This window comes from Pelecanus crispus, chromosome 14 (assembly GCF_030463565.1).
Source record: "Pelecanus crispus isolate bPelCri1 chromosome 14, bPelCri1.pri, whole genome shotgun sequence".
Lineage (NCBI taxonomy): Eukaryota > Metazoa > Chordata > Aves > Pelecaniformes > Pelecanidae > Pelecanus > Pelecanus crispus.
Genome location: NC_134656.1, coordinates 8,041,990 through 8,114,078, shown reverse-complemented (window position 1 = coordinate 8,114,078; position 72,089 = coordinate 8,041,990). Strand labels below are relative to the sequence as shown.

The window sequence follows — 72,089 nt, the reverse complement described above, 5'->3', positions numbered from 1 at the left end:
CCGTGCCAGTGAAGTGGTCGGTGTTCTTTTGCAGAACCCAAAAAGCAAACGGTGACAGCAATCCCCAAGTGAAGGACTTGAAAACCACCCCATGAGAGAACAGCCCATGTCCTACCCCCCAGGAAGCCACGTCATTTGGTCAGTTTGGCTTTTGGCCACAGAGAAAAGGGTGAAAGGAGACTAGAGAGAGCAAATGAAAGCATAGGATTTGGCATGTGTGTGCACGTGTGTGCGTGAAAGAAAGAGCAAGCCCACTGCTGCTTTCATGAGCCAGGAGCCATGTGGGGGCCGAGGAGCACAGCTGAGCAGCGCTGGTGCCAGCCCACGGGGGCTGGACACATGTGTGATTAGCTGTTGACATACAGTTGACAGTTGTCTCAGATTGCAGACATGTTTGAGAGTTCCCATTTCAATGGTTTCACAGCTGTGTTTTTATGGCAAGATTTGAATGAGGAGAGGGAAGCTGTGACATGGACAAGGAGTGGGAAGGTGCTTGTTAGAAGGAATCCCAAGTCCTGACACATCCGCATTAAAACAGATACAACTTTTTACATCTGTTGATGGCTTGATAATTAATGTTAAATAAAAGCAAAGCTTCAGTATCTGCAACTGGTATTTCACATACCCTGTACAAGACATCAGCATAATGAACACTCTCAACCGCATTTTCGTAACATAATTTAAATGATAGAGTTTTCTTTATGGTACAGGTTGAACTACATTTCAACAAATGCCCAGGAAGCAACAAGATTTGCCCATTAAGTGCTGTTTGAACAGTCAAGCTACTATGCCCTAGACTGTGGGCGACAAGCTCTCCACATACTCCCTGAATCTCTTAGAGACTTGATAATGAAATACATAAACTATGACCCTTATTGATCAAGACTCACACTAATTAATTTTCCAAAGTCTTGTCCCAGCCTGCAGTGATATCAATGAAAAAAAGAACAAAACAAAACAAAAAACCCAAGGATGGAGACTTTGGTTGGCCAAAAGATGTAGGGGTGAACTACTTATGCCAGTGAAATCAATGGCAAGTCCCAATTGATCTTAGTCATGCATGAATGTTACCATTAGTCAAGTATACGGATGCTTAGCCTCAAAAATTTGTATAATTGTCATGAAAGGCTTTTATAGCGGTGCTAAACCAAAACTGCCTGGACACATGCAGCAGTGCAGAGAACCCCCTCCAGCTCCCAGGCTCCTTGTTCCGTCTTATCTTTTCTCCAGTAGCAAAAGCAGTTGAAGAGGTTTCCACAATTCCCCGTTGGCTCTGCAGTCCCAGCCCTGCACTGGGGCCTCCTTTTGGAAGTGTTTCTGTGGCCCCTTGTGAGCTACAGCAGGATGGATCCAGTTTATGGCTGGGGTGGTGCAGACCCACGGACAGTTGTGGGACACAGCTGAGGATTGTATCATACCACGGGCTGGACTGATAGGAAGGGGCAAGAGCTTCTGAAGCGGGTTTGTTGCCTCAAGAGTTTCTTGTGGACCTACACCCTGATTGATGTGTCTCTGAAGAGCTCTGCCAAGGGTTAACGATGTCCTTAATGTTGTTCTGTGCATGCTCCCATTGTCATGTGGGAGTGACCAGGAATATTGCTAAGCTGATTTTACAGCCGGTTTAATACAAAAGTCCAAGGACCTTCCTCACAATGAATCAAAAGAAAATGAGGCAGGAGTCTGGCTTTTCAGTTTTCCAATCCAAGCCCTTGATAAATATTTCCCACTGGCAGGGAACCAGTACTCTGCAGTTACTTTGCTTCAAACCAAGACTCCTCCCCAGATTTAGCACTTTCAGTAATACTACATGCTGCTTAATTGTCCTAGCAACAGTCTGGATACAGAGCTGAATGAATCAAGAGTTACTACTCCTGCACTCAGCTGTTTCACCACTGCCCCTCATGTTGGCCCACGCAGGGCCAGCCCACAGCTTGTGTCCCCTGCACCCATGAGTTAAGCACATGCTCTGCACGTCAGAGCCGCTACAGAGCTGGATATGATCCAAGCACGCCGTGCTTATGTGGCACGCCACAGGTAGCTTTCCATCCTGGTGAGGGCTGCAAAAGCTACTTGGAAAGGTAAAGTCCAATGCCTGTGCCATCTCCACAGTCTGCACTTGGACCATTTGCAGAGGGTGATTCTGTAGCTGAGAACCTGGCTGCAGAAGCAGAGCCAGCTCGTGGCATTACCGTATTTCAGCTCTAGGCTTTGCAACAGTAAGGCTTCCGAACTTCTTTAAAACTTGAACAACGTGTAAACTGACACACCTTTGTCCTTTTGCAGTGAAAAATAATAGCTTTGCAAAGTGTGAATTGCTCTGGAGTGTTACCTCTGAAACCTAAAGACAACATTTTAAAGTGTCAACATGGATTGCTTTTAATATCTTTTAAGTGGGAATAAGGATCTAAGGTATTCGCCACAATTTTGAACTGACTTCCGTGCATCTTCAGTTGCCAAAAGTCTCTACAGTCAGCTGCCAAAACCTCTTCTTCCTTTCCAAAAATTTCTCCATAGCAGATTTGGGTTGCCAATGCAAAACTCAGCATCACTGTGAAAACTGAAAAGGTGAAGATATTGAAAAATAAACCAAATTATAAACTAAATAGGATGGAATTCAATGGACTTTTTGTTTTCATATATTTTTTTTTTAAAAGCTGAGTTTATTTTACTTTAAATAAAGCTACTACTGAATTTCCAGTTGATTTAGCCAGAACACAGGGAACACACCGCAGGATTTGAGTTGTGTTTGCTGAAATGTCTGTGGCCTTGAACAGATAATATATTTTTCAGTAACATATTTCTCTTTGCTCGCTGTTGGTCTTTTTTCCTCTGTGCTCTCTGCAGATTGACTTTCACTCTACTTATTGCCTGCCTCATTTCTCACCCTATTTTTCCAGTTGTTTTTTCTACTGCTTTTCTCAGTATCTTTCTCCAGGTTATAAGCAAAACAGAACACAACTTTGAGCTGAACTTTTAAACCCACATCTTGAAATTAAGTAAAACAAGCACCTTCTGTCTCTCTATAGAAATAACTTCACAACTTGAGTCGCTTAGCACTTTTAGTAGTTGCGGAACAGAAAAGGTCCACTGGAAGAATGGCAGCTTGTAGAGCTGGGGAGGGGAGGTGCCTTACCAACCCGGACTAACACAGCAATAGTCGAGGAATTGAAACACAATGTGGGTACCAAGATGTCCAACTCACCATGACGATTTTAGAGCATATTCTTGGCTGGTAGTAGAAAGAAGCTCATTATATTGTCCAGGTTTACCCAACATGAGGGAAAAGCGGAGAGGCAGAGTAACACACTCAGCAGACCAGGCAGAGCTGCAGCATCGGTTGGAGTCAACCCGCTAATCCCTGCACAGTTACGGACGTAAGGATCTGGGGGTTTTTAGTCACACTTCTGTGTCCTTGCCTTCTTGTGAGCCCATGGGTGGACAGCGTAAAGCAAAGCTGAGCCGTTTCCAGAAATTTCTATTGATAAAAGTACATATTCAATAAAATCTGGAATCATGGTTTGAAACCTGGTAACAACGGTTGTTATTATTATTATTCTGCTTGCAGGACGAATGCCTTAGTTCCAGCTCTCCAGCCCAGGCTTCCCGCACCCAGCCCGCCTCTGCGCGTGTCACTCCAATCCTGACATTGAACTCACAACAACCCGGACCAAGAAGACTGCCAAAAAAACTCCCGCTATTCTTCTTCATCCTCACTAACAATTTGGTAATGAAGTATTGATTTCCACTCCCCTGCTTATGGACGATATTAGATTTTCATTGATAAACTGCACTGGGGCTGTCTGGTCTCCACTGTCCCTTTTTGCTGTCACTAAAACAAAGTGCCACTGAAGTAAGATAATGACTGAGAACATTGATGTACTTATTTCGTCAATTTGTAACACTTGACAGGAAAAAAAAATTCTTCATAGTTTAATGTCCAAGTGTGCTACACAAGATGCAGTCACACTGGAAGCTTTACTTTTCATGGTAATGTCCATTTCCTATTTATAACCCCTTTGGGATAGTTTGTCTAAAGGAAATGTTTCTATTCTGTGCAGCTATTACTGTTGCACCTGGCTTGCCCAATCCAGTCATTGCACTAGGGATCAATACATCACAGTAAGTACAAGAATTATTAAGTTAAAACAGATTCTGAGCCAAAAAACCTCTGAACAATGTTAATCTTCTGTGCAAGTTGTTCAAATAGTTATGCTTAACCATGTTGCTGCCAAAGATTTGTTTAAAATGGATTATTTTCAGTTTGTTTTATTCCTCAGATATATATATATATATATTTAAATCTCCATTATGGTTTATGACGAGACATATGCGATGGAGTGATTTTTAAACAAAAGTACTATTGTTAGATTATTGAACATTATATAAATATAGGTATATCTATATATAAATATCACTATATAAATATCTATATATAGATATAAAAGAATAAAAGTAGAATTCCTTTCTCAGTTAGGTGAGTGTGACTCTAAATCTCTCTGTTGTAGTCAATGGAGTTACGTTGGATTTATGCCACCATAAATGAGATCAGAATCTGGTCTTCGCGCTCCCTGTCCGGCCTGGCTAGCGCTGCCGGCACGGACAGGCTGGAAAGCACAGCTGCCTTCAAGTCAACTGAGACCCAGGGAGAAGGGGGCTACAAAGCTGGCAATTTCAGATTTGTGCTTGTAACTTTTTTCATTAAAACTTTGAGGTCCCAATTTTAATTTGTGGAATATTCACGTTAATAATGAGATCTAATTAAGACATCCATTAAAAGCCCGTTAAAGTTAATTTAACGTAAAAATTCCAATAGAACTGTATTAGATTTTCTCCATTAAATTAACGTTATGGATTTTTAACGGATGTCTTAATTATACATTATTATTAACGGGAATACTGTATTACACAGATTAAAATCGGGTCCTGAGTCAACTCACAAAAATCTTCCAGGATATGCTAATGTCACGAGTCTCACGTTACCTAGTGCACTGCTTGGAAAATCAGGCGCGGCCCTGTTTACTCTCGCTGGGCATTTCCTCACCGTGAAAGCAACTTCCAGCAGACAAATCCATCTCTGCATTTAACGATGAACTTGCCTTATTCTCAAAGGAAAAATAAGTCTGGATCAAGTTGTAAATCGCTACTCCGTTGCAAATGAAATATTCAAAGTATGCTAGGCACAAGTTGAGAACAGGATCTTTCTCAAACAAGAGAGGGCTTTGGGGTGTCTTTTAGTATTGTTTTATTTTAGATGTTCGAGGATATAATTGAAGCGCAGCATTCACAAAATCAGACTAAATATGTTTACTGCATTCCCTGTGGCTTGTGCAGAAGGGCCTGTTTTGGCATTGTTTGGGAAATTTTGACATGATCCCTAAACTCAACATGGAGGAGAAAAAAAGGCCCTTCTTATTTACCTCCTAGGGAAAGTGTTGCCCTTATGCCACATATAATAGCAAATTGCTTTTTTTATGGCATGCATAACCTAGATGGGAAAAAATATGGCGCTTGAGGGAAGGAGGGAAAAAGTAAATGAAGTTCCAGGAATGTCATTCTGAAGTAATGAGGCATGGACAGAAAATATACCCCTCACATCATCGGATTGAGATGGCAGTCGAAATAGCTTCATTGAAGTGTCAGCACTCATCCATCAATCAATCATCCACAAGGAAAAATAGCGACAGTACAACGGGGCGGCTTTTATGGGATTTACTCATGGGCATAGGGAATAGCAGCTCAAATGTAGTTCTGACATGAAAAGCAAGGTGCTGATATTATTTTTTATGATGGGAGGATCATAAAGTGAATTGAGAACAGTGAGGTCTGTCTTTGCTTAACCTATTCAACTGGAAATGAACGGAGCTCAACTGGAAACGAGCAGAGCCTTCAGATGGGTTAAGATTGAAGCCTGCACCGTGCTGAGCACTGGCCATTGACAACAAAATTCTATTAAAGCAAAATCAATGCATTAGCATCAAGCTCCTCAGAAGCTGTTAAATTGCACAGCCCAGTTCAGAGTTATTAAGTGAAGTTGCACAAGGTGGGTCCTGTGGTGTGGACCCAAAGGCAGCGAGCGCTGCGGTAAAATGCGACTTGGGAGAAACCACGTGCATGTCCCTAGTCCGGCTCCTTTCCCCAACCTTTTGGATGCTCTAGAAAAATATATGGCTTATTGCGGCATCCATCGGGTGAAGTTCCCACCGACTTGCAACAACCCCAATCCTGCACCCTCTCACAGCTGGGCGTTTTGCAGTCTGCTTGGGTAGAAACCCTCTGTGCCGCGCATTTTGCCGCTTGCAGCCATGGCCGAGCTGCGCAGATGCCAACACAGGCTGCTGCCAGGAGCGAGGAGCCCTCTTCCCTCAAGAGGGTGGCCCTCCGACCCCAGCCAGTCCGTGACATCCGGGGCTGGGGCTCCTCGGGGTACCAGCTGCTCAGTTTTGGCAGAAAAGAGGCTTCCATGGCGCCCCGTAGCCGGTGAGCAGCGGGCTCGTGGTGACAATAGGAAACGTGGTCCTGCCATCCGCCACCCCAGCCCCAGCCGTGCTGGCACCTGGCACCCCGGAGCTGAAAACCTCTCTCACGGTTTTCAGGAGGGCCGGTTCCCCCGATGGAGGTCTGATCGGCCCAGCAGCACGTTTTGCTCAGGAAGCTTCGCTCCGGCACACACAAGTGCCAGAACAGCTACTTCATTTAATATCTGGCCACAAACCTTTATTACAGAGTGCTAAACCTTGATTATTTTGCCTGCATCGTTGTCCTCTGGGAACATTTTAGGTACATATTTGAATTAAGTGATTTTTTTTTTTTTTTTTTTTTTTACAATATGATATAAAAAAAGAAAATGTACATCTCTTCTCTCTTTCTCTGTACAAAACTGGATGAGTTGATAGTTTATCTGTCATATAAATCAGGTAACACAGAAAATCATTGCATCTTTTCTCTGTCGTATCTATTCAATATCTATCGTTCTGACTTTTATTCTTATTGGAGATCATCAAAACATTAATTAAAAGCCTGGTGATCAAACAGCCGAATATTTATGATTCACGTCCTTGCTTATTAACAAGTGGCATATTGATAAACCACATATCCAAGCTGTTTATGCTCTTGCACTGCAATAAAGCAGTAAGAATTGTTACCCTTACACACTGCTGTGAGAGATTTATTCAGAAACCATAACTCCCTTCCTGCCACCACCATCCCTGGCAAAAGAAGCCATATCACCTTAAAAAAAAAAAGTTCTGTTTTAAAAGAGGGACATGTAATTAGCATCTCTTTGGAGCCTAAGATATAAGAATTTCAGTGGATCGGTCTCAGGTGTTTTTTCCAGGCTCTTATTATTTAAGCTGAGAGGGAGAAGGACACTTAACTTTAAAAATGGCTGTCATTAGTACAATAATAATTGTTGGTTTAAAAAAAAATCTTTGAGAATCTGCTAACAAACCTGCCCAGTAATTACTTGTCAATGCAACTTATCATGGGTTTTATTACCTACTTGTAAAAGTATTTACAAGACTGACCTCCCTAGCTTTTTTAGAGATCATGGAGGATATAAGAAGTCATTTTAAAAATCAATAATTATATATTAACACGATAGGGGTTGAAGCCTTCCAAGCCAGTTTTACAGGTTATTGATTTATATCCACAGTTCAGTTCCTAAAATAGAAGGGGATATTCCCACTGGGAAGCCTCTGTGCAGGCTTTGCGCAGAAAGCAAGCTGCCCTCGGTGATCGGGAAAGTACAAAAGTAACAGAGTTTTGGCCCGAGGCAGCCTCTGGGTGAGAGCTACCAAGGGGAGGTTTGCTTTCCGTAGCATTGCTCTCCGCTAATTGCTAAGGGTCTGATCCTGCCACGAAGGCGCTGCTCTGGTTCAAGCACAGGAGCTCAGGTCAGCCCTCGGTTTGGTCTCGCTGTGAGCCTTATCTGGCAATCAAACCTGCTGAGGAAAACACAAGGGAATGAAAGATGGCAACCTAATTTCTGGCAGAGGTTTTCTCCCAGCGCAGAAACGACGCTGTTCTGCGCCCGAGGCCAGGCGGGGCTGAGGCCGCGTCCCCATCCCCGTCCCCGTCCCCGTCCCCGTCCCCGTCCCCTCGCCGCTTGCCATCGCAACTCTCAGGCTGGGGAACGCGCCTCGGCTGAGTGGAGGTGGATCTCCGTCCCATAGGGCTTTTGTCTTTGCAAACAGATATACGATGCAATTTATATTTAAAATTCTCTCTATAAAGACAGTATTGATCACAGATTCCAGATCAATATGTTGCAATTACAGCAGGCTTTAAAGGCCATCTGTCCCCAAGCAAGAGCACTGATATAACCACCTCTATATATTTTGAAAAAGTGCTACTGGTATGTGCCCATCTTCTTACAGTACAACCTGACATATTATTTTTGCTCCTAGAAAGCTGTGTTTAGGAACTACATAGAGTTGTAATTCCTGGTTACTGGCCACCCCAGAGGAGACCTCAGGCCAGCTTCTCGTCGGGTTTCAAAGTCACAACAGGGTCAGCGACGCTGTGGTTTCGCTGGCCTGGCTTTCCTGCTCCACCTCACAATTTATCCCACAGGTTGCAGCTTTCCTTTTTACCAAACCTCTGTCCTCGGTTGAAAACGATCAGCAAGAGGTTACTGAGTTTCACCAAAACGAAGAACTTTCCAGTAACGGTGCTGAAAAGTTTGAGCTGGACGTTGGTAGGTGTAAAGTGAGCCTTTTTTATATGTGACGGATTGGACCACAGCGAAAGTAACATTTTGAAACTTGTAACTAAAGAATAAATGACATGCATCGAAAGGCAGATTTCAATTCACAATCAAAAGGAGGTGCTAATTTGTCAGCACCTGAAGTCAAGATAAGTCTTTCTGTTGATGGCCCTGGATGAGGCACTAGGTAGTTATTCCAGAAAGAAATGCTTCCTGGATTTTCTTTTTTCTTTTCTTAATTATTTCCTGCAGTGGTTGACTTCACACAAGCGTGCAGAATTTAAGATTTTTATTCTCCAATTGTCTCCTGAAGGACCGTGAAAGAATAAAAAAGTAAAAATAATGGGTTTACAGTGATAACAGAAGCCAACGTACCTTTGCAAATGGACACGTGCCAAGCATAAAAGCCTGGGGAGAGGGTGTGCGTGCCCCACGCGCTGCGCCGCGTCCCGCCGGCACGTTCCTCATCTTCCCTGCAGCCGCCTCCCTCCGATTTCAGTTCAGTCTTCAGCTTTATTTATACCAACTTCTAAAAAACAGAAGCCAGATTCTGAATTCATTTATTCTGGTGTAAATCCAGAGCTACTCCTTCAAATTCAGTATATTTACCCTCTGTCTACACAGCTCCAAACACTGTCCTCATGGTCCTAACCTTGGATTCCGAACGTGTTTAGATGGTTTTGAAAACAACTTCAGCAAACAGTCTCTAGCTTTGTGCAGATTAAATCTAAGGCACAGTCTGCACTTCAGAAGTTTTATAGTTATGTCAGGGAAGTGATTGCAAAACTTTGTTATTGATGTGACTATGCTGGTAAAAGTCCTAATGTAAAAACAGTTGTATCGCTATAAAGCACTTTATACTGGTACAGCTTATTTTGCTTTGCTGGACCACTTTTATACCAGTGCAAGCACTTTTATCCCGGTATACTTCAGTCTACATTAGTGGTGATTTTTTTTTGTTTTAACTATGCTGGCAAAAATGTGAAGAGTAGATAAAGTTTAAGATGACACTGTTGTTTCTTGTACCAAATTGTCTGCACAATATTTTCTTTGAGAGTATTTTTAAAAGTGAAATAGCTGTACCACTGGACTTAACTGCAGAGTAATGAACTTCCAGTTCATCATCACTCTCAGCTCATGAAATGTCTTCAGGCCTTTGTAAAAAGCCCTGTTTGAGACAACAGATTAAATACTAATCCTAGCAGGTCGTACATCTCCACTCGAGTTCATACCATCTAGCTGAGCAAATTTTTTTTCTTTTTTGATCTAAGTAAAGACAACAAATTCTTTCATTAGACTTCTTAGATGAGATAGCAGGGAAAAAAAAAATCAATATTTTAAAAAGAAAATGAAAATAACTTCTTGCAAAAGTCCAGCTACATTAAATGAAAGGAATGCTTTCCCTTGCAACCCACATCCCCGCGTGGGCATCGGCCCCAGGTGAGGGATGTATTTACAGTACTTAAACATCCATGCAATTGTCTCAAATGTGGAAGATTTATATGGGCAATGTTTTCACTTACTAACATGTAACATTCAAAAATTGCATATCTGTGTATATCTAGGTAGATACGCAGCTAGCTACAGATACCTACCCCCATATGCGTTCATACATTTGTGCACGCACTGGCGCACTGTACACGTGTGCGTGTGTATCTATTTATACACGGGAACGATCCTGCGGCTGAAGTAACAGCTGGGCACTGTTGGCACCGAGCGAAACGGCAGATATCTTCAGGCTGTACAATGCAGAATTTTGGCTTTATAATGCAGCAAATGCTGGAATGTGCAATACAGGTTGCAAAAGCTGACAAGCTAAACAGTTCTTATTTGGCTCAGGGTACTTCACTGTCATATGTCTCTGGTACAAATACGCCCTTTTGTCTAGTGCTCAGGCACCACTTCTAAATCCTTTGCTTTGTTGTTGGTTTTTTTTTTTTTTTCTGTACATTTGTTTTGGTTTTTATTATCTTGAATATGTCAGCAGGAATCATGCAAAAATCCATCCCCATTTTAAATAGAGCATAGTTGGCCATAATAGTAAATTTGACAGTTTTGCTCTGCCCCAGCGTTTGTGGTATGTAGTAAGTTTGTTATTGGCAGCATCTTCAGGTTACATCTGTGACCCGTGGTGTTAGGTCTAGAATTTTGTTTAAAAATAAAAATAAAAAAAAAGAATCAAAAGGTCATTTCTCTTTAAAACAAATGTATATACTACAAATCGCAAAAAGGAAAGATTAAACACATTTTTTATATTAACAACGCAAATGGGACTCCTTTCCGAGAGGACTCACGGTGACTTTATCTGTAGAATGTTTCAGTGCTTATGCACTGATTTTGTAACAAGTGCATGCTGTATAGACTATATTGCCTGTATACTTAGAGTGGAGGGGGGGGCCAAGCTGCTTTTCATTGTGCACTGCAGCTTGTTTGGATGAAAAGTTACGCCTTTGATGCATTTTTATACTGTACATATTTGTATATATTAACTATATTGCCATGTTATGAACACAGATTTTGTTATATTTGCTGGTTTCGGTTTCCTACAAAAATTGGTCCATGACGGGGGATATTATTTTCTTTTTTGGTATAGAAAATATGCTTGTAATTCCTGTTCATTTGTTTTCTCGGTCATCATCTTTTAATGGTTCATAAAGGAATTAGAGATGAGTTTTTGGAGGAACTCTGAGAAGCAAGTCTGTGTTTGCATGAGACCTGCCCAATTGCTGGCTATAAAGGGGGGGCGGGGGGAAGAGGGGAAATCTAAGTCAAGTTTTGCTTTTATAGCATGCTTAGTCCCATGGGAAAACTCATACATGTACAATTATTCTCTTTGTATTTTATCTAATAGTGCCTGGATTTTTTTTTTAATGTCTTCTTGGAGGAACAATTCATAATTGTCAAAATTTGAAACATTAGCTTAATTTTGTTTTCATGACCTCTCATTTCTCCTCCTTATTTATTTTGTTGCTGTTTATAATGGGCCCCAAGGCCATTTCTGACATTGCAGTGTTCTTCTTCCACATTAAGGATGTTTTTAAAATTACTAAGATTATTGAGCCAACAGGCTGTTTTAATCAAAACCATGTTTCACTTGGTTTTGATGATTAGGAATGGTCCTTGCGATAGCGAAGGCCTCTCTGCCGGGAGGACCATACCACCTAGCGGCCCCGAGCCGCAGCTTCCCCGCCTTCCCTGCTTGCTCAAAGCCTGCCTGGCAATTCTGCTTCAAATTATTTCCTTGTTACAACTAACTTAAACTAAACAAATTGATAATGTTAATGGCATTTTTTTTTTCTCCCCCCCCCCCCCTTTGGTTGATTGCTAAATAAATTCGTATAATTTATACTAGAGGAGATTACCGCTTTTATTGTTTTGGGTTCCCCCAAACCAATTATTAACAATCAGGACTATGTATCTCATTAAATTTAAATCAGGTCAAACCTATTTATCTAAGGCCTTTTCTGATTTACAGGAAGATGACTGTATTCCAGTGCATTTAAGATGTGTTTCTGTGTATGATTTTGCAGCATTGAAATCTATTAACGATGATTTTTTTGTTCTGTATTTTTACCACGATAAATACATCGTAAAAAAAAAAAAAAATCCCTCAACTTTACCACAGAAAACATTACTTTTTATGCCCAGGGATTTTTTTTTTTTTTTAATAAAATCACTGCAGTTTTAGAACTGTAATTAAAGCCCTGAATAATAGATCACACATCTTTATCTGTTGTGTTTAAAAGGAAAAAAAATAGCCCAAACTGTTCACATAATCCTGAATGCCTCATTTCCATAAAAAAGGTTTCTATACATATATTATTTACATTTTTAAACATGGTAATTCTTTCCTTTGTGGCATAAAATGTCTCTTTTCCACTGCAGCTATTGGAAAGCGACTGCTCACATCTGAAATGTTATCATAATTTGCATCAGGAAACCCAACTGCAGACATTAAGGACTTGGGTGTGTTCAATTATGATTTTGCTGGAGGCTGTCCCTCATTTTAATGCTGCACTCATTGAACTACCTTTCTGAAATCTAGCTGATATGGTTCACCATAGACATGCTTCACAACATCATTAGCTTTGCAAATGGCTTCATTTCAGTCAATGCAGACTTCAGTTTTGGCCAATTGTAAAATGGAAATTTGAAAAGAAAAAAAAAAAACAGATGCACTTAAAACATGAAAAGAATTATTTATATGATAAAAATATATTTAGATTTTCAAAGCACAAGACTGAACAGAAGTGCTCTTTTTATGCTTTCTGAAGATGTTACTGTTAAAAGTCTTTCTACATCAGGCTTAATAAATCTGTAATGACATTTGATGGATTGATTTTTGTGTGGGTTTTTCTTTTCTTGCTTTCTTTTTTTCCCCTTTCTTTCTCTGCACAGAAAGAAAAAGACTGACCTGGAGAGGTTGTGGGAGTGAAAAAAAAAAAAAAAAACCACCACAGGAATGTGCCTGTTTCAGTAAAACTCAGGAACGATTTCTAGCAGCCTCCCTTCCCCTAAATAATCATCACTTAAAATAAGAAAAAGAAAAAAAAAAAATCCAAGTACACCACCCTGCATTTGTTTCTACAGATCTTTTTCTTTCCCTCATCTGGCTCCTCTGACCACTCCATGCCTGGGTTATTTATGGTGTAATCTACAGCGAGGCATTGGGCTGCTGTCACACAAATTCAAGGCTCGCTAGCCATAAACCAGGCATGATTGAGATACCAAACACCCTTCTTTCAAGTGCTCCACCTCAGACAGATGGCTCTGTTTAACACTTAGTTTCCCTAAGCGCTCCCTCGTCCCCGTAAGGTCCCCCCGCGCGGGGCGATGCGTCACGCCAGCGCACGCCGATGCCGCCCCGGCCACGATGGGTTATTTACTGCCGATGAGTCAAAGCTCTCCGTGGCAGAGATTCCTGAGACTTGTACTCATTAAATTTTGATGGGTACGGTATCACCTGTTAGCCATATTTAATTCCCGCTGCTCCTCCTTGCCATGACAAACCGCACGAGGAGTGGCAGAGCCCATCTCCAGGCAGCCCGGCCAGCTGCGCGGCCGCGGGCAGTGCGGTGCCGAGGGCAGAGCATCCTCCCCAGCTGCTGCCAGCCTTCCTGTCCCATCCGCTGCTCTGCTCACTGAAGGAGAGGGGAGAGGGCAGTCGCCCCCACTCACAGGGGAGGGCAGTGCTGGATGCGTCCCCCCCACCCTGCCATCACCCTTCTCCTCGGATTTCCTCCAATTCTCCTGCCTTTCCCAAGCCCCGCTCGGGGTCCGGCCAGCCTGGCACGAAGGGGACACCAGGGCAGCGCCCGTCCCTTCTTCAGCCTCCCATCCCCAACGCGCAGAGCCAAAGCCAGAGAAAGGCTCCGCACCCTCCTCGCCCCACCGCGCGCTCCTTGGTGTGACCGTCCCACACCCACACAGACCCACGGCTGCATGAGCCACCCGTCAACTTCTACCTGCTGGGCAGTGCGTTAGCGAATACACTTACGAGACAATGCCTTGGATCCTGGAACACTGACTTTTTTTTTTTTTTTAAGTGATTTTTTTTTTTTTTTTTTTTAGAATATATTGCACACATTTCAAGAAACCCCTCTAGGGTAAAATAAAAAATATATATAGATGGCTAAAATAACAAATGAATCATAAAACTTAGAGATGGAAAAGGACTATTAGATCATCCAATTTATCTTGCTGTCTGCCAATACAGGTTTGTTCCCTGCAGACCGCTCCCCAGGGCTTTGTCTAGCCTTTCTGACTTAGCTCCAGCACGCAGGGTCCTCTGCCACTTTCCTGGGGAGAACAGTTAATGGTTCAGGCATGTTTTAGAGGTACAGGGCCAAATCCCGGCCTGAAGGGAGTCTCACCTGCAAGGTGCACAGGCGTTGACCCCCAATATTTTATTGACTCCACAAAGCAGCCATAGGCACGCCCCTTGAGCGCGTTCTCACCTCGCGCCCTTGCACGGCATGGCGGCCCACGCCGCCCCGTAGGGCCGCGGGCTGGGGCCGTGGGCTGCCAGGCGCCGTGTCCCGCCCGCCCCCGGGCCCCGGCTCCTGCTGGCTGGGCAGGATTGGGGCCGGGCAGGATCAAGCGCCTACCCGTGCTGCAGCGTTCCCCTATCGATGGAGACTGCCAAACCAGCTGTAGGCAGCTCTCAGCAGGCTTAAGAGACTGCTCTAATTTATTCCAAGGGTTTGAACTTGCATCTCTCCTTTTTTTTTTTTTAATTATTGGTGATACACTCCAACAGAAGAACAAACAAACAAATAAAATCAACCCTTCAGCTTCTCAGATGGATGTTTTGGCTACAGGGCAACTTTGAAAACTGGTTCAATTGTTTTTGCTTTCATTTTTTGCTGCTCCTTAAAACTGTCTTGATTTAATAAAAGTTAAATGTTTTCATAGGAAAATCAGGCTGGGTGGTTTGTGATTCTTTTATGTACAACACGAATATTACATTATTCAACAATTCAGGAATAAATTTAATTCTGTCTACCTTTGCTGAACATTTTACAATTGAAATGGCTGGTCTGACAGTGAAGTCCGGGTGCTAAGGAGGGATCGGTTAGCTCCAGAAGGACACCAAGGGCACGGTACAAAGGACTTCGGGTGGGACACCACCAAGGCTGTGGGAGGCAGGAGAGGAGATCCTGGGACCAGGGGCTGGGGTTTGCCATGGCATTATCTGATTCACCTTCCTGAGACACCACAAAATGGGAAGGACCCGCAGTTTGCTCCGAAATCTGAAAGCACAGAAGTGCCGCCCGAGCTGGCCGCCCTTCACAGCCAGCCTGGTTCATCGCCCCGATGCCCTCCATGAGCGAGGGGTGCCCCGGCCGGGGACATCTCCGCAGGGGGCCATGGCTCACGCCCAGGCGCGCACTGAGCTTTCCCAGGAGGTCGTGCACAGCTGATGCCCTGCGTTTCTGAGCCAGGCTGGGGCACGGCCGAGCATGCCACACCCGGCACAGCAGCTGGAGAGGTTTATGTCACTCAGGGCAGTTTATTAGGAAGATTTATGGTCCCGAAAACAAAAGTTCAGAGGAACAAAAGGCAACCCGACATACCCTCAGCATCTGTTCCTGGCTCACACCGACTCCTCAGCCCCAGCTCAGGGGCAATTCTGGAGCAAACCAAGTTTTTAACTGGCCTCTGGACCTCAGGCTGTCCTCACAGAAAGAGAAGTGACAAATACCACAAGAAAGCCAATCCAAAACGCAGTATAAAAGTGCAGGCTGTATTAAGTCGCTGCCCACTCCTGGGAAGGCCTTTCCTTGCTCACAGGAAGGAGTCGAGGCCTGAGGATGATGACGATGGAGGCCCTCGCAGGATGCAGCGCGCACGGACGCTTACCCCACGCAGGGCAGCGAGCCCGGGGCTCCTCTCCTCCTCCACCCTCCGGCTCAGGCGGGGAGCAGGAGCCCTGGCAGCCACGCACGGGGCCAGGCCCTTACCACGGCAGGTAGAAATAACCAACCATGCCAAGGAACTCCCAGACTTAGGCCACGTGTACGCGAGGCCTTAACAGGGCCCTCCTCAGACGATGTCTGCTCATCTGCCCTGTCTTTGGCAACCAGCAGCGCGCTTGGCACCGTAAATAAGCAGGAAAAGGGATGTGCTGATATGGATTCCGTCAGTATGAGGATACAGTGGTAGGGTAAAGGCGGCACAAAATGGGGTGAGAGCTCCCGGCAGGTACCCAGCTCCCCGCTGCCCTGGGGCTGTGCGGTACCTTAAACACCAGCTGCAGACCTAAAGAAGTTCCTAACCAAGCCATGCGTTGGGGAAACACAGTGCAAATACTGTCTTTATTTTTTTTCTCAGCACATCAGACCACTGCAATCTTGTGGAGCGAGGTCCAGACCACTCCATTTTGTAAAATTTAGGACTTTGGCAGAAATGAGTTTTCTGCAGCCCAAACAGTAATCCAGGCTAAGCCCTTTGATGCCTCCTCTGGTTGTCCTGCAAAAGACACCTAAGTCCCTAAAATATTAAGTGCATCACATGTCTAAAGGGCCCTAGTGAGGGAGGAGGAGGCGTCTTGCAGAGAGGATCAGATATACCTCAACACCAACAAGAGCGTTTGGGAAACAAAGACTGGTTACGTACTGAAAAATATTTATTGCAACGCTCCTGTCACTTGAAAGGTATTTACAACATTTTTGATACAGAAAAGACATACTTTTGCTGGCAAAATGGTGCTTTTATGGCTATAACGTATTTAGGGACTCGGTACAGATGTAGCAATGAACGCCGCCTTTGAAATGTTGGGGAGTCTCTGGCCTACTGCTTGTTCCTACAGTGCCGAGGTTGAACACTTCAGGTGCTACTGCAAAGGGAACATTAAAGTACCTAAAAGAAGTATTGCCCAGAGAAGTATGCCTTAAATATGAAGTTTATTTTTTTTTTAAATTGATGCCAGTTTTAAGTTAATACTCAACTTGAATTTATAATGGTGCAAGTATAGCTACAGTTCCTCAGTTAACTAGAGCTGGCTCTCCACCAAAAAGTCCTTTTTGCTGGTAGGTTATCACTGATCTTTATTTCTAAAGCCTTCAAAACCAAATTCACTGAATCTGGCTTTTTGAGTGTGCAGTTCAGTGGCGTGGTGCAATGCAGGTGTGATTAAGGTGTCCTGAAATGGGGCTCTATAATTCCAAAAATCACTGACAAGTGAAAAAACCAAAAAGCCAGAACCAAAACCAAATCCAAAGCATGTATTTGTAATTTGTACCAAGACATTCAAGTATTCCCATTTAGTTGACAAGAACTGAATAGCATTACAAGTGTTTAAGAATTTTGTTTGCTTGTTTTTCTGAAGTAACTAATGAAATAATAGCTCTGGACAAACTCATCCCAGAATACACTCAGGTTAAATTAACAAAATGACAAGTCCCTGAGCTTAGGAAAACAGCAATAATGCTAGGTTAGAGAAGGGAGAAACCGCATTTTTTTATATAAAAAGTCCATCTGTAAGCAATTGTGCTAATGCTTTAAAGATGATCAGCTCAGGCTTTTGGAGTCAAACGGGAAAACAACCAAAATTCTTATCGGGAAAGAAATTTTTCAACCTGAAAACAGATTCTGTCAAAATGTCAAAGGCCCAGATTTAGGTTCTGCTAAGAGAGACTTTTACAAGACCCAATTTGAATAGAAATGTTGAGTTCAATTACCTTTTAACCTCAAGCAGAGGGAGGGAGACAAGCCATACAAACCCAAACACAACACCGAAGGTAAATCAAAAAGAAACGGAAATTAAGAAGTGCCAAATCTCATCCTGATCTGACTCTGTGGAACGCACAGAGCGAACACACGATGCTAACATCGAGAAATGCGGTGGGAAGGTGTTTCAGTTAAGGCATTATTTGCACTAAAGTTTACCAAGAAATTGAGCCTGGAAAAGGTGTTAGCTAGACAATAAAGATAACTGAAGTGCAGAGCCATTTCTCCTTGTTTAACTGAGGATAGAAACCTGTAAGCAGATGTATGAAATACCTCGGCCTGCTGGCTGAAAAGCTGGGGAGTTTCTGGAGGTTGTGGTGAGAGGTAGTTGGAAGAACACAGGAGGAAAAAAACCTGCAAGTTCAGTGAAAATGTATTTCTGAATTAGTTCTAATTCCTTCTCTTTTCCTTAGCTATTTATGCTTAACTTTGACATTAAAATTTCATTCCGTTTGCTCAGAATTACTTTATTTAGCAACATTTAATTAGATTTTTGAGAACATACATATATATATTCAAAATTCAGAAGTACCCTAAACTGAAATAACAGTTCATGACAAAATGTAAACTATTGTTTTTAATTGAAAAAGGTGGGCATTTTTTGCTTTAAGTGAAAACTATTTCCTGATTTTCCCAAATTATCAGAAAACCAAGAAGTCTGTTGTTTCCCCATCTGACACAGGCAACGCCGGCTCCTCCTGTTCACTGCTTCCCACTTGTTCCAATAAACCACACCAAAGATGGAGGGATGAAATCATGGAAAGGTCCTTTGCAAGTAATTATTCAACAAGATGAAAAAAATCAGTAATTAGGTCATGACTTTCATAGAGGCTTAATGAAAACATTTTATACGTGCAAAATGAGTTTTAAATGCCAAAGTATTCTGTAATTATTTATTAGACCAGATTTGCTCATGCAAATAGTTTTGTACCTAAGATTCACACAGAGAAATGTCTGTCTCCTAGTGATGTGTACCACATTATAAAATGCATCATTTAATTAATCATAAAATCTCGAGCAGTCAAAAATAATGGTAGCCAGCAGCTAAACTGCCCACTAAATCTGCTCTGTAGCAACACATTTCAGAAAATATTGATAGGGTGAGAAGAGAAAATCAGAGATAACGTTTCTGTATCTACAGATTTCCTTTGGTTCATCTCACTTGTTGGTGAAGTTTGCTGGTTGTACTGTGATTTCTGCTACACAGATTATTTAAATAGGTCAACGTCTTCCTGCATGTATGGTCTATTCTGGGGCAGCTCTGTGTTTGTTTTATTTTTATCTACTTTTATGCGATCGCTAATTAATTTAGGAATCTAAAGTAAACTTGGCCTTCAGATGTATAGCACCTCCAGCGCAGCGAGCTGCTGTCTCCCGACGGCTCAGCTCTTCCTTTAGCCCCTTCCCGGCGGCTCCTCCGTGCTCGCACTGCCATCTAATGCCCAAACGCGCGCTCAGCTCTCACTAGGAGCAGGAAACACGAGGCTGTGTTTGCCTTTTCCGCATCATCTCTTGACCACAGTGCTCTTGAGAGCCCCCCCTTTGCCCACCCCAGAGCTTCCATTGTTAATAGGAGCAAGCAAGTGGATGATGACCCTCTTCAGAAGTGCTCCACCCAACCACCTTTCCCCACCTGACAGAAGCTGAGAGGCGTTTGTGAAGCGTTAACCAAGAGAAGCGATGAGCTCCTGGAGGCTGCAGAGCCCAGCTCAGCCTGGAAGCCGACAGCGATGGTATTTGGCATGTAGGGAGCTAGGGATAACCTCAGTGGAAACAAAGGGAGGAACCTTCTAAAAAGGGAGCAGTATTACCAAAATCCAGAGTGCCCCACTTCCAAGCTTCGTTACCCTGCAGAAAGGTCCAGAGCTAAGGATGTTACTTTGCTTTCGTACGGAAGGAATATGAAGCTGCCCTATCTGCCCTAAGCAGACCAGGCTCAGTTCCACTAGAGCCAATAATGAAATCAAGAACGGATGATCTGGGAATATACCACACCTTTACGTTAAAGGTTAAAACTCTTTAAAGAAAGAGATGGCACGCTTACAGGTCTGTGGTCAGAACAGCGGCCAGCGTGGCAGTCTGAGAAGCGTTAAACCAGCACATTTCTTGTTTTGTAATACCATGCTCAACCCAGCAGCCTGCTGTCTCTGGACTCATACACCAACAGCTACTGATTTTTGCAGTATTTCACATATGACCCAATACTCAGTATCTATCAATAACAAACTCCAAACTAAATAAAGCTGCGTATCATATAACAGACTCATGTTACAGATAACAATACATGTCAAAATGGGCACTCTTGTAATTAGCATGTAGTTACTCAATCTGCATAATTACACACAGTAATCATGCTGTAGCATGTTTGGAAATGCTAGATCTCATTTTCCCCAGTAATCCTAAGTCATATGAATATCTTCTGTAGAAACTACTACTTTAGATGTTATGAATTAATATTAAGATGAAATTGAATTAAATGTACTGATTTTAATGTCATGAATGCACTCATAACTATTTTTTCCCCTGAGAACCATCTGCAATTTAGAGACTTGCTAATCCTAATTAAATGCACTTTTCTTAAGTGTGTGCAAATGAACAGAGAAATCTGCTCAGTAACACACTCGCATATTTTCCTCTTTCACGAAGGGGAAGAAGAAACTGTTTTGTGATTAAATATTAGAACTTCCTCACCAGAGAAAATGAGTGTTGCTTCTTCATAATTTCAAGACATACAGTAGTCTGACTATGTATCTTAACTGGCAAGTCATTAAAAGCATAGGAAGAAGATCCCTTGAACAAGCGTTTATAACGCTGATACAAACAGTTATAGAGAAACACGGCGTTTTAGTCATGCTTTCCAGCTTTTTAGATGGTACTTGAAGTCCTCCAGTACCCTGCTTGGAGGCAACAAAGAGAACCTGGCACTCCGCAGGTTATCATGCAGACCAGTTATCACAGGGCTGCTTTGGCACAAGGAGGGTAGAAACCGCAGCAGACCACGGAGCCAGGAGCACATCCCGCCAACTCCTCAACTGGAGCAGCTATATCAACACCAACAGTGAAAAGACACCCTAGATTTATTCACGGGCTCCATTTCTTTTTTGTTTTGGCCTTCCCCCCAAAGAAAGTCTCAACCTTTCAATTCACCCAGCTTAGGCTAGGAATAACAAAGGAATGGCAGGGGAAAAAGTTTTAGCAGTATTAATGTAGTTCACAACTGAGAAACTAATTATATGCCAAAACAGACATGGTAACACTGAAAAAACCGCCTCCAAAATCCCAGTTTGACTTGGAGCCAAAAAGATTTCTCAATCTTCAGTTGAATAACCTTGTACTGGTTCTGTACCTTTAACACCTCCCTCTCAGTCACTTAGCAAGATTTGCTCTTTAATTTGACTTTTAATTCAACAGCTTGCATAGCTTACAAATTGATATGGCAATGTAGGCATATAAATATGATACCTAAAGTCACTGGAATACACATCTATTCTCTCCAAGTCAGTCTAGCTTATCTGAAACTACTAAAGGCAAAAAGGACCCTTAGCACTCCAAAGAGGCACCAAAGGAAAGCCACAGTTAATAGTAAAGACAACTTGCAAAGCTCACACTTATTTCTTGCGTCCTGTCTACCACGTTGTCATTCAGCACTGCACAGAGATTTCTTGACAGTCACGTTACCCTGAGCCTAGCTGAACGTCTTCAGTAGAAAGACTCCAAGACCCCTCATTTGTGCACCACAGGCACTGTAAGAACTCGCTGTTTGCAGAGCAAGTGACAGATCCACACATCACATCCTTCTGTTCTTAAGCTCCCACTTTAAAAGCAGTACTGTCGGGAAGGATAAAAGCTTCTCTTAAGTCAAGAAACTAGTCTAACCTACTTCTACAAACCTTATCATGGCAACAAGTGCCAGCCTAGCACAGGAATCAAAAGCTTAACTTGTGATGTCAATGAGGCTGCAGTTGCTCACATAAGTGTCCTTAAATGCGGTTGGTTTATGTGGGGATCTCACTTCATGAGCTCCCTTTCTCTTGAGAATGAGTTGCCTTTGACAAGTCTTTTCTAGCTGTCTTCCAAGCTCATAATCTAGTTTTGAGGTATGGTCAGAGGTGTTGGTGAGGTCTGACACCTCAGTCGAGTTCCAAGAACACATCAGACCTAGAAATTTTTCAGAACATCTTTGGTTTCAAAGATAGTTTAAGCCTATACAAATTCTGAAGCCTCACACACACACACAAATCCATGCTCCCCTCATAATTTTATTACCAGAAAGAATGCATACAATAATTCAATTTCCTTTCTCAAAGGAAAATAACTGAAATGAAGAAACCTTTGTTTCTTCTAATTTTACGAGTTTTCCTCTTAAGCTTTACAGATGGATTTTCTGGGAAGTGACTCAGTATTTTCATATAAGCAACTGAACAGGGCCTGAGTTTGGTTTTGGTTATTGGCAGGATCTCCTCCTTCCTCCTCCCCCAGCAGTGCAAGTATGACAAAAGGTCAAGTGAATATGAAATTCCAGGCAACTCATTTAAGCTTTAAAAGCAAGACACAGAAACCAGGTTTGCAAAACACCAAGTCTATATTTACATCCACACGTAATAATATACTCAACTAAAGTGAAATACATCATAAATTAAATGAGTAATGTGTGCCTATTGCTTGACGACTTCCGGTTTCAACAATTAAAATAAACCAAAAATGGAATGAAATAAATACATAAACAAAAAAAAAATCAACGATTTGTACCTCTATATATGCACTGTTATTTTCAAAGAAACATACAAAACCAGTAGTATCCCAATAGTTAATACTGATGGGCAAAGTGTATTCTGAAGCACAGGGCTGTGCTGCCATGAAATAGAGTCTTCATGTTAATTTTTCTATTCCAACCCTAAGATACCTACCAAAAAAAGCCTTGAAGGAAACTGTACCAGCATGAAGGGAGATTAAAAACAAACAAGTCTTAGGTCTGTCTGCTGAAACATCTTAAAAACCAGCCCTGTACATTTTAATCGCAGAACCCCGTAAGGTACACAGATGATAGTTACAGCATGCATTCTATAAGACTCATCGAAAGATCACGCAAAAAAATAGATTAACCATTTTCCAAGTGAATTCATCTTCAAAAAATAGGCTATAAAAGTGCAAAACTAGGAAAACAAAAAATCTAGATTATGTACATATGGCTCAGCTTATGAACAGGAAAAAAGGTAAAATAGTGTACAATTTCCTGATACACAGCACTTCATTACATCGCCAGTTTACAGAGACATTAAAAATAGGTCCCATATACAGGAACTAAGACATACAACTGGAACATCTCAAGTTGCGTAATGAAAAAACAAGAGTCTGTAGGTTTTGCTATTTTACATTTGCTGTATGGAGGGAAGAGAGCAAAATGAACAGTGCAAAATTTTTCATTTTTTGTTTTACTAAATATATGGAAGTCAAAGCCAGGTACAGAAGAAATTAACTCCTAACTACAGGCTTTATGAGAAGAAACTAGGAAGGCAAGTCAAAATATGCAACAATTCTGCTTTACTGGCTGGTAACTGGCCATCTTCCCTTTACAAAAATTAAACTGCATGTGCATTAGAAAAAACTCTTGTTGTCTTCATGAAAAAAATAAAAGGAGATATTCTCCCATTAACAGGTTATTTCTCACTTATTTTAAGCACCCAGTAGATGCTAAAACTCGACATCAAGAAGCTTCCAAGCACAGTCAAGCAGGCTACACCATAGCCACATCCCTTTTGACATCTGTAGATCCCATATTCATATTGCAAGTCTGTTTGTTTGCGACTTTACAGTTTGGACAAAGGTGCAAAGTAGTTTTCCTCTAAATGTAACTGTATTGAGTTTAGTACAAAACTAAACATTTGAAACATTTAGATTAGTATCGTTTCTCATGCAAGTCCTAGGTGTTTTCTGCTGTAAAAGTTTGTACGTTGGTAGAGATGTTCGTTTAAGAGGCTTCTCTGAAGAACAGCAACCAATGCCAAGAAAAAACATCCAACCGTATTTCAGGAACGCCACACTGAAATCCAAATGTCAAGTATTGCCTCATCCTTGCATTTAAAAATATGCTGGAAACAACCCCAGGGAAACAGATCCCTCCAACACATTATGGTCCTAACATATACAAGGCAGATCAGCATAATGTCAGCACCGTTGCTTTGATGTTCACAACATTTATAAACTGGACAGTTTCAAACAGTTTATTTGGAAGTTGTTTTAAAAAACTAACATAGTTCAACAGGAAAAAAAACAAACAAACAGATGAGAAACTTTCACCTTTATGAAAAAGGAGCATTAAGCCAACAGGATTTAAACTTCAGTATTTACAGTTTACCTGAGGTGCAACGATTATATATTCTTTCCAAGAGAAACTCTTCAGCAGCGCTCAAGTATGTAAAAATATAATTCCTACCTAATATTTGGTCAATTAATTCTAATGAAAAATACTTAAAAGTCAATGTCAAGATATACATTCTCCACACACCTTCATAACCCAATTATTTAGACTACTTTTTATGGCTATTTGGTACAAATGTTAACAGAACCAGTATTATAAAACTGTAGTGTTTTTATATACAGTACAATCACAGCTTAGTTCAGTAGCTTTCACCATTCATTTTTCTTCAAAGGATGAACTACAGGTATAACTCCATATAAAATGCACTTGTGTCCTTAGACCTAGGGGAAAAAAGAAAAAAATAGTTTTGTGATCTAGAACTATAAAATAGTACAACATGGTTTTTGTCGTGAGGCATATCTTTAAAACGTAAACGGAATTTCTTCCACGCCCTTGCATAAGTGTCTTTAGAAACTGATATTGCCATATAAGGTCTGTGCCTTCTATTTGCCAAATAAAAGCTGGCAATCAAGTCTACTTTTGAAGATACTCAAGCCCCAAGTAGAAATACAGACAGGAAATTGAGTTAGCTTAAAAAAAGCAGAACTAGACAAAAATATGCTTAGTAGGGGGACAACAAAAGCAGTAAGATTAGAAGAATATAAAGAAATAAAGTGAAGTATTTTAAAAGCTGTCAACTAGACGCGAGATAGCTCTGCTCCCTAGATATGTAAAATCTTTCCATAAAATAGTGCATGCTGGTCCAGGTGCTATAGCATTCAAGACACATCTCCTTAAATTTGAATGAGGAAAATTATCTGTAGCTCTGGGTTTGAAAAAAAGCATACAGACATATTTATTTATAGTCTTATAGAGTACTTATCTCCTTAGCAGCTAAGAATGTTGCAAACACAATGGGGTTGTTAAGTTCTGAGATACAGCTACAGAACTGAAGAGATGAAGCACAGCATGGGAATTCAGAACACCAGGCTAATTCTTTTCACTTGACCTGTTTCCCTAAGAAGTTACACCCACCCCTCAGTCAAACAAAGGAAAAGCTATTTGGAACAACCTCTCCAGTACACAAAGATAAACTGTCAAGGAGCTATCAGGAAACCCTTACTTCCCTATGAAATAATCCACCAAAGAGTCTTGTTTGAAGCAATCCTCACAATCTTCAGAAGCTGTAAAATGAGTAATGTCTACCTTTTCAGGAAGGACTAACCAACATAACCTCTCACAGGATTCATGAACTGTGATAACAGGGACTTCCTCTCATTTATAGTTCTCCACACGATGTTTCCCCCACCCCCATGTACTGACTTAAGGGGAAAGCCCTTTCGGTGAACACTTCCCACTGGTATTTTAACTAATTAATATATTTATCTATTGTTAGCCCTTCCACTTTTTAGAAAAGGTGCATCTATGCATTTTTTTTATACAATCTATCACCACTATTCAAAATAACTAATGTTGCTACACCAGTATTTGGTTCACTTTGTAAGAGAGGGAGAGTTTGTATTTTCAGCTGTTCTGGTTCAGACTTTCATAACCTATCATCATGCTACACAGCAACCTTTGATGTAATGAATACATAATGCAACATTTAAGAAACAATTAGTTCAAAAGGGTTTTTTTACCGTTTCTTGAAGTAAATGATTAAGTCTTCTTGTCACTTGGTCGAAAGTGTGCATTACCAATGAAACTTTCGTAACTTCGCTTTTGTAGCACGCTGCTAGATAAGTGTTGGTATGACACCGATCTCTTTCCTGACAAAAATAAATTTACAGGAGTTAGAATTATTTCCTGCTAATCGAATTGGTTAGACATTCAGTTGCGAGCAGGTCTATGTTAGCATCCAGAATCCCAGACCACCACAGATGCTACCACAAATCATCTCACAAGCAGGCCCCAAGACAAGATTTCCCTAGTCCTATTAAAAGATTATATGAAATTCAGTATTCAGAACAAAAACAATGGAAGAGGAATGACATATTAATTTAACAACTTTGTTCTAAGCTGTACACAGATGATGTCCATCTCTCCAGATTTTGCTCCTTTGCAAGAAATAAGTATCTTTGCTTAACTCATCATACAGTAGGCTTCATTTTAAGAAGGTTTAAGTGCTGCAGTACGCTCTATAGCGTGATGCCTATGTATCCAGTTTCTGCATGTTTGAAAATTGAATTTTTTGAATATGAGAGGAAAAACAGGTATACCACATTATTGCCATCATAGATTATATGGCAATTGTGACACTTTAAAGAGTGTTAATATATATTTTCTCGAAGACCTTTGTTAAGCAATTTTCAGTCTAGTATACAGTTAATTTCATGTTTATCTGAGACCATTAATTCTGATTTATATATGTGAAATCAATGCCTGTTCCATATTAAGTCTTATTAGCTTAAGCAAGCAGTCAAAAACACTTCATAAAATTAAGGAAAAAAGTCAAGAATCATTACTCCCACAGGATACAAAAAGCCCAACTGCCATCCATATTCCATGAAAGCTTTAAATGCAGCATTGAAAAAACCTAGCAAGCTTTAATTAAATTAAAATGGCAAGGCTAAATTAATATTTCAACAGAATCTACGAAGCCATTGGAGTGTGTCATGAGCAATTGTCTTTAATTTGCAGCCTCTGCCAGATCAATCAGCCAACAGGTTATCCTTGATAGCATGTTGCCATTGCAAAGGCAACTAATTTGAAAATAACACAAACTGAGTGGTTTCAGAATGTTCCTGTCTCTTCAGGGCAACACAGAATGGCAGAGCTTACAAGCAATAACGGAAGGCATCATGCTTTAATCAAGTTTGCCAAGTGGAACATATTCTCATGACAACTTGATCCAGCATTTAACATGCGACATAACATGTTCATAGGACCTAAATAATGCTGCCACAAGGCACACAGGCCCTTAAAAAAGGTTTTGACATCATGATTTTTAATACCACCAGAGTTCAATAAAAAGACTACAGAAACCTGTAGGTCTACACCTGCAGTACTTTGTATATGATCTTACAAAATACATCTCTGAGGAGTTGCAACTCTTAGACAAACAGTTATACTTCAGCTCCTTAACAAAAAAAAGGATTTGCAGAAACTTTCATCTTCACTGTCTCCACCCACATTAAAACTCTAGTACTGAGAAGTTTGCCCATCTGCCACCCTCCACCCTCTCAAACAACTATCAAGGTTTGGGTTGGGTACTTCTGAGCAGAATGGCTGGAAAACTAGGAAATGAGCCTTAAAAGCCTACATTTTATTGCACGGGGCTTTTATTGAAGTTGCTAAGAAAACCCACAGAGGGGGTCTTGTTTCACAAGTCTTTCCAGTGTAGGTAACAGCCATAAAAAGTTGCTTTTCTTGCCCTGAGACAGCATTGTGTAACAAACAATGAAATCTTTATTTCCATGACAACAAAACGGTCAAATTAGTTGCAGCCATAGTTTTGAGAGCTCTAAATAACAAGAAACAGTAGAAAGTTCTTGACTACAGGCTACTGTCTCCAGACTTGTACCAAAGAAGAGGAAGAAAAGCCTACCACAGATTTTTCTGGCAGACAGGTGGAGCTTTCAAAAGAAGAACAAGGTGGATTCCAATGAAGTAATTGTTTAAAAATAGTATTGCATCAACTGCTACTTCAATAGGCTAACCTCACTGAGACTACTGGCAAAATAAGAGAATCTCCCTATCCCAAACGTACAGTAATGCTGGACAGGAGCAAGACACTGCCCACCTAGTCCTTTGGGTACAGGCTACTGTTGTCCAGCTGGTTGAAGCTGCAAGACTTTTTAAACTTTTCCCTTCCTGTTTTCATGAAAATTAATAGGGTTTTATACAACATCAAGAGCATTCCCTCAAAATCCTAAATGTTCTTATCTGCTCAACAGATAGCAACAGCATGAAGCACAAATCCTCTGTCAGTGCAAATTAACACAGTTTAGTCCTTAAGGACAGTCCCGTCTTCCACCAAACGTTGAGATCACACTTTAAGCTCTCAGCTGCTATCAACCATCAGTTAAAAAAAAAAAAAAAAGTCTTGCAAAGCACTGTGAACTCCACAACTCCATGAATGACTTCTGTGCTCAGAAAAAAACCTGTATGTATTTCATTCTCTCAGATCACTAGGAAACAAGAGACAGCAACAACATTTGTCCTTCTGCCCGTCCCTCTGCATTCTATGCATAACCCAGTGCCCATTTTACATTCTTCATAGCAATTCATGGTACAGTGCATGGTACACAGACAACACTCTTCATGAAACTGGGAATTAACTCCATTTCACAACCACTTCAGTGAGTCAACCGTGATGCTGGCTTTTCCTTTATCCACTCCCTACCCAGACTGGAAACAGAACAGTAACACTTTCCTTCATCCTTCCATAACCCACTAAGCAAGCCTGAATATTTATGAAGCCCACAACCTTAAAACAAGCAAACAAAAACCAGAACAGAGTTAGCAAACACATTTTTTTGCCACATAACTAAATGCAGATTTAGTATTTTGCAGTTTGGTGTGACCTAAGGTAACACACCCCTGCTTGTTATGAACCCAGACTACTTCAGAATAATCTTACTGCCTCCAGAGAATGGGAGTATTCACAGAGTTTAAGAACTAAGCAGAGACTTTAAGATTACACAGCACACACACACTATTCATTTTTATAATAGGATCTTCATTTCAAAATTCAGTCCTATATTTATAGCTAAGTCCATACTGACCTCAGCTCAAAGTCATAAATACCATCTTCTACAAATAGTCAGACAACTGATTAAATATCACCTAGCACCTTTTAATCTTGGCCTCCTGCTAAGTTTTGAAAATGTTGACTAAGAACAAAACACAAAAAGCCCGTATTTCATAAAAGTACCAAAGTTTTCCAAATACATCACAAAACATTTACCTCTGCTAGCCCCAGAATTTTCCACAAAGCATTACTACTTAGTGCAATGAGACACCATAACTAGAAGAGCAGAAAATATGTTGTCCTGATTTAACAAAGTATTCTGTTCCTACTAAAAACTAAACATTATAAAACCCCATTGAACAACAGAGGTATAAGATTTAAATCAGTTTTATGATTTGTAATACATCCTTTTCTGCAATTGAAGGGAACAATTGTCCGTGACAGCTTTTTTTTTTTGTTTTGTAAGAGGTTTTATTAATATTCCAGATGGTCCAAGACTTCTTGTACATTAAGCAGAAAGGCTCACTCCATATCCTGGATTAGTTAGCACGTCTGGAGTGCTCTGGTGAGCAAACAATACATGTTTGCTATCAGAGACCCATGGCAGGGGGGAGGAGGGAATTTGAAGAACTTTAAATCCCTCTTTAAAATTCAGACCTTCCATGCCTAATTCCCCAAGCCAGGAGTTTGCTGAACCTGGATTTTAAATTTTAAATCCAAGCATTGACTGGACTTGGTGAAATGCTAAGTACAGCTTTATTTCCTCTGTTTCAAGGTGGGTACGCCCTTTTCATTCACCTTCCTTTGTAATGGTGTAAGACATTTAGCTAGGAAGGAGATACAGTACCTTCTACTGTAGAGCTGGTTACTTGGCCATTGCTAGATCCACAAGAACTGTAAAGTGATCCAGAGCTATACGGCTCATAAGGTTTGAGAACAGTCAATACATTAGGAGGATCAACATCATCTGAATTCAGAAGCCCTTGTTTGGTTGGCAAAACAGAGGATGCAGGTTTGGTGCGAGAACATTCCTGAGGTAGCAGATTTGCATATCTGTTTGCAACACGAAATCTGCTCATTTCGTATCTTCTGTAATTAGCCATTGGAGAGTCAATATGGTCAACAGCTAACAGATTAGGTTTCATTCGTTTAGAAGATGTTTCACCATAGTCTAGATTTACATTGCTCACAGATTTACTACAAAGATAGTCTCTTCCTCGATGACAAGACCAGGCAGATTCATTTAGGTGAGAGTCGAGAGCCCCATTCATACTGCTGCTTACTAGACCAGATTGAGACACTGGGACACTTAGAGCTTTTACTTTAGATTCAGATCTTTTTACTCTGTCCAATACTGGAGACATACTGGAACTGGAGTGCATCTCTTGTTGAGGTTGTCTATAGTTATTTGCCTGAGCTCCAATATTACTTTGCTGTTTATGAAACTTGAGGTTACTTGGGGCTGTGCTGCTTGAGTCAGTCACTGAAAAGAGAGGGATTTTGTTCTGTGGAGGGTGACATTGTTTAGCTTTCCCTGTTTGCAACAGTTTTTGCTGTGTAGATGGGGAAGCCTTGCTTTTACTAGAATTAAAAGACAGAGGAAGCACATCTTTACCAAGCAGAGCTGGAGGGCATCCAGTGCGTCTGGCTTTAGCTAGAGCCTTGCTTCTACAGCCATTTTTGTTAACGGTGTCAGGATTATATTTGTGCATCAGCCTCTGGTGCATCATTAGGACTTCCGGGTAAAATGTTCTATAAGTACAAAATGGACAGGTGCTGGGTGCTAGCAGGCCTCTAGTTGAAACCACTGAACATTCTTGTGAAGTCCCAATAGATAAGTTCAAGGGCTTTTCTTGAGAGTCCACCATAGGTTTGTGTTTGTAGTTTTCAGTGCACTCTCGCACATCATTCACATTTTTTCCATCCTTTAAAGCACAAACATACTGGACGTCATCTCCCTCTGATGCCACAGAAGCCTTTCTCTCTCTTTTATGAGGAACACTGGGCTGAGCTTCCTTTGTTTCCTTCTCAGCCTTTAGTTTTTCCGGGTAAGGAGTGGACACATTCTCATGTATTTTGTTTGAACTGTTACAAACGGAACCTTTGTTCAATTCCCTAGAATTATTTTTCATTTTTAAAAGGACTGTGCTGCCTATTGCATTGTTCAAGGACAGAACTTCCTTTTGCTGCTTGGTAGGTGGGCAGCCCTCAGCATCTTTGGCACAATCAAAAAGCCTCTTCAAATTTTTGGTTTCTTGAGCACCATCAGCAGCCAGCAAGAGCTCCGTCTCCTGACTCTGTAATGAAACTTTGCTGTCACTTTTCACGTCTGCTGCACTATCAGCTTGCTTGTCCTTGTGATGCCTCTCTAAATGATACCTCAGTGAAGTTTTCTGTGCTGCTGCGTACTCACAGAATTCACATTTGTACGGTTTTTCACCTGAAACACAGTTTTATCAGTAAGTAAGTTTGATACAATTTGATTTGAAGTCTTGAATACAATTAAAGACAAGGGAATAATGTAGACTGCAAAACAGTAAAATAGATTTTTTTCTTCCACACACTCGTAATTCTCAAACTTATCTAAATCATTTAAACGACATCTTACTGCTTTTACTAACTACAGTGACATCTTCTGGCTACAATGAAGATATTTTCCACACGTTGGCTATGTATGGAGATGGTAGCTGACAATATGTTTGGCAGAGATAAGCAAGAAGTATCGCTGTGGGTCAACTCCAACAGTTTGTAGCCCTTGATCATACCACAAGTACACTACTCAACAACACAAATATTACAGTTCATCTATAAATAGAGCTGTTTCAAAAGAAACAGGGACATATATTAACAAAAGTGGAAAGAGTTTGCCTGGCTATGGAAAACAAAAAAGTTGAACTGAAAAATAGACACAACTTTTTCCCAGGTAGCACCAACTGGCAGACAATCAACTTAGTACTTGGGAAATAGGCTTTTTAAAAAAAACCAACCAAACAAAAAAAACCCCAAAACACCCCAAACCAAAACCAAACACCAGCTTTTTGCTAGACTGCTAAAAGCAAAAAGAATTCAAGTGTTAAAATATATTGTATTCTTAACAGTACTTAAGGTAGTTAGCCCTATTCAAAAAGATTTATACTTATGTAAATAATTAACTCCTAAGAGATTTCAATTGGAATTTTTTTAGCATTAGAGAAAACTTTGTTCTTAATATTAATAATGTCGAAGGCAACTTCTGTTTTTCTTAAGCAAAACCCAAACATTCCATCCAACTGGATTCAGCAGACTTCCTTCCCCTCCCACAAAGGTGAAGCCCATTTACCTGTATGAGTTCTGAGATGAATATTGAGGTAATAATTTGAGCGAAAATACTTCCCACAATAGCTGCATTCTCTGGAGGCTCCAAGGTTTTTAACTTTTGCTCTTTCCAAACCATCTTCATTTTTATCTTTGGGAGAAAATATAGCTATATTATGAAGAGCAAATGCAAATTTGGAGTCTCATTTAAAACTACAAGTAACTATCTTAACTGTCTTTTTTAAGGAAAAACAGACTGATAAACTGTTGTCAACTCCTACAGTCTACAAGCACCTTTTGTTCTGTACTGCTGTACACTTAGCAATCAAAAAGCAAAAGAGTTTAAAAGGTTTCTGTGTCAAGTAACACTGTGGTTAGTGACTATAACGAAGCCCCAGAGAACAAACAAGACACAAAACTAGGTCTCAATGAAGTAAAAAACCAAAAACCAAAAAATCTTTACTGACCTATAGGAACTTGATGCAGAATGGCCCATCTCAAAAATTCATACAGGTTATAAACTGTATTCTTTTATTAAAGGGAATGCTTGAATTAGTAAGTGTGAGCGTGAGGATTCAGACTATAAGCCTGCTCTGCGCACCATGGCAAGACACAGGAAGGTGTTTTGGGGAAGGAAAGCAGGGAGGAAGATGGATTTTCTTATTAATTGTAATAATAGTTATTATTTCTGTGCTAATCAATGGAGTGCCGTGCCTGTATAACAACATCTTTAGGTTTAATGAGTAATCTTCTTCCACTAGAAGCATTAATGCTTAAGCTTTGACAAATATGGGAGTAGGAGAGTGACAGTGGTTGCTATTCTGTGAAACATGTATTCAAGGAACAAATTCACAGATTAAAAACTGGTTCCACTCAAGTGTAAGCAGCAGTAGTTACCACTGGAGGGCGGCAAGTACAGCATAATGTCTAACAAGAAAGGGAAGAAAGCTTACACACAATACACCATTCAAATGAACATGATTTCTTTGGCAGGTTGAACTGAAGAAACATCAAGACAACTTCAGTAAAATATCCAAGCCAAAGCTAAGTAGAAAGCTACAGCGGAAAGAGAAGGAAGGAGACGTTTTGCTTGACTAAGATATTAGATACATAATAGATTGCTTAAAACGGTTCTCTGACGTTCCTATGTGTTGGAAAGCTTCTATACTGGAAATGCTAAGTATGGCTAAACTATGGCTAAGACAAGCCATAGCTGTTTTAGACAAACAGATAATGTCTCAATAAGCATGACTCAGCATCTCACAATGAAAGCTGTTGCAGTTTAGGATAAGACACTGAGAAACAAAACAAGCAAGTTAACGTTAGGTAATAATTCCATTCCTTTGTTACTGGAGGCAAAATAAAGGGCTGCACATTACCAGAAATGGAAAAGTCAGTCGTGTGTGCCAGGACATTCTGTACGTTGCGTCTTTTCTTGAGATTATGCAAGTGTTTGTTCTTTAAATGCAGACTCAAAGCATGTCACATACAAGAGTGCTAGTTTAGCTAGATTTTTCACTATTCCTTTTTGTCCCCAGACAAGCAACCTTTTTCAATTAAGGAATCATTCAGTATCACTTGTTTTTTTAAGACACAGTGAGATGCAAAATTAATCCTGGGTAACGTACAGATTAAGCCCATCTACTCTGTCAAAGAGAACTGTTAGCAACCCTTCAAGGACGAGGAGTTAAATATATACCTCTCTTACATACATGACGTCCACATATGCGTGTACGTCCTTATGCAACTATGTACTGACATTTAGGCTTTCAAGTTACATACCGTTCAAAAGAAACATACAACCTGAAGTTTGATAGAAAAAGTTTGGAATTATTCTTTACTTCTCAGGTTCTTAACAACTGCTGGTATTGAGCACTGGACATTTTCTGCTCTTTCTTACAAGATGCAGGAAAAAAAGGGAAACTGCTACGATTTCTTCAGAAACACTATTTGTAAAAACATGTGCTGGATAAGAAGGGATATGCAACACAAAAGCATCCAGCAAAACTAAGAATCTTGCTGTTGCAGGGGGAGGTGGGTAGGGAGGTGGTAAGTAAACAGTGATTTTTCCTAGACTGATTGTTATTAGAAGTATTTCAATAGTTCCAGTAACCCAAATTGTAACTGCAAGAAGGCCCAACACAACTTCAAAGATCACAAAACGGGGGTGCCTTTCTTTCCCTCTCATTTTTCTCTTTTCCCCTTCCCCTGACACCACATGCCATCTCTCTGGCCAAGTTTTGAAAAGATAACCAAGAAAGACAAGATACATTCTTTGGCTCTGAAGAGTTCCTAAACACTACAGTAACAGCTATTTCAAATTTATGTGCTCAAAATGCTACTCACCTAAATTAAGTGTTTCCGGAAGCCCATCTTCAGATCCATCTTCAGAGCCTCCTTCTATGCGTTCTCCTGCTCCATTTTCATCCAGACTTGCAATTATATCACCACAGCACGTCCTGGAAGCAGCTGAAGTCTCTCCATCAGTCCGCCTGTCTCTCTTATGTACTCTGGAATGAAGGACTAGCTGGTGGTATGTTCTGAAGGCTTTACCACACTCCGAACAGTGTGTTGGTTTCTCTTTGTTCTGGGACAATTTAGAATCCATCTCCATAGAAGGCACTTCACCACCGGGATGTTTCAATTTGTCTTGGGATAAGTTACCATTCCCTGTATAACTGCTGTTTTTATTTACTTTTGACTTCCCCGTAGTTTCAGTCTGGCTACCTTTATTTGCATTCCAAATTTCACCGAGTTCTTCTTTATCAGAACATGAATCATCATTGTCTGTACTTCCTTCTTGCCCTGGTTCTTTAGTTTGGCCATGACCAACTGCAACTTTACCTTTGGTAGCCAGCTGCCACGCTTGATATGTGTTGAAAGGATCTAGTTCAGCTATCCATTTCACAGGTTTTTGTGATTTATCATTTTCTGTAACCAAGTTTGGTCTTAAGTTCAAGAATCGCAAAAATTCCTCTCTTTGAGATGTTTCTTCTGCATTAGGTTCGCCAGCCACTTGGGGGCTTTCACCATTGGGTACTGATTCTTTGGTGTGCACTTTACTGTGCTCAATTAGAGTCTCTTTATTGAGAAATAGGAAACCACAAACCATACAAATTTTGTAAGGTGACGTTATATTTTCAGTTACATGCTCCTGCACCACCTCATTTATTGTTATGGGGCTTTCAGAACCTTGTTGGTGCTTGTTCCTAGAACCAGGCTTTCCAGTATGTGTTCTCATGTGATTTTTGAGGAACCACGGCTCTTTAAATCTTCTTCCACATACATTACACCAGTATGTGAAAGAATCTTTATGCTTTTTCATGTGTGCCTCAACATCAAAAGCCTCATCAAATGTTTGTCCACAAACTTCACAACTAAGTTCTTCACTGTCCTTTTCCTTGTTTGGTGAAGGCAAATTTGTTCTTACTTGACATTTATCTAGAGGACTAAGATACTCTGCTTCAACACGCAGGACAGCTGGTTCACAAAGAGTGGGCCTATGCTGAGTTAAAACATGCTTACCAAGTTCTTCAGGATGTTTAAAAGTCTCATCACAAAACATGCAGTCCAGAGGCATGCATCCCTCAGCTTGCATGAGAAACTTTTCTTGCAAGCTTTTGTAAGAAATTGTGTTTGTTCCTTTTATTGTCATGGAGGCATCATTATTCTCCATCTGTGCACCAACGGTACTGGCTATTCCATCCGGTCCATCCATGTATGCCAAAAGAGGCTGAGTTGGCATGTTTCCTACGTTCTGTTCCCTATTACGTGCTTTAATGTAAGGTTTCAGTTCTTTGGGGATGCTCACTGATCACAATAAGGACACTTGTAAAGTTCTCCAACATGTGCTTACAAGTCTGCTAAGCTAAAAGACCTCTGCCAGGAAATTTTTTTTTTCCACAAGCAAAATATTATTTCTTTTTCATTTTTATCTGTGTTCACACATCACTGAAAGTGTATCCATTGGTTCTGTAAGTGATGGGATGAGGATTTTTTTTTCAAACTATTTCTTCTGATTTTTCAAGTTGGTAGAAACAGTCAGTTGCACTTAGTTTTTTTGTACTAACATTTCAAATAGTTGCATTGGGCAAAATACACTCAAGGACAAGTTCAGTGCCACAAAGAAATCCAGCACCTGGAGAAGAGAGAAAACAGTCAGTCAGACTTTTCAAAAGAAAAGGAAGGTATTGTCTCCCAAACAATGGCAACATTGGGGCTACAGAACTATTGAATGCTCTCGGACACAGAAGGCATATGTCTAATAAACAGTCAATGAGGGACAGCTAGAAGACACTCTGCTCACTTTTCTACCCACCCCAGTTGAAATAGCATGGTCTTGAACACCCCTGTATTCCATTAGCTGGGCTTCTGTATTAAGGACTGCTATATAAAAACACCACTTTGTGTACTATCTATTCTAAACCTACTCTTATCCAGTTACATAAAGCTGCTGAAACCAAATTTCAATACATAAACTACTGAATTCAGAACAAGTAAATGCAGCAAGCCAAAGTAACCTTTCCTCAAACCTGTGAAACCAATGTTTAGAGGCACAGTAAAACTTGTTTGTTCTCTAAAGGCTGTTGAGCTAAAGACTGTCTCTCCACCCCACCCCCACCGCCCAATATTAGACAGATTGGAATTAGTTTTCATAGTTCTGGTACACAGTAAGCATCAGTACAAATCTTTGTATTAAGTACTCAAAGCTTTTACTGTCATCCACAGATCTACAATCGCCGTGACAATTTTGGGCTGGCACAAGTAGATCATCCCAAAGTTTGAAATCAACTAATGATACTGTTTCTTGAACAGGAGTTTAGTATTAAATCATTCAATAGGCCAACTATTACACTTAAAGAAACGCTTCCAGTTTCAAATTGCATGCAACAAAAAATGCATTTCATTGATTATACTCAAAAGGGAAGGTTTAAGATTCCACAAGACTAAAAAAAGGTTATAATACAGTTAATCACAACTCCAATTTAAATCTCTAAGTCTGTAAGAGTTATAATGCCAGCTAGGCAGCAATTAATGGCCACCACTCTTTGGGCTGTCAAATTATAGTATTGTGGAGTTTGGAACTCTGCTTGATCAAATTTTTTTTATAAAGTCTACCAAATTAATACAAGACCATATAAATTGACAAAGAATCATTCTGAGATGAGGCACGTTTCCAAACACATGAATATCTAATGAAAATAATGTATTAAAAATTTGACTCAAACTTCAAACTTTCGCAAATTATTTCATAAAAGACAGCTGGCCAGTGATTCTCATTACTTGAATTAATATGCCTCAAAACACAACATGCTCTATAGCTCTTATAGCAGAAGACAGTATGGGCAAAGTAGGGTTTTAAAATTCATCACAACTGCCACCTTTGCCTTGCTTTTATTTGGAAAAAAATGGAAACCTTTTGTTTCATTTCAGCCAAAGAAAGGCTAACAATTCAAACACAATCCTTTAATAGTTCAGGCTACAGAGATTTCCATGACAAGTAGTTGTGGCAGGTGAAGAGGTAGCTATCTATGCAGCTGAGGTTACTTTCTCCAGCCTTTTCTGATCAGCAGTGCTAGTCAGACAGAAAAAGTTGATCTTAAGCTGCTAAATCTTAAACCATTTCAGCAGAAATCAGCCACCAGAACTTGAATTGTTTATACAGTTCAGTGGCCCAAACGCGTTTGCAGATAGCGCTGATAATGCAGATAATGCTGGCAGAACCAGTATGTCTAATAGCCATGGGAGGTTAATGGGACAGGACCTTTAACCAGCTGAAGTGAAAAGGCAACTACCTCTATCTATAGACCCAAGGTTTGATATGACGCCTTCAACTCTATTGGATACCTTTACCTACCACAGAACAGTCAAGCCCAGGCAAGATAACCACCTGGGAAAGGAAACATGACAACACATTGCCAGGAGTAATAGAGTCAACATCTCAAATGCTTTATTCACTCACTGCACTACAGCCTTGCCCTGAGAATACTCTTTGGTTTTAATTTGAAAAGTTAGCAGCTCCTTTCCTACCATCATGCAGACAAGATCCTGGAGCCTAATGAAGATGGGTAAAAAACCCACCAGAATGCCAATACAGAATAAAACTCTTGTTGCTGGTTGCTTGTCTTCCACTTTTTTTCAGTATCTCCAGAGCTTAGCGTCTTCATTGTCCAGTCCTCTAATCCAGGTCTAGACAATGAACAAATCTAACACCAAGAAGCTCCTAGCTTTTTTTAAACCCAAGTTGTTTCAAGACTGGGCCAAAGACTCATCATGCTAATTTAAACATGAATGGAGGGATCTTGGAGGGTAGGGCAGAGAGCGTAAGAGGGAATAAGCCACTGGCTGAGAGGTTGATAGCAACAAAATGTGGATTTTCTGCAGCCAAGGTCTCTTTTCTAAGAATACCCTTTATTCACATTTTCAGTTTTATTGCTGCCATGATTAACACTTCCTCTCTGCATAATGACTCAAAAATCTTTTGCAATAGGCAGGTTCAGTCTATGGTGTGACACTTCTGAATTGCTTCTATTGCTGCCTTTGCTTTTGCCCTTCTACCTTCCCCATTCAGTTTTGACTTTCTGGCTTTCGCTCACCCCCTATAGGCAGGTGAAGAAGCTATAACGAAAGTTTGAAGCTGAAGTATTCAAAAAGCTTTCCCTTTTGTAAAACATAAGGAAAAACATATCAAAGGGTGATGGTTAGCATGTTTTACTTCATGTTTCAACTTGCCGTTTTGTTCTATTTCTGCTGTAGTTTTAAGAAGTATTTTTTACAAAACAGGATAACATGCTGTGGCAAAGCTCATGTGCATAAATGGTGACTATCTGCCTGAAAATAATTTATTTGCAAACCAAAAATGAACAGCAACTTTGAAAGGCTCCTGAACACCAATAATTAATATCCAAGCAAGGTAAAAAATTGAACAAACTTAAGACTTTAATGCATTTACATTCAGAGCCACAGGTAAGCGCTCTGCAGTAACAGGTATATAAGAACCATCTTACAAAAATGCCAGAGGCGTTTCTGGGGTATGAAGTCAGAGCCAAACACCAGAGCGCCTAAAGTCCCACGTACTGAATTGCTGAGATTCGTCATCAACTATTTCCTTGCTAGCGCCTACAAATACAGAAAAAGCCAATTACGCTTTACTACACTTCCCACTTTGTGGCATTACGACATACACACGATAGAGCAACAAGAATTAAGTCACTATAGAGAGAAAACAGATGAAAACCAGCAAAAATCCACACTCAATCCCCTATCCTCCACAGCATCCTGAGATTAGATGAGGGTAGAAGAGATACTTTTGTAGCAGGGATCACCACACATTTCTACTCAAACCTAACCTAGGATAATACAAACATTTGGTAAACACCACATCCTTAAATTATTAGAGTTTAAGGGACAGGCCTAGATCAAATCTAGGGAAGGCCCTAGATTGGTCACTGATGTGTGAAAAATCCACCTCAATCAGTCAGTAACATTTTCTCTGGTAAACCCTTTGAAAGCAGCTCTGTTTCAACCTCATGTCATTTAAATGTATCAAAGCAGACATTACTCAGCTGTGTAAAAAACTAAGCCTGTCCTCGCAACTGCACATATAAATACAGAAGATATAACTAACATACGGATCATGAGAGGAGTTTAACAGGAGTTTGGATCCAAATTTTTTTAGGTATCAATAGGTTTGAACAAGCCTTTTGGAGACTTCTTCCATGACTCTTCAAAGCACTTTACACACCTCCACCAACCTGTGTTAGCTGCTGAATGCTTTTCAAACTTTCACTGTTTTTAATAGGAGGCTCTGAACACTTTTGAAGAACTGGCCACAGCTCATCCTCTAGGCAGCATTGCAAAGCAGAGCAAGATATTCCTGTTTTAGGAATCCAAAATGCCTATTTGCAGTTCAGGCAGCTATTGTTCTTGGATATACCATCATAAACAGGAGATAGTGCCTATAGACTGAAAAAAAAATTGCAGGTAGCTTCTCTGAAGAAAATTGCAGATGCAACTAGACAGAATTCTATTTAAATTGAGAAGAAAAAGGAGAATACTGCTCGAGTCAGAAGGTGAGCTACAAAGTTCTAGTCTTATTTTTGTATCTGGCGATTACACGCTTCACTCCGATTAGATATATGGCTTTTACAAGTAGGCATGATTTTACGCTTGCACTGTTTAGACAAGCTAACACATGCTAAAACTACAAACCAAATACCTACACTAGGATTTTATCCATTATTAACAAAACCTACCTTTCTTCCTAGTGAAGATATTACACCTTGGATTTGAGGAACAAAAATGCTGATTAATTACATTCCTGTTATTCAAAACCCTGTAGGCAGCAGCAAAACTGTCAAGAGTTGCCTTAATTCTATACTATTGCTTCCCTGGGAAAGTGGACAACCTGCAGTTTTGACAAGCACTGTAACTATTTGTGGCTGAAGGTCTGTATATTAGCTCAACAAAAAAAATACAGTACCTGGGGTTTCTTCTGTTGTCTTCCACTTTCAGAAGACAAAAGAACACACAGGACACACCACTATCAGTCAGAGGTATTCAGTAAAGGTACAGAACAAAACAGGAAATCCTTCCTTCCAATAACTGAAAAGCGATAAATTTCCTACAGATTAACTCAAGGTTGAAAAGAAAGAATGACTATCCCTCCTCACAATAAAGTAAGTCAAGAAATCTTGACTTCTGACTCCCCTATCCATTTGTTAATGTCAACATGCATCTCACACCAGAGTTCAGGGCCCACGTGTTCCAGTGGTTGCTGCAACTGCCTTGAGGTGAATGAGCAGGTCAGGAGGAACCCGCCTTGCTCAGCACACCCGAACATTTCCTAGAGTGGTCTGTCCAGAAGTGGCAAATTCTTAACTGCAGGATGCCATCTATTGTACTTTATTCTTCCAACAGTCCAGAGCCTGAGCATTTAGCAAATTTCAGTTCACAGCTGAGTCATATTTGGCTATATGGCCTTTAGTCAAATATTTCAACAGGTTTGCAGCAATACCCATTATATTTATAAACACCACAAAACATATATAAATAAAGATTGAACTGGACAGATGAGAACATCTTGTTTTCATTGCACTTGCCACACAACCCAAGAACCACACCAAAAAGCTGCCACATATAAATGGATTATTAAAACAGAGAAAATTTTAATTAAGTGCCTGTAGAGAAGTTCAATTTATTTTTATTAAATTACACAACCAAAGACGACATATTACAGTCTCAAAGATTTCTTTGGGAAATAACCCATCAGTAGTAATTTTATTGCATTTCTACTTCCTGCATTTCAAAATTTCCACGAATATGTAATAAAAATTCTAGACACACCTTTCAGAGAATAGCAAAGTCTAACCATTGAATTTCCCATTTTAAACACTACAGAGCACTGGGAATAAAAGTTGCATATCTCATATCAGGAAAAACAACTGCACCTTGCTAATTCTGTACTAGCAAAACCATTGTTAAACTGTAAAAAGCAAGCTGGAACAATTACAGAAGTTAACCTAGTTGCTGCAACACTTTCTTAAAAACAGAAGTGAGAAAACTAGAAGAGTTACAGCTAAGTATATGATACTTAGTTACTTTTCTGTCTGCTAGAAGGTATGTACTCAGGCATAGCTACCTCAATACACTCTTAGCCAATCCTTAAATTCAAGGCCAGTAGCAAAGCCACCACAGTTTAACAGATGAGCAGAGTTTCTTTCACTATCCTACTAAGGTTTCATAAGGTTTCAAGCCCTACATAACCCAGTGCCAGCAAAGAACAAGAAACCCACACTCAAAAACCCAGAGAGCCAGCTGCTGCATATTAACTACATTAATTATTACTGTGTCTATTTGACTTGAGAAACTTTCACATAACTCTCAATTCCACTTAAAAAAAAAAAAAATATTCCGTTTTCCTCATGTTTCAAGAAGTTTCCGGATATTAAGAGTCATTTTCCATTAAACATTCTTTTCTCTTGGTACGTTTATACCTCAGAACAGGTTGCTGCTCTTTGTCATTGCTAATGAAATAGATTTTATACTGCTGACTGCTTATTGGAAACCACAAGTTATTCAAACACCTTTTTTATTTCAATCTAAAAGTTTTGCTTTTCCTGAATAAGTTGTTCCAGTTCTATCTAATGAACAGTTCTAATTCTATCTAATGAACCAGTTAACATCACTTTTTCCTCATCGAGACCACAAATAAAAACTACCTTATAGACACATATTTTGTCTGGGCACATCTATAGGCAGAGTAGATCATACATAAACAAATACAACTTCAAATTTTCAAACAAAGCGTGAGCCAAGGCTGAACTTTGCTTATTTAGAGCATCTCTCTTTTTGGGGGTTTGATGGTGGTTTGGTTTTTTTTTTTTATTACATATGTATCATTGCATAAAGTTAAGCCAGTTGCACCACACCCAGTACACACACAGGATATTAAGCAGAAATGCCATCCCCAAGTAGTTACTAACAATATTCAAGAGCTCCAAACTCTCAAGATAGTACCTATAGTGTCCTAGGTTGCGTGTGTAGAGTTTGCAGAACCCATCAGTGACAATGGCTCCATTGCGTGAGCAGTAGCGTGTGCTGTGGCCTTCACAGGCTCCTGTGTGTAGTCAGAAAGTGAGGCAAAGTGTCATTGTGAGGTTCTGATTTACCAATTGCTCCAAAACATTAGTCAGATTTCCAAAAATCCACAGCATGAAATTTCAAGTTTGTCTCTACAGGTATTAGAGTAAAAACCTCATAAAAATGGCAACCACATAATGTTTCTCCATTTAAGAAGAACCACATACATGTCACACATCACGCAATAAGGTGTTTTCCTGTATTAGATAGAAATGCCTTTCCTACCCCAATCTGAGGGAAGATAGGCCCTAAATCTATGGAAGACAACACTATTTGCTGCATAGACTGTGACCTTATTTCTGAAAGGGTACAACTGCCCATCTGCCTAGGACTTAAGTACTGGAAAGCTACAGAATTCAGCACAGATAAAACATTATTTTGCAGAATAGCAGAAGAGTCAGCTTTTCTTCATAACACTACATGAAGCCAATAACTTACTCTTCATTACTGTGCATTCTGTTGCTTTCTAGGGAAAGGAAGAGATACTCCCTTTAAAAAAAAAGGACTCATTTTAACACAACTTCCCAGCGTATTTCTTTGTTATCAGAGGAGCACGTGAGTACACCTAACATTGCTTCTCATCCACACGTTTTTATAGCAAGTGTTCAAGTACAAAACTGTTTTTAAATAAAGTTTGTTAACAGTTCAGTCTGATAAAGAACTAACATGAGTACCTTTAAAGGAAATGGAGATTTAGGGGGAGGGAAGGGGAGGAAGAGAGTTGTTTGTTTCAGTTGCAGGAAAAGATCAAAACGAAGACGTTAAGGTTGAAAAGAGAACATAAAAGATGACCCCAAATTGGAATTTCCACTCCCTAAATCTGCAAACTTAAATTCCCTTGTTAGTCTCCATCGTTCAGGCTTGAAGTTTTCAGTTATGCTGAACTTAAACTCTTAGAGGGGTTTTCACAGCTTATCTTCTTACCTTCTAAGAGAGAGGCTACTCTGTTTTCCTCAGTTACAGTCCCTTCTAACAACACTACAGAGCTTTCCAATGCAATGATTCTAAGATATTAATAAAAACAGGACTGAAGAAACGTAGACATATACACCAGAATGCAAGAATGTTATTATCCAGGCATTTCTCCACAAACACTTTAGAAAGATTTTGTATGGAAAGCTCTTTTGTAGTCAGATAAGACAGACACACATGCAAGTCATTCTCCCCCCTGAAGTCTAGCAAACAGGATTTTAATCACCAGTGGAAAATAACTAGTAGTTAATAATGAACAATATTAGGAAAACTCCCTCCCCCCGTTTCAGACATCTATACTAATAGAAACAAAGGATATCCTTTCTCCAAAAAACCTTTTCCTGTGGAGTCCCTTTTTCTTTAAGGCTATATGTCTAACAGTGTTTTGGCAGAGGATGGATGAGCTGAATGTGTCTCCTCAGTGCATTGAATGCCTCTTCTATCAAAAGATGTAATTATTCCTTTTAAAGCAGAGAACATATAAGCTTGCATCATTTTGCACATGTTTTTCCTCCACTGAGCAAGAGCAAATATAAAAGAGACTAATTCTTGGCATTACAGGAGGAAGTGCTACAAATAAGTATTGACTTTTAAAGTTCAGAAGGACTGCTCTAACAGCCAGATTTTTTTCCTCTTTTTTCCCCCCTCTGATTAGGAGAGAATTTCACAGGAACTACAAAGTCAAAGTGTACTTTAGACAACACGAAGTGCCCAATACCTGTTGTAGAAAGGCTGAAAGACACAAGAATGATCCTATTTTAAATAAGTCCAGGACACATTTTACCACTGCTAGAAGATGATGCAACTTCATTAAATCAAGAAGTTACACGCACTTAAACTGGCAATGACCCTTTACCTTACAAAACAGTTTATTGTTCTCTCCACAGCAGGTAAAGACTCTCTTGGTGGAGTGATACATTTTTATTGTTGAGTCAGTCTCACCTTACATAGACTGCATTATACGTTTAGTCTTGGTTTTTGTTTGAAAGAAGATATTTTCAGATACCTTAAAAGCAAATTTGACTTTTTTTTTTTTTTGTATCTCCAGAGGCCACAACTACAAAGAACTGGTAAATTCAGAGTTTACCAAATTAGACTTAATTCCTTATTACTCAAGAGCCAGGAGATCCTCTGTAGCAATCACAGGCAAGTTGCATCCCTTTGGGCAGCATAGGTGAAATAACAGGAAAAGAGATTCTTTTACTATTCCTGAATTTGAGAGAAGTACTCACTTCCAAAGAGTTCACTTTGTTAAGGTCATTAATCTTCCCTAGTGCTCTCATCTGATTTCAACTCTGAATCTAACTCTTACCCAACACAGCTCAAACCCCTGTACCTTGCAAGAAAAAGCAGCAACTTCTTATCCTCTGTAGAGCACAGACTTTGAAGTTGCCACTTTCAAACATACTTGCAATTACGCATTTGCAAAAATCAGTCTTGAAAGATAGAAAAAGGTACACAGTCTGAGGGAAAGACACTTCTACTTAAGTCATCCCCTGGACTAGCATCTGAAGATACTAAAACAGAGAAGTGCTAGGTGCTAGAAACAGACACTTCAAATAGCTGCCTCCTTTCCTCCATACAGGTGTGAGATCTTCCAGAGACCCACATAGACTGATGGAGACTAAATCTTTTCAATTGCCTAGCATTGCACTATCTCCACACTAGAGGACTGAAGGGATGTATGCGATGATGCAGGCCAACATGCTGGGCTTCAGAGTGCCAAACTGTCCTAGAAAGGAGAGTTGGCATCCACAAGAATGGACCTTTCAAACAGGCACTAGTTTCATAAAAAGATTAGAAACCAACATGAAAACTAAACAGAAATTGTGGCTTCTCCAGACCACCTTTACATCCGTTTTCCTTGCAAAGTACTAAACATCATAGTCTTTGGAGTACATCTAATTTGCTGCTTTCTACCTGCGAACCAAAAGAAAGAGAGGCTGCCATAACCCCAAGGATTTCACCCAACCAGTTCTCAACTATCATTATAAAGTGTAAGCACAAGGGCCTTTAATTTCCCTTATGCAGTTTATGTCAGAGCTAAACTGCACTCATTTTATTACACTGAAAAATGCAAGTGTACCCATTGCGCATAAACAAACTCAGACTTTGATACTTTTAGTTACATAAAATCTTCAGCACATAGAAAATCACTATCCAGTCAATTATTCACTTATACTTGGATAGGTTTCTGCTCAAATTTTTAAGTCACGCTGATCTACAGAGATTTTCCTGTATATTCTAACCACATTTCCTCTTGTACTTTCTTTTAAAATTCTCAAGGCAGTCTGATAACCAATTCCATCTTCTGCAATGAACTTAAAGGCATTATATTTCAAAACAAGTATGTCACCTATATTTTTGATTTGTAACTCATTTTTCCCAGCATGTACATTGTTTTACTGTGAAACTGAAAGTCTGTTCTTATCATACCACTTAACTTGCTGCCCCGCAAAAAAAAAAAAAATTAAGGAGGAAGACTCAAAAGAGCAAGATTTATGATAAGCTATAAACTATGCTCTGACCAAAGTCACATGATTATAACAGTAGAAGTTTTAATATATTTTGCCCATTGACATACACCCAGGTTTGGCATAAATAAGTTTTCATCAGCAACAAAACAAGATTATTATGATTCTATGATTCTAAGATTCTATTTGGGAATTTCACTGAAAAAAAAGTTGGTTTCTAAAAGCAAATCACTTTGAGAGTAGCTTTCTGTTTGGAGGTGCAAAAAAATCTAGGTAAGATTAGGCTGGAAAGTGTGTTTGGGTTTTTTAATCCTAAAATACAAGACACACTGAGAATCTTACATAGCTTGGTCATATCCTTTTCCTTACTTTTGTATTCAGTTGCAAATCTCTTGTGGTATGAGTCACATCTCTCTAAAAGCATGCATACAGTAGTCAGCAGAATCCCCTGATCATATTAATGCACCAGAAAGAAAAACTTTTTTGTTACTAAAGTCACCTTAAAAAAGGGAGTCAAGGGTCATCAGAAATGACCTAAAGTCCATTCAAAGTAAACAGCAGTTTGAAATTAATGTAGTTATGAGATGTGGAAAGAGTATCTGATTGGAACGCTGATGTTCTAAATCAAGAGTCTCAAAAATAAGAGGGCTGAGCTGGCAAATGGCAGCCCTGCTGTAACTGAAATGTACTGTCTTGCTATATTTAAAGACAATACCTCAACAGTTAAGTATTAGAACATTTTAAGTGAGATAAATAAGCATAAGACACAGGCAAATATCCTTGGTTATTTAATCATCCTGAAAGCAGTGTGGAAGTGTGAGGGTGAGTTCAAAGGTCAAACTCTTCTTTCAGCTTCTCGCAAAGAAAAGCAAGCTTAGCCCATTTTACCTTAGGGAAGGGGGGGACTGTTCTTTCCATATGCCAGCGGTAGTTACAGCATTTCATAACACAGGAAAGAGGGAGTGTATTTACATACACAGTGTATGGAATCTTTTACTACGACAATGAATTCCAAATCAGGATTCAGGTTAGAAAGAGTTGAGACAACAAAAAGTCCCAAAGAACAAAGGGAAGTTAAAATTTACTTAACATTTCCCCAGAGCTTCTTAATTACAAACTCTCAGATTTTTGTAACTAAAAGTTCATTGTAATCACCGTTTTGAAAGTCTAAGTGAAACCCACAGTTCCCTTTTAAAATTATTTCCCCCTGATCACAGTAATAACTTAGCACTTTGTTCATCTAAAATATTAATCTATCACAGATTTCTAATCTTCAGAATGTATCTTCTCCTTACGACTATATTTTCATTTAGACCTAAGTGTTCAAAAAGGAATTCTGAGTGTGATCTACTGAAAGGGGAAACCAAAATGAAGTAACCTTTTGTGTAAGACAGTCTGATAAAAGGTGCTAAAGTTTATTATCTTCCTCTTTCTAGCCCCTACCCTAAATCTTGCTCTCCCCACCCCTACCAAAACAAAGTAAAACCAAAAAACATTATTCACTTAAAAGGGGGGGGGGGAAGAGAAAAAAAAAATCCTCTAATCCAAAGCCTGGAAGCCATTCTCTAAAGACTACTTAATATGAAACTTTGTTTACGAGATACAAATATAGCCTTCTTACCACATTCAAAACCAGAAAACATCCACTTATTTAAAGAAATGTTTTTTTCTATTTTGATCAACAAGGACATAGGTATTCATTTTAAATTTAAATTCGGCCCCAATAGTGCCATATGCATGTTTTAAATTCATATATGATATGCACTGTTTAAGAATGTTTAAACAAAGGAAGTAAGAAAAGCCTCAAAATACACAGCAAAACTTAATGGCTTCAATTTTAAAATATATACTGACTGCAGCATGGCAAAATTATTCTTTTATGCTTACAGCCAGTCTTCAGAAAGAATAAGTGCAGTCAGTGTAGTAATTTGTCCCACTGGAAATTCTGTATAAAACATCTACCTAAAATAAACAAGGCTTCACAGCAAGAATCGTCAGTTGCCATTAAGGACACACCTTAAAGTTCTTACCACACAGTAACTAAACAAGTACAAACTAGTGGTGACTGTTTGCTACTTTTGTCTGAAAAGTTAATGAGATCAATTCACTCTTCAGTATCAGATCTTAAGATAATTTTCTTAAAAATGCAAGAGACAAACAACCCCAAAACACGAATATCCAGGATTCGAGTGTCTGATGTTTTATCAGAATGCCTAAGGTTCTTGTAAACACGAATATAAATATTAACATTTAAACCTGACACCACGTAATACTAAAAGGTAAAATGCTTAACTGCTAAGAATACTAGTGCTCTGGTACTGGAAGGCAGCTGTTGTTCCCCTGCCTTTTTCTTTTGTTGTGCTTAATCTCATGTCAAGTCATTCAACCAACTCCAAAGCGATGAAGACATAATTGAACAACCTTAACTAAAAACTGATCTACTGTTCTTAAATAGCTATATATACTGTTTAACGATTCGAAAAGGCTAACATATGAAAAAGAATCTATAGAATTTAAATCAGCAACTCTGGTGCATACAGAAGAGTTGCTTGGCTGTAGGCCAAGCCAATCAATAATCGCTGTAATAACCATGTTTCTAAAGTTATTTGTTTTTCAAATTCATCATGCTAAAAACTTAAAGACAAAACTTGAAAACTCATACTGCTTTCAAGACTGAGCTGCGAGATACAAAGTCCAAATATTTTGCACAGAATTACAATATTGCTCATTAAGAAAATGTTACAGAAAGATTAGTGATCACAAAGCCACATTCCTGCTACAGATTTTAAAATATTGACTCAGTTACAGAACCAGTAAAGAGTGAAAAAAAAAAAAAAAAAAAAAAAAAGGCACTCCTCCACCCTTTCCCTCTTCCCTCCCCCTCTGCCAAAGAATGCAGTCTATCCTACTTATTTGAAACTGTCCTTTTATATTATCCAAGGAAACGCTTAAACCTTAGTGTGGACATCACAAATTAAAGTATTAGTCGAATTCCCAAACCTACAGTTAATAAGACCTCCTAAGAGCAATAAAACATGGCGTTAAAGTATTTGCAAGCCATTGTCATAGCACTGTGCTCTGATACCTTTGCAGACACAAAACCAGCCCCCACCAACCAACAAGCATGTAAGCATTGGTCAGCAAGTCAATGCCTGCTATTCAACTTGTAGTTAGGCATTTTATTTCTGTGTCTTTCAGATCATATCACTCCTGCATTTCAGGGCCTAATAAAATGTGAAGAATGATATGCTCCCTCTCTCTCATTGCATCTGAAACTGCGTTATTTCCCTCTCTTCTTTTTCACACATTCTTACAAAAACTTCCCTTTTCACGTACTTCTATAAGAAAACATTTCACTGCATCTACTTCAGTTCCTATTTCTATTTTCGATTTTCACTAGATCCTTCTGCTACTGCCTCCCCCTCAAACCCACTGGTAGAAACTGATGTAGTTTTAGAGCTCTCAAGGTCATTTCAGAAATGAAAGAAAAAAAAAATGTTGTTGCCTTAAAAAACCTTTAAACACACAAAACCCCTAAACTAAACCCTTTTCAAATTCAAACGCTTTTCATCAGCAGATCAATAACCCAACATAAAGATTTTTGTTCACCACCACTTCAAAACTATTACACTTCAATTCAAATACTTACTGGGAGTCACACAGCACATTTTATGGGATGGCTCATTAGAGTACATACAGACCTTACTTTGGCTGCAGGTTTTCTGTGTGGGAAACAAACACAGAAAAAAAAAACCCACACCCAGAAACAGAAAGTCCAGTAGGTATCACGGAACAGGAATGAAATCCAATCTCTAGATATTCTAGAATTTTATTGTCCTTGCTTGGCAACGTCTTTTGTTGCTTAAGAAGTCAGTTGAGGCTTATTTATTTATTTTCTAAACTTCCTATTCCCCTTAAAAAAAAAAAAAAAAAAAAGGGAGAAACACGATGCCAAAGAAATTATCAGGAAGGGTTTAGTCTTGAAGACAAAGGTAAACGAAACAAAAAAAATGGCAAAACGGATCAATAAACTTTTCATTAACCCCCCCCCCGCCCCATGAGCCACTTACTACAAATCCTTCTTCCAGGAACATCTTTGGCTCACAAAGAAATAGTCTCTTCCCGCTCCACGCCCCCCGGCCGGCAGAAAGGCACCCCCAAAGCCAAGGCTCGACGCCTCGAGTATTTAAAAGCAAGCACCCAGGTATACAATGGAAGTTTGAGACACCTACTTGCGCAGGGGGAAGCAGGGGAGGGGGAGGCGATCGCGGGCAGAAGGAAATCGGGGACAGCGAGAAGTTTTCGGGTGGGAGGGAGCGAGGGACGCGTTCCCCTCTCCGCGCCCGCCGCCGCCTCTCGCCCCCCTGCCCGCCCCGGGCGCGGCGGGAGGGGCTCGTTACCTGCTGCCGCTCCGCCGCGGGAGGGGCGCGGCCCGGGCTGGGCCGGCTGCCACACACCTGGCCCCCTCCCCGGCCCTTCCTCCCCCCGGGAGCCGCGGCCCCCTTACACCTGCCCTTCCTCCTCCTCCCCCCGGGGGCGGTCAGTGCGCCTCGCCAGCCTCCCGGGCGCCGGGCAGCACGGGGATGGGCGGCCCTGCTCTGAGGGGGGGCCCTCCCCGAGACCCCCCCCCTCACAGGGAGGGGGCCGTACCCCCCAGATCCCCTTCAAACGTCCCGGAAGGCGGCTGCCCCCCCCCCCCCCCGGCCAGTCACACAACAGCCCCTCACGGCAGAGGCCGCCCCGCGGGGAAGGGGGCTGCGCTCCCTCAGGTGCCCCCCGTGAGGGGAGGGGGAGGAGGGGAGGGGGGCCAGAGCCCCCTGCCAGTTGACCCCCAGCCCTCCCTCACCTGCGCCTGAGCCGCCTCCCCGGCCGGCATCCTGAGGTGGGGGCAGAGGGAGGAGAGGAGGGGAGCGGGGGCGGCCGCCCGCGGTGCCGCCGGAGCCCGGACTCGGCGGCGCTGGCGCTCGGGGCACTGTTTGTAAACCGCTCGCGCCGCAGCTGTTGCTCGGCAGCCCCTGCCTTCGGCCACGCCCCCCGCGCCGGCCACGCCCCGCCCGGCGCAGGCCACGCCCCCTCGGCGGGGCGGGCGGCCCGCGGGCGGCCGGGCCGGGGCCTGGCGTTAAGTAGCGTGCCCGGCAGCGGGGCGGGGGCCCGGGGCGGCGCTCGGCCTGCCGGCTGCCCCGCGGCCTGCCCCGCTCGGCCTGCCGGCTGCCCCGCGGCCTGCCCCGCTCGGCCTGTCCGCTGCCCCGCTCCTGCTCCGCTCGGCCTGCCGGCTGCCCTGCGGCCTGCCCCGCTCGGCCTGCCGGCTGCCCCGGGGCCTGCCGGGCGGCGACCCCAACCGCCGCGGCGATTGTTCCCTTTGTGCCGCCGCGGTGCGGGGGGGAGCGCGGGAGGCCCCGGCGGTGCGCGGCCCCGCAACGGCGGCGGGTCGAGGCCTCGGCGGCCTTTGTGTTTTGTGATGCAGGGAGATGGGGCGATGGTTATCTCCCTGAATAACAAAGCGCAGCGAAGGGCGGTCGCGGCAGGCCTCGCAGCGCCCTGACGCAGAGCGCGCACCCGGCAGGGCCCTTCAGGGGCCGGGCCGGTCGGGGCTGCCCCTGCGCCCCCGCCTCGCACACGCAAACGGCAGCAGCGCGCCCCGCGAGCGTCGTCCGTCGGTCCCCTCTGGGGATCGCGGGGCGTTAGCGGGGCCCGCACCGCCGCCGTGTCGCGGCGGGGAGCCCGGGACCCCCCGGGCCGCCCCGCGAGGAGGGCAGGCTGCTGCGGGCGCTGCCCCGGCAAGGCCAGGCCTTCCCTGGACGGCACATTTCTCTTGACGGCCCCAAGCGCTCGGCTGGCCCGTCTGGCGTAGCGTTGCTTCTCCAGAGCTATGGCCGCTGAAGTGGAATTACGCAGACAAAGACTTGAAATATTTTTTCAAGTGTTCCCCTTGGAACTGAGGAGCTTCTTAGGAGTTAAATGCAATCTGTAATACAGTTCTAATACTGTTAGCAAAGCGCTTAATCTCTGCTAGACTCTGAGGTTAGCACCTTTTTCGAGCAAATGGGATAAGAAAGAGGTGAGTTTCCATGTGGTGTCTTCCCTTGGTTTTCCCCCAAAGACACACAGAGACCTGTTAAAGTCAGTTTAGTTTACATCAGTAGGTTTAGATCACACCCAGGGGCTTATTTGCTTCAACATCAAAATCATCCTGCCTGAATGGAGGACGTTTCAAAAATAATTGCAACTAGAATTATGTGGGGGTTTTTTAATATGTTTTTTAAAGGGTTCTCAAAATGTTCTCCCGGTCGAAAATGAGCAACACTACTCAGGTTGAAATTTAGGTCACTTATATGGCAAATAAAGATTAATCAAAAAAACATTACAGAATGTGGGAATATACTTACCAGGTCATTCTGGAAGATGAAAATATTTATCGGCAAATTCGAATCTTGCCTCACGCTAACTTGAAACAGAATTCTTTTCATGAAAAGAAGGTCAAAACTGAAAAGGCCAAACTTTTAAAATGCATATGTTTAAGACCTGGCCCTTCAACTAGTCATGTAGGTAGGCGGTGCAGCCTTACTAGTTTCCTGAAAGTTAAAAAACCTCTGCGTGAATCAGTTGCGTGCACCAAGACCACAGGGGTTTGCCTTAGTCTGCTTCTTTACAGGTTTTCTGGCATTAGGTCTTGGTCCTCCCGCTGCTCTGAATGGTCCGGGAGTTTTGAATTGGTACACGAGGAAACTGATGTAGGGCTTGTTGCACAGTCAGCAATTTCACTTGTTTTTTGCAGTGTGATTTTTTTGCAGTAGGATGTATCCGAGCGAGGTGTTTATACATGCATGCAAAATATTCCACTGTATTGCAAGAGCTTCACATTTCTTTGTAACTTGCTGCACGCTAATTTGTACTATGTGACCAAACCTGATCCCACAAACACTCCCAAGTTTAAGCATAGCAGTAGGCCAGTGCACTTCACTGGGACTTGTAAGTTTAAGTATCGATTATCTACAAATGGCAGCATGGCAAAAAGAACAAAGTAGAATTTCGCTGGAAATGGGTGTGTGAGTTACCAGTTTTGCTACACCCAATGTCCTGAGTCACATGACTCGCTTAAAAATCATGTCTGTTAAAAAATTAGTCTTTTTATTGTCTTCCGATTTCAGCATTTTTAAAGTCATTATACTGAAGACTTAGAAACAACTTCAGGGCCCACAGACTTTAAAAAATATTAAACTTGTGCTTTTGCTCTTAACTATGTCTCCAAAAAGACTCACAGGGACAGGTTTTGCAGTATTTCTTGTTCTCATGACATACCAAAACCCATTACTCCCCCCCGCCTTTCATTTTTTTACCCATTTTTAAAGATTGTACTTTTTCAGGTGGAATGTACTGACCTTTTTGATCACAAGGGGCGTTTCACTGGAGCCAGGACTCTGGATGACTGTAAACATGATTTAACAGAGAACACAGAAGCCGTATGGTTTTTATCCACTGAGATATGGTACCTCTGTGGAAAACATAAGAAAGTAAACAGGCTGTTTCAGGAAAAAATGAGAGGCTCAGAATATCTTAAAACTTTTCTTCTTTTTTCCTTTTTTCTCAAAATGCATCATACAATACCACATTACATGACTGAAATTAAAACATCCAATTTATTTTTACAGATTAGCCACAATGACCTCTGTGACTTATGCTCATGGTGCTGGAAATGTTTGATAGGAGGCAAGGGCCAACTTGTAAAAATAAATCTTGTATTTTCTTCTCCCTCTGTTTTGCCTTGGGTTGAGGACGTTTGCTGCCTTTCTGGAGAAGCTTCAGCAACCGATGTATTGTGTATGAAGTAAAAATTTCTACAACAAATGCACAGGAAGGACTGACAGACCTGTGTTTACCGTTCTGCACTATATGTTACTACACAGTCTTGCAATATTAAACCTAGCCCCAAACTAGACTTTGGAACTAGGCAGCATGCCCAAAATTGTGATAATCTCCTCCATAACAACAGAAAAAAAAAAAAACCCAACATTGCCAAAACCTGAAAAGTTTCATTTCAGTCCCCAAACTCCTAATGTACTTAAATTTAGAAGTTCTTTTGAATTACATTATGTGTATTTACATTATGTAAAAATCCGTACTGAAAGTCTTGCAAACTGGCTCGAGTCCTGCTCTTCTGCATAGTGCACATGAGAAAACCCTCGCTGTCAGAGAGAATGAAAACAGCGCTGATCAGGCAACAGGAAGCCTTTACCTAAATTTAAAGTCTTTCGAGGGTTAGTTGTCTCAAACAACTGACCTGAGTAGCAAAATACGCGGTCTATACCTGGCAGCAGGAGATCGGCCAAGTTTCAGTCTTTTGCACAGGGACTCTCTCATTTTAAATTCATATTTAGGCAGCTATTAAATCTGGCCTGCCGTGTGGTTAAGGCACAAACGGGATTTAGGGGATCTGGGCTCAGTCCCAGCTCTGCCACAGACTTCCTGTGTGATCTTGGGCAAGTCTTCTCACAGGGCTCACAAAATTCAGCAGGTTTTGTTCTGCTTTTTTTTTTTTTTTTAAGCCCCTACTCTAGCAGTCAAGTCATTACATGAAATTCTCCGTTCGCTGGCATGAATAGATAAATAAAGTAAATAGTCAGTGTTTTAGCTTTTAAGGAGATAAGCTTGAAGCCACGATCAGAGTGTAACCTAATGGCTCAAAGTTAGAGAAGAAATTTTAGAAGTCCTTTTTAAAATGGGTGTCTGGGCCATGAGTTGGAATATAAGATTCTACAGTCCTCATTTCTGCACAACAATTTCTATTTGTAAAGTCGGGATCATTTTGCTGCTTGGCTTACAAAATTGTTCATAAATTGTTTGTGCGGTGTTCAGATGAGACCGACTAGAAAACAGAATCTCTTACGAGAAGGCTTTATCAGTGTTTTGTGGCTTGTTTTTTGAATTTCCCCTTTGCACAAATTACTTCTTTCAGCATTATTTCAGCAACAAGTTAAAGAAAATCCCATCGTGTCAGATGATTCTCCTGTTTTTGCCTCTGCAGAAGCACACGCAGTAGTATGTTTACAGGAAACGCCTGCTGCAGAGGCGCTCTGGTAGTTAGACACGGTCTCAGATTTGACTAACATGCTCACATGATGAGATTTACTAAATGAAGACACAGATGAGACGGTGATGAGAAAGCTGCAAGCAATCAGGTTCTTGCAACATCAGATAATCCATGAAGCGACTTTGTGCAGTAACCATGCAGAAGGCTCCCCGCGCCCTCCCCCAGGAATGCGCCTGGCTGTTGCATTAGTAGCTATCTCCTCAACCCATATTCAGTTACCAGGCGCCCTCGCACCAACAGCAGCTCTTCCCCCCCCCCCCTTTGCATTCTGGACCAAAGTGCTGCATTCTTTAAAAATGCATTCGTAGCTATTTTTATGCTCAGCTAAAATGTGAAGGTTTAGTTACTTTCTAAGCAGCACATTTAACGTAGAACAGTTTATTTTTATAATGAAAAAGAAATTGCAGGGGTTTTCTTTCGCTGTTTTATACATCCTGTCTGTATAAACCCAGAGATAGCAAATCCTGCGAGGCACGTTGACAGTACAGCTATTAAAGATCTTCTGTTTGACCTTGATTTTGTTTCGTTTTCGCCGCGTATGAACTTTAACAGACTTGAAGCATGACATGCCTTTTCTTTTTACTTATCACAGGACACACAGCATAGGAGAAGACACGTAAACAGAAGCTTGTTCAATAGCGTGTAGATTTCTCAAAGAAAATATATCCCTTTCTTGAAGCTCATTTTGCTCAACCTACAGTTTTGTTCCTGTACTTTGTTCTGCAAATGGATCCTTTTCGAAATGACGGCACACCATGATGTGCATGTTCTCTTTTCTTATAACTCGTGGGGTGAAACATCTGTGGGATCTTACTGTTATTTACTCAAGCACACATTAGTTGTTGGATGGAGTATATGGCAATACTAGTGACAGCAGCAATGTTGCTACTGTGGTGATAGAAAGATAACAAAGATTTGCATGGAGAAGTAGCATCTTTTATTAGATGGAGTTGGAAGAGCAAGAAGAGCTTTCAGGCATGCGAGCCCTTCCTCAGGACTGGAAACAGAAACAAACTTAAAGCATGCATGCGTTTGTGCTGTGCGGTGAATGAAGACAAATACATCGGTGAAATAGAAATGATGTAAAAAAGGCTGCTTGAGAAGATAAACAAAGTGAAGATAATGAAGTTGTACCCTCTGCTCAGAACGGCTCAGTTATCAGCACCAGAGGCCCTAAACTTTTGTTGTAACTTTCCAAATTGTCCTTCCCAGTATCACATGGCCTTTGCTCTGAATATCAAGAGTTGGATCTAGAGACTGGCTATCGATCCTTTCTATTCCTTGATTACTTTGAGCTTCCAGTCTTCTCACTCTCAGTTTATAAACTACTTCTTTCCACTGCTTGGATATGGCAAAACAAAAGCATATTCGCCCATGCTAATTAGCACCTGACACCATTCTTCAATTTAAAACCAAAAAATCTAATAGGAAAAGCCCAACGCTGAGCTGACTACTCACACATACAAAGTTAGGTGTACACTGAACTGGTTCTAACATTGAAGTTTAAATGTATTGTTTTGATATGTTGACATGCTTAAATCCTGTATTTGTTAATACAACTTTCCTCACTCCATTAGCAAGATTTTGTAACAAGCGTGAACAAAGAAGTTGATCTGCACCAAAAATCTAAGCTCCTACAGAGCTCACAAGTCTGTAAAACGAGAGTTTTACAGCCATGTTTCAATTCTGACACTTGTGCTATGCTGTAGGTGTAACTCAAATGTCAACCTTGTTCTCCACTTCTCCTTTTGGGGGTCATTTTCCATTTTGCCTTCCATCAAAGAAGTTTACCTCCTCTTTGTTTTGATCTTAAAACAAATTGAATTGAAATTTCAGGCACACCAATAATATTTACAACAGAGTGTATCATCGTCAAAATAATGGAAGTAGCCCGTCAGAGTTTCACAAGATGTTCCCAAACTGAAGAAGGCATTTCTAGATTAATTCCCTTACTTTCTATGGTATATTCAAAGTGCATTCAAAGACCAAAACTGCCTTAGAGGCTGGCAGTTATTGCTGCTTGTAATTGTGATGTGGAGGCAGATCCCTAGGAACTGAACCATGGGCAAGGAAATAAAATTCTCTGCCTTACGATAGCGGGGAGACTGAAGACATTTATGCGTATTAATTCAGAGTTAAGGAAGTATTTATTTTCTAAAGGCTTTTATGCAACATTACCCCAGACTCTGTCAGGTGTAATCCCTAGGAACAACACGGTGAGTTCAGTTAATTTTTTGAGACATAGTTTTGCAGAAGTATTTACCTTTGAGTATGTTCTCACACTCAGCTATAGTGCTACTACAGCACCTAAATGCCTGAATTGTGGGGCCGAGAGAATGGGATACAGAAAGTAATTTTGTGATTCTTTCCAAAACTTTCATGGCGTTAAAAATAATAATTGTCTTTCATAAACCAAAAGCACTGATATATTAATAATGGACGATGGGATTCCTGCACATACGTTCATTAATTAATAAACACCGCACAGCCTCAGAATGAAAGGTGCTCTATAAATAGAAAGCTAATATTGATCAATCCTGAAGTGGTATTACCATTCTTGGAGGGTTGCAATGTTTTTTCTTCTTCCTAACCTGATAACAGAAAGAATTCCCTGGGCTTGGCTCTTTGTTATCATTATTTGTTTCTTCCGAGGATTGCTGTTGTACCTTCATCGACACTTCCTCCTTGCATCAGAAATGCAGGAAAAGAAATCTGAGGCTTCTTAACGTTGTGAATGCCATAGAGCTGGTATGACAAAAATGTGCATTTGAAAGGTTATTAAAAAAAAAAAAAGAGACAAGCAATTGTTTAAAGTGAGGTATTAGCATGACAGTTGACAAAGGCATGGTATGTTGCCAGATCTCGCTGGTTTCTAATGCTGGTTAATGAGAGCAAGCGATCTTGTTCTGAGCGAGAGTTGCCTCACATGTTCTTACACACACACTGAACGTGCTTCCCCATTTTGAGAATTATTGTTCCGACACCATCAGAAGATACTGGTATCGTTTTACTTCAGAACGCGTTAGCTTTTTTTTTCCCCTTTCACAACTGACTAGTAACCTGATCCCCGTCCTTACATTTGTTATGTTTATTTGATTTACATTTTTCTGCTTCCCTCTTCGTGCAAAAATAACGTTCTTGCAACTGTGCGAGACGACGCAGTCGGTGCTCTGATAAACAGGTGATGAACATTTGCCATCGATGTCCTGGGTTAAAGGGGGAGGGGAAACAGAAAAACCCACACTTCCCAGATCTAAGAAGCTTTCAAGTAACTTTCGAAACCAAGCGCAAAGCGCAGCCTCTTTGCGCAGCTTCCACAACTCCTGCCGCGCCGAGTCGTGCCAAAATTTCCCAAATCATCGCACAAGGGAAGTTTTGTCAATAAGCTGCCAATACACCAACTCAGATACAGACAGCTCTCGATAGCCAGCCAGTATGAGAAAAACTGCCAAATTAAAATAGATGTAAAAAAAAAAAAAGCTGAGTTCCTGCTCACCTAGGGTACCTTCCCTATGGGTCTTCATTTACTGCTGGGATGCGGTCGGGTTGGGAGGGCTGGGGCTAGGGGCTAGGGGCTAGGGGCTAGGGCTGGGGCTTCAGCTGGGGCATATCACTAGCACACTATTGCCTTTAATGGAGCTACACTAATTTCCAGCAGCTGTGACTCCACCGCAGCATTTTAGCGTGCTTAAGAGGAGTTTTGATTTTAAAACCTACTATTCCGTGAGGCCCAATCCTGCGGTGACGGGCAGGCTGTCGTATGGACACGGCAGCCCTCTGAAGTCTGCCCGTCAACAAGCAGGATTTCCACTCACGTGTGGAAATTCAAAATTTGACATTGGTGTTTTGCTACAATGGAAGTATTGTATATGGGACAGAGTAGTGCCTTCCCTGCAGTCTGTTTGTGTCAGGATATTATTCAAAGTAAATCATCAGATTTTGGTTCATTTTTGCCATTGTTACAGTATTTCCTGTATGACTTTTTTTCTTTCCTCAAAAGAAATTAGCTATTACTTCATATTGAAGCTTTTGAGAGGACTTTTTAAAAAGAAATTAACGTAACTGGAAATTATTCTACAGTTAAAACTCCTGTTTTCAAACAAGACACCGTGAAGCCTCACAGGAACACATGCAACAGAGGATATTTTAAGCTTAAACTGCTGACATTAGACAAAGAGGAAGGTGACTTGTTCTGTGGAAGCAAATGCATAAACTAAACCATCAGAAATAAAAGGATGAGTAGAATTAAAATGTAAACCCCTTCCAGTTTATTCATCTGAGATGGTGTTACTGCAGATTAAACAGGAAAAAATTTTTATAAGGGACTTTTTTAATATGAGAGTGTTCTTCCAAAGTTGGAGGATATTATAGTTGTATAATAATTAAGTTTCTGTTAACACAGTTTGGGAGAAGACAGCTTGTTTCTGTGATTAAGAAAGCAGGACATTCAGTATAGACTATATATAATAACCAGAAAGTACATGTACATGCATACTTACAGGAAAAAAGCAGCATGTTTGTCTGAAGTATACTGCACTAGCTAGCTATTAATATTGTAGAGAAGCAGACCTCTCTCCCAGGTCTCCTAATAACAGCTTTTGGTGCTGACAAAATCCTTGCCCAACAGATGCAACCATAGCTTTATCAAGGACTTCTGGTGACACTATAAACCATAAGAGTGAAAAAATGCTTCCTGCTGCAGACTTCCTGCTTCTGCTGCAGGAACAGCACAGACCAGTTTCTTTCAGGCGTTATATCTTTATCAGGCTGTGTGGCGAATTAAAGCCTTTCACGCAGCACACAGAAGTTTAGAAAAATGTGTAAACTGGTAATGCTGTGTCCTCTGGTGTTGTATATGTAGATTTAGATAAATACCTTTAGCAAATGTTGCAAGGGAATAGGAAATGTGATCATTTTATACCGTGTAAGAAAAGCTCCATAATCTATTCTGCTGGGTTAGAGACCAAAATGGTTTCAGACATTCGTCATCAAAGGTGGATTTTCAAGAGAAATTAGGAACTCGATGGAGTATTGCAAATGTGCATGAAGCTGGGTGGCTGCTTTAGGCATGTAATTATTTTAATTCAGGTATGTAAACCAGGTAATTGTATATGGAAAGAGCTAATTGGGCAAATTTTCATTTCCTTTTACCTGTACAGACACTCAGGAAAAATCAGAACTCACTGTGAGTATGTGCCCTCTCCATTTTCTACCCGCACCAACACCAAAAATATCTAAGGTTCTGTATGCTGCTATGGATCCCCGTACAGAACCGCCTTTGAAGTAAGGAGAGCGTACGGTTTTCAGTGCCCCCGGCCATGTCAGCTTGCTGCCGGCCCCCCTGCTCCTTTCGTGCTGCCCCCGGGCGCACAGCTTTGCTGCACTCTTCCTCCGTCCCAGGACTCCCTTCTGACTTTTTTGTAGACTTGGTTTCCGTGCTGCCCCTCATTCTGTTACTTTTTAGACCTGTGCACAAAGGCAGAGAGAAGAAAGGAAACACAGGATGTGTCTTTCTGGGTTTGTCAAGGGGATCTTTTTTTTTTTTTTTTTTAAAAAGAAGTTGCAGTGAATATAGATAGACGAGGGAAAGAGCGAGTGTGCATATGTACCATGAGATACAGGAATATCTCAATAGGCATTTTACTATACTCTCAGTTTCCCTACCCCTAGCAACATGCTGACAAATCAAGAACTGCCATCCTATATACAGTACTCCAGCTGTCAGCCTTAAGCAGTGCGTCTCCTTGCCAGAGTACAGCCTTTCCTTTGTTTCAGCTTTGAAAATAAAATCACAATTTGTAAAATAAAGGGAAAATAATTCTTTACTAAGGCAGAAAAGTCACTAATCCTTTTTAAAGGTTCATAACCACATTAACTGCTTTGAACAAGAAGTCATATACTGAATGATACTGGATTTGTAATAACAGTACGCCTTGTATTTAATATAATAATAACCAGTTACATAAAGTCAACAGACTCACTATACTCACCTGCTACTTAATTTTATAAATATTTTCATTGATTTAAATTATTCTTAGTACAAAATATTTGTCATCTGAACTGCCTGCCTTTGTTTCTACTTGATCATTTTTCAAGGGAGGAAAAAGACTTTTTGAAGATAGCTATGACTGTATAAAATTTTTGAAGCTAGCTCAGAGAGGGTCGTGCACTATGTTAGTGTCCTAGACTTCCATGTCTTGTGTCTTAGGAACAGGTCAAAGGTAACATGAGTTTTGTGAGGCTTTTAAAAAAATGCATTGTGTGGGAGTGAGTGACTTAGAGGCACAATCTGCATAGGTAGCACAAGTCTTACATAAAACCGTCCACAGTTTAATTAAAAGTCATAGGTACCCATAAGAACAAGAGAAGCACTGCTGCGTACTGGTTCAAGTACTTTACAAATAGTGGTAGGCACCACCACACCCATTTTATAGATGGAGGAGCTGAGGCTCAGAGAGGCACAGTATTTTCCCCAAGATACTAGCAGTGTAACACACAGTTGTTGAACCAAGTGTATAAAACCATTAAAGAATACTGTACAATAGCCATATGACATCTTCTAATGAACCGAAACCATGGATCTGTCAGTAATTAGCCAAAGGAGGAACAGAATGGGAAGATGCCATACAGTGGGACTAGCCAGAACTACTCTATGCTTAGATATTTGCAAGCACATCCTTTTTAGTGCTTGGGGAAAAAAATTTTTTTGTCCTTTTCTTCCTCGTTCAAGAAAAATTCAAGGGCTGGATTTCCCCTTCATCTGGGTTTTCTGCCTAAAAGGGCAGCACAATTAGAATTTGTGCGGTAGTGTCAGATGAATTTTCATCCATCCCAAATTCCTGGGATCTGTGTAGTGGATGTGTAGCTCTTGTACTGCTTTTCTCGGAAATGTTGGATTTATTGAGCACGCGACGTATTGTTGATTCACACATGTGCAATAAGTTTGATGCATCCCGGATACATGAGGTTTATTCTACATGTCATTACACAGCACATGTGCACGTATTTCTGTCCAGGAAATCCCAGACAGAAATGCAACAGCCCCAGATTAGCTCTTCATAGCCAAGGAAGGGCTGAGTGGATTAGGGAGCCGCTGGCTGTGAGGAATATATTGACTCATGGCTTTAGAGACAATACCTATCATCCCCAATGCAAAATCCCAAGGGGAAATATGGGAAATTTCCATTAGCGAGTCAGCTTCATTTCCCCCCATTTATTGCGGTAGGTTTCTTAGGATTGACTCTATCCAAACCCCCTTTCGTCCCACAATATTCAGGAAGCACCAGCCAGGCTCCGCTTTGCTTGAGAAAGGCTGAACAATGTAACTGCGAGCACAGTTTGGGCCATTGCAGTCAGATGCAGAGGATCTTAATCCAAGGTTTTTAAAAAAAGGAAACAAAGGAATCCTAATTCGATGGAATATTAGAGACTCTCATCTGGGACTCTCATTGTTTGCAAGCCAAAGGTGATTAGGAAAAGTCCATGATTTTTAAAAAAATCCCAGAAACTGGTCCTTTAGTTTGCGGGAGCCACTCACTTATAACACAACAGGACAAAATAGTGTGCAGTATTTCCAAAGTCTACTAGAAGGATGGTGTCTTGGACTGCAATATTTGTTAATACAAGAGTAAAGCCAGTCTGCACGTGAAATGAATCCAAATGAAATGAATAAATTCAAGTATTATTAATATAATACCATGCAAAGCAATAAAAAATTGTAAGTGCTGCAAAAGCAGGAAATCACTAGGGAAAATATCTGTTGCCCCAAGACTTAAGTTGGAATGAATTCCTAGAATCTTAAATGCTAATTTAAAACTGCTTTATTGCAGATTTATTTTGAATATCATATCTTGTCAATAGACAAAGGGTAAGCAACACCAAAGTGCTGGGTTAAAAGCAATCAGAGTAATCGAGGTCAGATGTCTCCATAAGCTGAGAAGTATTCAGATGTACTGTATGTCTCTGGTTCACTTGTAGAATTTTCTTCCCCTGTATCTTTTAATATGCTAAATGATTTGAGAGAAACAAAACCACCTACGTTTAATTAGCTTTATAAATCAAAGGTGACAATTCTTTGGTAACCTGTATTATTTCCCAGCATGGCAAGCTAGAAAAATGCCGACAAATTTATTTATTGACCTGTTGTGTTTTGCAAGGACAGCCAATGTTATATTGATCCAGCTATCGAAAATACTGTAGCAGGGGCAATAACATTCAAGTGCCAGTGTCTCCACGTAATCACTATTCTGTACTCTCCCTACCCCAGTGATATCCCCCATCTCTTACGAAAATGCAAATGCACCCCTCCCCCAGACCTACCCTCCTCTTGCTTTCCGGAAGAATCCTTATTGTTAGAGATTAAACTGAGAAGACAGCAGAGACCTTCAAATTTACTTGGCATATAGTTTGCTTCTTTCATCAGAAGTGATCGTTAGTAACTACTGTTGCAACTTTAATTATATGTTCAATAACGGCTCCCCCACCCCCAGCACTTTCTGTAAACCTCCCTTTGTATCACCCAGGAATCCGATCCTGCAATCCTTCACGGGAAAACCTCTATTGAAGTCAATGGCGTTGACTTCTGATTTCCTTAGGTCTCACTTCTGTAACATATATATTTAAGACGTAGGCTTTTCTTTCTGATGCTTTCAAGTATGAACGCACAGAAGTCTTTGGGAGATCAGGATTTCCATTTTTAGTTCGTGATAAAATGGAAAAATAAATGAAGACTTCAGTGTTTGACCTATTGGGATACCTCACTTGACAATCACTCATGAGTTAGGGTGACAAGGTCATGTTCCTTATTCTTTATTCATTTAACCGTTTTATAATTATAAGTAGCAATGGAAAGCAAGCAATCTTCACAGTTAATAATCTTCCCAGACCCCAGGGTACAGATCTGGAAAATGGAGGAAACAATGGGGAAAAGTTAAAAATCGTTTTCCATAATTTATTACCATCAGGCAAAGAAAAAAAAGCGTATCTTTGGAAATGCATGTTCATTTACTTTTCTGGCAAAATCCATCCTGAACTTAGCAGTCGGCTAAAAAGATAGAGAAGACACTGAAAATAGGGCCTGCAATATTATTATCCAGTTGATGTTCTCTTTTTCCCATGTGCATTTTTATGCAAATATTGTTAGTTTCGCCACCTCCGATGATCCTTAATTCCCACTGAAACCTCTGAGAGCCGAAGGTCTTCATCATCACACAATTATTTTATATATTAAAACATGACTGAGGACAGGAGGTTAGGCTGTCGTAATTGCTGTGTGCGGCTGGCTGGCATTCCCCATGCATATTTTGCAGTGACAAAGGCCACAAGTCAAAAAATCACTTTTGCACATGCTCAAATCCTGGCCTCCTCAGGACCACGTTTAAGTGCGTGACCGCCTTTAAGTACTGCCTTGTGCGTGTTGTTAGCCACATGCTTAAGCGTGGTCTCAAATAGGGATGCATTCCCGAATCCAAATCAATCTGTCAAAATAGCTGCAGGTGAAAATTCTTCATACGTGCTTTGTGTGTACGTAATGAAATATGCATGGTCATACAAGCACAGGCCTGTATTGCCGTTTATTTCAGAAAAAAAGGAAGTATTTAGTTTTATGTGCTATGCAGTTGAAAAGCTGCCTCTGGAAAAGCAGGATATTTTCCTGAGTCTTGTATTGGTTAGATATTTAATGCTCAGAAAGAAGGCCAGCAATTAAAAAAAAAAAAAAACCACCAGCATTTCAAAAAAAATATATAGTTTTTGTATTTTAGACTCTGGCATTTTTTCTGGACCATTTCCTTATGAAGCCTGTTTCAGACTAATATGTAAATTTTAAAAAGTAAAATGTTTGAATGTTTGAAAATAATCAAAGTGATGCGAGATACATGCTGGGTACCCAGATGGATAATATTTTGTTTTTCTTTGTGTGAACGTCTTTTGTCTTAAACCTAGTGTGAAAATCTAGAAGAGGGCCCCACATGATTGATCACCACAAGCATCAGAAGGAAATGATTCACCACAACACTGTAACTGAAACTGCTTCAACACCTGATTGCAAACTTCACACTAGGGGACTAATTAACTGCTGTACCTGCTCAGAGATTGCTGTAATGCACAGGACACCTCATCCACTATCATTTCAGCTGTGAATACCCACTGCTTTGACTGATTATTATTAGTGGAAAGGTACATTGCATTCAGAAGTGCATGGAGAAGTTAAACAATATATAGTTTTTTTTAATGATAAGAAGACATTAAATTACAATTCCATTGAGACATAGTTTAAAAAAAAAAAAAAAAAAGTGTAACAGGACCTCAATATATACCTAAAGTGAAGTATACGCACATTTTTTTCTCTCATGACAGGACTGCTTTCGGCTTAAGGGTTTTCCTACTTTTTCCCCGAACTTCATTTCAGGCGTAATATTAACATTTGTGAAACATTTTCAGAATTGGCAATATTAGGAACATAAGGTTCATATTGTCTGAATTTAGATATAAAACAGTACATGAAATATCATCCAGCTACCCATGCATTGTGCTCATAACTAAGCCAACGTCTCAGCAGATTTATAATCAGAAATACAAGTTTGCAGTCTGCAAACGGAGATAATGTATTCCTAGCAAAGCACTTGTACATAGTGATTAGAAATAATGGAAGAATAGCTGGCTGTGGGGGTTTTTTTAAGGGGAAAAAAATAGAAGACAAATTCTGTTAAATAATTATTTTAGCCTGACAATAGTTATATGGCTGCAAATTAATCTACTAAAATATAGGTTTTATAACCAGCGTCCAGAAATGCGTTCTTCTTTTTCACTCCATGGACAATGTCAGTTGTTTTGACGAATAAAATATTTATTCCCTTTCCCCTCTTCTCTTGTCTCCCCCACTCAATTTGAATTAAAAAATATTTTTGAATTCTGTTTCAAGCAATAAAAAAAAAAGTAGTCCTACAATTTGGCAAGAATGTAGAATGATTTGGCAATAGCAGAGAATGATTTATCCTTTGTTCTCGTTTTGCAAATGATTCTGATAGTTTGTCTTGATGAGATGAAGAAATTGGTGAGGTGTTCAGGAAAGCAACATAAAAAGCCATAAATGCAGTGTCATAGTGACATCAATTTGATGTTCCTAAAAATAACTATGCACAAATTTCCTTCGCATTCACAGGTCTCGCCAAGAGCAAAGTTCATTAAGCGTCTATAATAAGAAGTACATTTCTTGCTTATCAAATGTTATTTTCCCCTTAAAACCCTACTAATTCTGTGTATCCAGAGAGCTCCAGTCCCTTGTATTAGTATGTCTCTGAGGGAAGATTTAGGTAAAATATTTTTCTAACCTGCCCTATGAAGTGCTCATGTCTCTAAACCCCATAATCCCGATGTTTCTGCAGTATTTGCAAAAAACCTGCTGGCTTGCCCACGTGCAGCTGTGACAGGCAGAACTGCGAGGCCTCCCTCCAGTTTTTCCACTCGCCTTGCTTGTCTCCACATTAAAAAGTGAGGAAGAATGGCTGGCAGAAAGAGTGCAGGAATGAGTCAATACACAGCTGCAAGATTAAACATATGATGACCAGTCATCCTGCAGCCTCGCTAAGATAAATTACATATTGCATTGCAAATTTGCCCTAAACTGCCGACTTCTGAAGATGCTTCCCGATAGGCAGGCACATGCATATTTTCAATGTAAGTGAGAGTTTGAGAACTAACCCAAGGTTTGCTGCGTATTTTGCCTTCTAAATTTGCAGCAACCCTGAGCTCAGCAGCAAACTGCTATTTTCATACTTAGCGAATTCATTTTATGTGTGTAGACAGTTGGTAATTTCATCTGTATGTGTTCCCAATATTAATCAGAAATAGACTTCCTGTTCACAGCGTTTCATCAAGAAAGACGAAGCGCGCATCTGAGGTAGGACTCTTCCGAGTTTCTCTGGCAATCAAGCTCAAGATTTTGGGTCACGCTTTCCAGTTATCTGTAATCAGATATTAAATTACTGCCTGAGTTAACTCTAATCCTCTGGGAAGGGGAAAAAAAAAAAAAAAAAAAAAAAGAAAATCTAGTACTTATTAAAACATCACAACCCTAAGAAATAAAGTTGTTCTTCCTCTAAAAACAGAGCAAGGAGGGAGCGTCTCCTGAGATGCGCTGACGGCTCCAGCACAGCCAGAAGGCGCTGGAGGTGGGGATGGAGCCACCGCCGCCTCCTGGGTCACCTCCCCAGGCACTAACCTGCCAGCCACCCTGGTGCCTTTCAGGTGTAGACACTCACGCAGCTGGAGCCACTAAATTAAGAGGCCAATTTCACCAACAGGTGACAGTTTTCAAGCAAAATTAATCTGGGTTGGATTCCCGTGCAGTTGTTTTCCACTAGTAGGCTCTACTGCTGCTATTGCATAAATGTTATGACGCGGATTTAAAGAAAAAACAAACACGCCTGAAACCCAATAGCTTAGTAGTTAATAAAACTAAGAAAATAGGATACTTGTAAAAACGTTTTAGGAAAAGGTCACGTGATCTTTTCTCAGAATGTTATTTTCCCGTATTATTTGGCTGACACCCCCCCCCCCCCCATTTTTAATAGCTGTGCAGCTACTGAAAAAAATGAGTGAAGTTATTCACAAAGTCACTAAGTATTAATCTTCCTTACAATAAATTCCAAGTAATGAGAAAAAAATGTGTGGGTTCAAAGAAACATACAAAAAACTACTCCCTGCTCCGATTTGACCCCTACAGAGATTACAGGGCTAAGGACAGAGGTTAAACATGGGGTCAATATGAAGAGTGAGTTTCAGTGCCTCTCTCACTGGGAGTTTTTAATGGACTGACTATATTTTGAAGGTCCCAAGATCAGTATACAAAATCTATGGCTTCTGACAGAAGAGCAATATGAAAAAGGTTTTTTTTTGTGTGTGGAGCTGAGAACACTGAATCTCTTACCTGGGAAGCAGAGCGAGTCATGTCAATAACTGTTGGAGGAACAGGTCCATCAACCAGAACATCCAAGATGCACCACGACCCTCCTGGACAGGGGCGGGTGACCGGCAAGGCAGAGACCAGCACGCCCAGCGTGACCCTGGGCAACACGGAGAGGAGCAGGCTGGAGCCGCGAGCAAGGGGGATGCTGGTAACGCACTAAAACTTTATCGCCAGTTGAGGGGGGAAGGTTTGGCCTGCAGAACAGAAGCAGGCTGACGGAGGGAAAGCAGTACGCGTCTTTTCGTATCACCACCTTCCTCAGAAAGCTCCCGTGATGCCACCAGCCGCCGCCTGGCTGCCACCCGCCTCCTTCTGCAGGGTTCCAGCAGCAGCTGACAGGCCCCCGGCAAGCCCAGTGCTCCATCAGCAAACCAGCCCACCTCTGGACTCCTTGTTTAGCCCATCAGATCATTCTTCTCACCTGCGGTATGCTCCCCCTGCGCCAGCCACGGTTAACACTTTCCCCCCCGAGCCAGCTCTCGAGGACACGTGATTCTGTATTACCTGGCAGCATCATCACAAAGAGCCTCTTCTGTCTTGACATAGGCATTTTTCTTGATAGAGCAGCACTTTACAGATACTGGGCTAGCTCTTCAACTTCTCGCTTATTTTTTACATCCAGTCAAACTCTGAGCAAAGATTAAATTAACCGTGAGCTAACAGTTTTGAGTTTTTCAAAACTGTACGGTGAATTTTCCATTGAGGGAAGTGCAGCCATTTCTGGAATTGAATGCAACAGCTTGTAAGTAACATGCCAAAATTCAGTGGAGTAGCAGAGGAGATTTTAGGTGACTGCAAGGTAATTTGTCAGTTGTGGACTAATGGAGACTGGGTTGTAACATGCTCTTGCTGTTCTGCCTGTGTTTGAATGAGCATCTTTGTTTTGCATGCGTCCCCTTGTCTGAAATTATTGTAGGCTGTAATAGAGGGTGACCACAGGAAAATACAAAAGAGAAAATATGAAAAAGAAACCATAAAAGGCCGCTACTGCATATCAAAATCTTGTTCCAAATATACACAGGCAAAATGAAGAAAGGGAACAAAATTGCAAAAACAAGATGAGCAAGTAGATGTAAAATTATTTGTGCTGCTCAGCTGGTAGGTATGCCAGGGTCAATCACATTTTTTGTGATTTATGAGAAAGTGAACAAAGAATTATTTTATCAGTCCATTTCTCATACGACTATTTTATTGATACTGTATTTAACTATGATTACTGGGACTTAAACACTCAACATTTCCCAAGTAAGAAGAAAAGCATTTCCAGAAAGGATAGGAGGAATTAGTATTCCCTATTTATTTTTGAGCAAACTATCAAGCATCAGAGATAATGTACCCCAAATGAGAAAATAAATCAGTGGCATAGTTAAGAATAATTTCCCTGCTGGTGAGATGTCTACAATAGGCTATACGCATACTGTCCAGTTATGTTTCCGAATTCTAATTATGCATGCTTCTTAGTCATAGCATTAATAATACAGATTAATACTCTACACATGTATATGACCTCCACCCAAGAATTTCAGAGCACATTTTTAAGGATTCATTTATTAAGGATTACAAGGCAACTTCATATATGCAGAAAGTGAAGATGGAAAGAACTGATGAAATTGAGTCATATGGAAATTCAGTGGCTGAGCTAGTAAAGGAGCCAGGTCTCCTGATTCTCAGCACAGGTTTTCCTGTATAAAATTTCAAATATTTTGTACAGAAATTTTTTAATATGTTCATTGCAGAACTGTTTGTACACCTTTTTATTTTATAAATAATAATTAAAAGACAACAGAAGTGATGTTTTGCATAGTGTGTCAGCTCTAGCAATGTCACTCAACCCTACAATATTGGGGGTTTTTTTTAAGATTCAGTTCTGAGAGGCAGAAATGTTCTCATGTGTTTCCATGAGAACTGTAAGTACTTTCTCAAAGTTATTTCTTTTAAGTCTTTCTGAATGAAAACAAAACCTCGAAAAGATGAACTGAGAATACATAAAGTCTCAAAAATCACAAACAAATAAAATGGATCCAATATTTTTAAAACCAAAGGCTTTGGCAAGTCAGTTCTACTCCCTTAATACTGTTGTTTGGCAGCACAGTCTTGGTGGTATTACACAAATAATGCAGATAGGCAGTAACATTTTAAAATCTTCCCACTTGTGTTTTGACAGTTACAGGGTCAGCAGGTGTAGATTTTAACAGAGGAGAAACTCATCTCCTTGAAACTCGTATTTTCAGAAGATTAGGTTGGGTAATCAAAGACAGAGCCCTTTCCTTAGAATAGGCAGGCGTACAATTGCAAAGGGCTTTGATTTGAGGTTTCAAGGTGTTGTATATATATTTTTCCCCTCTCCAAATATAACTATCCACTGGAAAACTGAATGCGACAAAATAGCTTACATCGGTGAGTTTGCAGCGCATCTGTTCTTTTTTGATCTAAGTAAAACAGAGCAAGAATCTCACTTGGTATCTTGACATAACACACTTCATCTTCATCTGTGTAGTGAGATCTTTCCTCTTATAAACAAACCTCTTCCTGTCTCCTTCATTTTCTACTGGTATCATCTATAGATCAGCATATTTGTATTACATACTTTTGAAATTTCTTTTCCTCTTCTGCAATATGCTCTGCTGACTTCAAACTGAAAAGAACTAAAATGCTTCTAGGTGACACATTAGTAGCAACTGAGGCTGGTTTAGGTTATCCATAATAACAATTTTTACGGACATATGTAGATGAGTGTATATGGGTGATGTTTGTGGATGTATACTGCACTCCGATTTAGTAAAATCATGTTTGATCGAGGCCCGCGAGTCAATTGTAAAATTCCAGTTGACCAGCGGGGTTTGGATTGCATCCATATTATTCAAGGAGTGAGAAACCTCAGTAGCAAGGCCAAACCTAAGAGCTACTGCCCATCTGAAACGCAAGGGTAAACACGCGCGAGGGCACGCACTAAGCGTGAGCTTAGTTAAGCACAATCCAGCGCTGTTATGAGAGCACGTGGAGGTCAGAACGAGCACGACAGGTATACTTCAGGAGAAATAAAGTTGGTAGCCATGAGGGCCGGCTGGAGCACCCTTCCGAGGGAAGCTGGGGGGTGCCTTGCCATGGGCTGGTGCCTGCGGACCAGGGGGCGGCCACGCTGCTCCCGGGGAGGGGCTGGGGCAGGGGCAGGGGCTGGTGGGGAGAGGCTCGGCTGGGGCTGGGGCTGGGGCTGGGGCTGGGGCTGGTGGGGAGAGGCTCGGCTGGTGCAGGGGCAGGGGTTGGGGCTGGGGCTAGTGGGGAGAGGCTCGGCTGGTGCAGGGGCTGGGGCTGGTGCAGGGGTTGGGGTTGGGGCTGGGGCAGGGGCTGGGGCAGCGCCCTGGCGCCTGTCCTGCTGCTGGCGGGCTGCAGGGGCAGGGGCTGGTGCAGGGGCAGATGCAGGGGCAGGGGCTGGTGCAGGGGCAGGGGCTGGGGCTGGTGCAGGTGCAGGGGCAGGGGCAGTGCCCTGGCGCCTGTCCTGCTACTGGCGGGCTGCAGGGGCAGGGGCTGGTGCAGGGGTTGGGGCTGGGGCTGGTGCAGAGGCTGAGGCTGGGGCTGGGGCAGGGACAGGGGCAGGGGCTGGGGCAGTGCCCTGGCGTCTGTCCTGCTACTGGCGGGCTGCAGGGGCAGGGGCTGGTGCAGGGGTTGG

The 72,089-nt window shown here is 41.0% G+C and overlaps 1 protein-coding gene across 4 annotated transcripts; it reads right to left on the bottom strand.

Annotated features, from left to right (window-relative positions):
- Positions 1 to 22,515: 22,515 nt before the first annotated feature.
- On the bottom strand, positions 22,516 to 51,262 carry ZNF217 (zinc finger protein 217). 4 transcript variants are annotated; one of them, XM_075721407.1, is made up of 6 exons: positions 51,214 to 51,262; positions 34,627 to 36,418; positions 32,306 to 32,431; positions 29,834 to 31,426; positions 25,934 to 26,062; positions 22,516 to 24,634 (listed from the first exon to the last, which is right to left on the bottom strand). In XM_075721407.1, exons 2-5 carry the CDS (start codon positions 36,023 to 36,025, stop codon positions 25,953 to 25,955), a joined length of 3,228 nt encoding a protein of 1,075 aa, XP_075577522.1. In that variant the 5' UTR covers positions 36,026 to 36,418; positions 51,214 to 51,262; the 3' UTR covers positions 22,516 to 24,634; positions 25,934 to 25,952. The 4 variants fall into 4 exon arrangements, with proteins under 4 accessions (XP_075577522.1, XP_075577523.1, XP_075577524.1 ...); XM_075721408.1 differs by lacking the exon at positions 51,214 to 51,262 and adding an exon at positions 50,438 to 50,475; XM_075721409.1 differs by lacking the exon at positions 51,214 to 51,262 and adding an exon at positions 50,017 to 50,040.
- Positions 51,263 to 72,089: the final 20,827 nt, after the last annotated feature.

Bases quoted from the DNA above. Each gene is read 5' to 3' on its own strand.
- ZNF217 (XM_075721407.1), bottom strand. From the start codon at position 36,025: ATGCCAACTCAGCCTCTTTTGGCATACATGGATGGACCGGATGGAATA. The intron at 32,432-34,626 runs GTGAGTAGCATT...TTTCTCCCAAAG, and splicing joins TCCGGAAACACTTAATTTAG to ATAAAAATGAAGATGGTTTG. The intron at 31,427-32,305 runs GTAAATGGGCTT...ACTGTGTTTCAG, and splicing joins TCATCTCAGAACTCATACAG to GTGAAAAACCGTACAAATGT.